Here is a 70,375-nt window from a genome sequence, read left to right as displayed (position 1 = left end):
AAGGTAAACCTGAAGTGTTTATAGAACACCGTCTTTAGATGGTGGTTTACAAGAGGAGTAATAATTGTGATGCAGCACAAAATCCTAATTACAAGCTCGACGATCCAAGGCTCCCCGGCGGCGGTGAATCCGGGTCGTGCCCAAAGTCGGATTTCCTAGTAGGGTTTATTTGTTTTAATCTTAATTTATATGGATTCGAGGGGATTTAGTGGATTTAAATCCATAGCGAGTCAAAATTTTCTCTAATCTCTCTTAATCCCCTTAGATACTCGGGAAAATATCATATACAATCACTTATCCTGGTGCAAGCATACAATCAAGCGATCTGGTGCATCCGATCTAGATCTAATGATGACTGTTATTTTATATTTAACCCCTTCCACCTAAAACATAGTACCTATTTTACTTTTAACCCTTTCCATATGAAACTGTTAGATCTAGATTGGATGCTCTGGATAGTTTGATTGCACGCTTGCACCAAAATAAGTGATTGCACAGGATATGTCCTCTAGATACTCATAGGATGGGCGAACAAGGCCTTAATGTCAATAAAGTACTGAACTGCAGTTTTATCTGTGAATTAACACCAACACTCTACCGCAGTATCTGTACAGCGACAAAGTAGAAGAGAAGAAGGAGCTGATCAAGGGGATAACGCTCGGTAACAAAGACAAATTCCAGCTTACGCCTCTCCCCCAGGTCTGTCTTGCTAGAAACATAGCTACAGCGACGCATTGCCATGCCATATCTGATATTACCTGTCCATCCTTCAGCAAGTTCTTGTGTTATGGGGAGAGCACGATCAGATATTCCCTGTCGAGAAGGCATTTGAAGTGGCAAGGTCAGTGCATGCTGTTCTCACCTGTACAGAGCATGGTTTCACTTTCACGTGTGTCATTCAAAACTTATTACGGAAGGTAAAATGCAAATGCAGGGAACTTGGCGCAAATGCTAGGTTGGAGGTGCTCGAGGACACCGGCCACATGCCCCAGGAAGAGGATCCGAAGCGGTTCAACGAGGCCATCCTCAACTTCTTGCTTCCAGCTCCAGAGTCGTCTTTGTAACGCGATGTGGGAGCTACTCAGGCCCAAGGATCACCGGGAGAGTTCATAATTTAAGATGTATCCTGCCTGATTGATGCAGTTATTTGTTGGCTCGATATCACTTCCAAGGTTGATGGAATTAGTAATTAAATATGTTATTATGGGGATTGCTATTTATCTGTCAACAGATTTCTTCCCCCAATGAATGCTTGCATCTGTCATTTCTTATGCTATCTAGTACTCCCCTACATGATTACCCACTATCATGACAGAAACAAAACAAAGTTAGATGATGTACTTTGTATATGCAAAGTAATCTAGCTAAAATTAGGCACAAGTGTGTATTCAAACCGTGTTTGTTGGCTCCAAACCCACATGCACATCCACCTAGCTCATAGAAAACACGTATCTTTATAATTTATACTATATACTTAAATGTAAATAGTAACCGTAGCAATGTACGAGCAACTAACTAGTAGTGCTTTGATTATGGCTTCCACTTGTTTTTTAGCATGTCTCTATAAACAACACGGAGACTGATTTCCAATTTCAACCTGTGCCCTTCACATACCTGATAACCAAAGCCAAGAGATATTAAAGTTAGCAACAATAAATATCCTTCGTCAAACAACTACAGCCACTCTTGTATATTTTGGTTCAATTGGTATCTTTAATTTCTAGTAGTGACGTTCTTTATTTTAATTGATGTATATTGATACACGAATATCCACAAGAATTATGATAAACCTGTAATATTATTCAGTCTGTTCCATAATTCAATGTTCCTGGACAGGACTAGCAGCTGCAACTGAAAGAATTATCAATTGTTACCGAAGCCAAGGTTTTCAACAGCTGATTACTTTTCATGAAACCATGTATGATGTATGACGTATGTTACGCACTCAAGCGAAATGACATGTTCAGACATCATTTATAATCAAAAGAGCTCATTGTTCTTACACTCGATCCCCCCACCCCACCTAAACCTGTAATCAGAGGCTCGCAGGCGTCGCCGCATCTGCGGCAGCTGGCCCGACGACGAAATCCACGACCAACACCTTGTCCAGCAACGGCCTGACCGCGGTCTTGGCCTCCTCGACATTGTCGTCCCCATGCACGGCGTCCAGCTCCTCCACGCTGTCGAACACCGCCACCATCCCGAACTGGTACCCCTTGGCCTGCGCGGGGGAGTTCTCCCCGAAGCTCACCTTGGAGCCTTTGGCGTCCCCGGCGGCCTGGGACGCCACTACCACCTTCTCCATGAGCTGCACGACCTCCACCCCTTCCTTCACCTTCGCCAGCGTGAAGCGCACGGCGCTGCCAGGGGTCACGGGGGACGGCCGGACTAGACATTTTTGTTAATGGGTTCAGGATTCAGGAACATACGTATAACTATAAATCATAATAATATTACATATAGCTATTATATAAATTAAAACATACCAACTAAATAGAATCCTGCAATCATATATTTGCATGTTTCAAAAAAAAGCACTTTGATGTTGTGCAATGTATATGTAGTTTCCTCATTCCTGATATAATTAAACAAAAAACATGTTACTTTCATGAGTTTTGAACATTTGATCATGCACAATTAATTGAAAACTATATATACTCACACGTTAAAGCTTCCCACTTCGAAATTTCATCTTCTTAAAAAGATCAATCATCTCATCATTACTAATGGTTGAAAACATATCTTTCTCCACATAGCATATTAGGCAATCACTCATGAACTGATCACCCATCTTATTTCTCAACTTTTTCTTTACAACATTCATAGCTGAAAAACACCTTTCCACTTATGATGTGGCAACCGGCAATATTAGTACTAGCTTTAGAAGTTGATAGACCAATGAAAAAGTAATATGCTTATTCGTTTGCACCATTAATTTAGTTAGATCAACAATCCCATCCAAATTGTCAAACCTTCTATCTGCTCTCACATTGTCAATGTATATAACAAGTTCAAGGCTTAGATCATCCAATTTATTTGAATCAAAATCATCTAGATAAAACTCAGCAAGCCTTACTAAGGTTTCTCTATCAAATGCGAGAAATGAGTTCTTTGGGTTAAAAGCAGCCATGTGACCCAACAATGCAGAATTTACCTCATTAAAACGGTCATCGAACTCTTGAAGTTGCCAATCAATAACATAATTAAGAACTTCTATTTGGTAATGGTGCAAGTTTGTCTTATTGGATTTCTTTCGTGGTGCATGCCTATTGACATATTCGTCATGCATATTTTCCCTTTCAATGTGATGTTCATCGCAGAATAAATGTACCTTCTCCATGAGTGAGTTCCATCCATTCTTCTTTTTTGTAAGATCAGTTTGTCTATCAAAAGAAACCTCAATTGACTGATTTTGATTCATCAAAGCATCACATCTTTTTACCGCAACATTATGAAAACTGCTAGCATTACCCTTGCCCACTGAGTATCTAATCTGCATTTCTTGTTCCAACCATTAATTGCAAATGCATCATTCCCAGCTTGTCCCTCATTACAATCTCTAAAAAGGTAGCAGCATAAACAAAAGGCCTTTATGAACCTTGTCACTATATTCAAGCCAACCACCATATTCTTTAAACCATTCTGAATTAAATCTTCGACGGTCACTTCCAATGTCTCTATATGGATACTCAAAATTAGGTGGTGGTCTATAAGGTCCTCTAGTTAAATATCTTCTCCTAATCTCATCTTGCTTCTTAGGATTTTTAGTGTACTCTGTAATTCTCTTCCGATCAACTGGGTCATAAGGCAATTCATCTAAATCAATTTCTCTTTGATATTGGGCAGAAGACTTTGGAACGCTAGCAGCAACATTTGCTTGCTTCAATCTAAGGACCGATCTTGAAGTATTTGTTGTATTATCATCTAAATCTGATGATCTATTTCTTTTTCTGAAAATAATGTTCCATGAGATGCCCTAGATTATTCAAGGTTTACATGGAAAAAAATCAGAGTATCAAACTCAGACCAATTTCAAACTTAAAGCCCTAATCTGGAATGAGTCTACGAGAGCTGATTAGTAGATAAGGTGATTTAAACAATTAAACAGAGGGATCACACCTGATTTTAGGAAATCATAAGCAGCTAGGTGGTACTGGAGTGGCAACAGTCAACGACGGAAGGAAGAAAATAAGCGGCGTCCGATGATGAACCAGAACCAAGAAGTTGAAGCGACGAAAACTGGAGAGGAGCGAGACTGCGAGAGGGTGCGGTCACCTCCGGTTGAAAAACTGAATTTACTTGGGCTGCATAACTAGTGGCCTATTAACCTATTAAATTATATGAATGTATGTCGGAGTGGCCGAGTGGGCTTAGCTTTTGCAGCCCAAGCAGGACTGACCGACATACCCATAGGTCAATGGGTTCACGACTAAACTTTTGTTGGGTTCAAACAAATAAACTATATACTAATCATTAATTTAGAAAAAAATATTGGTGTCAGTTGAACCCAATGGTTATTATGCAGCTCCGCCACTGGGCCGGACGGGAGCGGCGTGACGTTGACCCAGTCGACACGGTGATGTCGAGCGTGTTGCGGAGGATGTGGCACTCGACGCACGTAGCCTGCAAACGGGGTGGATGTAAGCGGTTATTTTAGGTGGGTTTAAAAATAGATTTATTTTGGTGGGTTGTGAAGAGTTTTGATTGTGAATAAATTGGATTGGGTGGATTTATTTTGTATTGTGGATTAAAATGATTGATACCCATGAGTATAGATGTGTTTGCATAGGCGTGGACTTCCATGAATCTCCACCCATCCGTAGACCGCATGACTGTATTCGAGTGGACTCTCAACTTAGTCCTAAGTCCCAACATACACAACTTAACCCTAACTCCCTAAGTCTTCAACCGTGCATAGGGATGGCAATGTGTACGGGTATGGGTAAATAACCGCGGATAATTATCCATTGGATATGGGTATGGTGGAATTTGGTATCCGCGGGTACAGTTATGGATATAATAAGGTATCCGCGGATATTTTTTTCGCGGGTATGGATATCCAGTATCCATACCCGTTACCCAATGGATACCTAACATGTCGGCCATCCGGATTTATATATTTTCATATATTCTTATTTTTCAATTTTTATCCATAACATGTTGTTTGGTGCTGAAATTGTCATTTAATGCTATTGGAATGATAATTATTTTAAAATGTAATAAAATTGTTGTTTGGTGTTTAATGCTAAATTTGTAGTGGGCGGGCGGGTAACAGATATCCACTGGATAGCGGATACCCGGTGGGTACGGGTATGGATACAAATCCATACCCACGAACGCTTACGGGTACGGGTATGAGTTGAGTTTTGTCTCGCGGGTATGGATTCGCGAACTATATATCCGTGTACTACCCGCCCGATTGCCATCCCTACCCGTGCACCGGCGGCCGCATCCTGCTTCCTGCCCCGGTGGCTGGAGTCTCCCTCTCCCCAAGTCTTTACCTTGACGGACGGAGCTCCCGTAGCTCCTGCTGACGACCGACGCTAATTAGACACTTTCACACTTAGACGTCGACGTCCCCTGTCCTCTAGCGCGCGCTCTTGCGTACGAAGCGAACACACTGCTGTCCCAGGGACCGTTTACACGTGGTTCTTTTCTTTTCACTTCCAGGGAGATTTATGCGTCGTTCGGTGTGCTTCTGATGCTACCTAGATGTGCCTTCCACTGTTACTAGCTTCGAGCTTGATCAAATACCCTTTCCACTGCTGCTAGTTTATGTTTCTTGCTAAAATGATTATTGTTCATTAAGGATCTTTAACAGATGTTTTTTTATTCTCTCGAGACCTAAATGTTCATCGACCAAATTTGTTTTTGTATCAGTGTATAATATTATTGTCACTATTTTTTATATCACGGACTATTTTTATATGTCATTGAAACTAACTATAAAGTTGTCACTGTGTATCAATGTATGTGTATGCAGTTGACTTGATATGAGATAATAAGCTGAACCCACGGGGTTTCTATGGGTTTCCACCCAATTACGGGTTGGTTTGGGATCAATAATATTATTGGATTGGTTGGTTTAATTCCCTTCTTATATTTTTAGGTAAGTGTGTGATGGATATTAAAGTTACTAGATTAGATATGGTTCGATTTTTTGCCATTAGCATGCCTACCTTCACGACATGTCCACCCAGCTATTTTATATTCTATACTCAAACATAAATGAAAATTATAGTAACATACCTGCACCTAACTTAGTCAAAACATACAAGCTGGTATAAGTGCGACGAAAATGGACACAACATATTGCTAAATAGCTCGATGATTCGAGTCGGACATTGTTCTAACCAATAAAATTCACATCGGTGTCCAATACAAGTTATCTACTATCCGAACTGCCAATAAATAATTTCTACTACCTGTGGTCCCTAATTCAATCTAAACTTTCAACCTACAACAAATTATCGTATGCAACTCTCTGATCTTTAACCTCTTGAAATGGTCTCGTACTCTTCTCCCACTTAAGTATACGAAACCATTTTGGCATGCAGTTTTCTTGCCGAAATATGGTCTGGAAATTTTGACGCCAGTGAAGTATGATATGGACTCCTACTGTGCGAAATGATTTGCTAGAAATCTGAATGATATATACAAATCAAACTCGAATGGGTAATCGGAGTTCTGCATAGGGGGCACTCAGGCTTCTCATTGCACCACTCCATTATGCAATTCCTGCATGGTATGTGATCAGTTGACAAAGCGTTCAGGGATGAATACATTCAGTTTTTATCTGTCAAGACTCAGTACATGATCATTGTAAAAAACAACTTTTACCAGCAGAAAACATGTCCACAGGTTGTGGCAGTAGGATTTTGCCGGATGCTGAGACAAAGGGTGCATTTGCTCTTGCCATTGGAGGTCTGAACATTAGACATTAAGTACAGTGTAAGCATTACACAAATACATGAATAAAGTAATAGCATGAATACAGCAATAGTAAACTAAACCAGTATAGTTGAAGAGTAGTGGTTGAAAGCATATGTAACTATATCTGTAATCTTTAAATGTAACATTTGTGGACTAATGGCTCGTTTCAGAGACAAATTGGTCTGCCATGTGTGCATAAAGAACTACATGGTGTATAACCCTGTTTGGCTCTGTAAATATCTAGCTTCGTTAATGGAGTATCATACAATTATCCAAAGTAGTGTGCTACAAGCCTACAAAGATAGCCAAATACTCAAATTTTATTTGTCAAAGCAAATACCTCTGAATGAGAAGCTATATCTGCAGCTTTACCACTGCGGATGTCACTGATGATATTTCCATCTTCATTTAGAACAGGGATGCCCCGACCTGGTTTAACATGTACCAGGACAAAAAAAGAAACAAACAGTTAAGTATCTGCATTACGTTAATAGCAAGTAACTCTAAGATTCAGCATAATACAAATTAAGTACAAGAGAGAGCACCTGTAGTCGATGGATAGCCTCCAGATGATATTTGATTAATGGAACTAGCTATTGACGATATATTACTTCTTCGGAGTCTTTCAGCTCCAAGAATACACAACTGAATCAACAGAAAAATACCCAAGATCTGATACCTGCAAAAGGTTGTGAGAATTTGAATCTTTCAAAAGGGAAACAGCTTACAGGAATATGATAAAGGAATTGAATCTGCAAATTCATTTGTTAATATGTAAATTCATGACATCATAACCATTTAATTTGTTTTGTATCATGTGAAATTTGTTGTACCAAATAAAGTGGATAAGCAAATAGGTAAAACATTACCTAGGTCTCTGATTCATTGGCTTGCCAATGAATACATAGCGAATACCAGCTGCTCGCTTTGGCAAATGATAATACAGACCTGCAACAAAGGGGAGTATACCAAAAAAATGTCACATGGATAAAAGTATAGTGCATATATATGTGAGGTAAGAAAATAATAGACCCAGTGCTGGCGGCTCCCACATGAACATATATGTGAGGTAATAAATTAGAAATATTATCAGGTCTAACAATCAATGACACCATACTAGTTAAGCTTGTGGTACACTATTATGTTGATGCATTGAACAAATGAATTTGGTTGTCAAACTAAGACCATATGAACTGTCCTGATATGCAGCAAATTTTGACAGTGCATCACACGACTCCTTGAAATGCTATGTTCCCTTATGACTACCAGATTTTATAAGACTCAGTCCATGCATTCCCATTTGCCTACTAGCTCACAGCAGTTCAAGTTTTTATTAGTTTAGGTGATCACCAAGCAGGATGCAAAAACAGAACTCTTCAGTTTTTACCCTCCCCATAAAAAACACAATCTACTGGGTCCTCAATCATATACTCCCTCTGTCCCAAATAAGTGCACTTCTAGCATTCAAAATTTGTTCCATCGTAAGTGCTTGGGCCACCTAGCACTAGTAACTATTGCTATTTTCTCCATTTCCAAAGCACAATACATGTTGATTGTTGATATAGCTTTCATACCTTCAAAATAGAAGAACATTAGATTTGTCCGGATAGCCAACTGTATAAAATCTTGAGCATATGGCAGCATCTAAGAACAAAAAGTAGATAGCATAGACGTATTAGGCAAGAGAACCATTTTGTCTATGAGTGAATCTAAGGAGGTTCCCACTGATAAAATACAGATAAAAAGTAGCAGCTAAGAAAAGTTCTTACTGAAGGCCATTTCTGAAGAACCCATTGCCACAAGGCATGAACTCGGCCTCTGAACCCTGACAGAGCAGAAACACTTAAGCTTCTTGAAGGAATGTCACTATTTGTGGTGGATTGTGCAATGTCACTACTAGAATTATCACTTTCAGGATGGTCATCAAACTGAGATTCGTTGAGTACAATACTACGGGCAACAATTCTGGAGCTGTTAAAAACATTATGGATAGAAGAATAAAATCTAATCAGCCTTTTTTCCTGCAAGAATATAATGGTTGAAGGAGTATGAAAAAACCATAAGTTCCAAACCTGATCCGTTCAGCAAGGTAGGGCACAGTAGTTTGGTACAAAATGAATAGAATCCGCCTAGCAGGAGTAGGTGGAAGTCCATGCAAGGTTGCAACCTGAATAGTTTAATTACAACATGGGCAGCATCAATATAGTAGTATAGAATTGTTGCGAAACTCTTTTATGGGCCACAAATTTGTACAATATGGAACAATTTATTATTATTATTTCACTAGCTATTATATTAAGTCTTCTCTTATCGTTTACTTTGTTGTAATGTTTATTTAATTCAAGTGAATCCTGAGTAAAAAGTCAACTAACTTAATCCAACTTGTTAGCCGTGTAATTACCCCTCACCCCTTTCCCTTTGTAATGGGTCTGGCCCAGTTAACTCAAGTCTATTAATACAACACCCAACCCTAATCCAGGGTTAGGATTTCCCACATGGTATCGGAGCTAGGTTCCACTTCTACTTCTCCCACCCTCCCTTCCTCACAGTCGCCGGCCGCCGCTGCACACCCGCCGGCGCCCTTGCCGTCGGCCCCTTCTCCCCTGTTGCCGGCGCCCCTGCCGCGGCCCCCTCCCCTTCTTCCCCGCCGCCGGCCCCCAAGCCGCAGCCACCTCCCTCCCAGCGCCGGCCCCAAGCCGCGGGCCGCCCCTCTCCTTTCCGCCACCGGCCCCACACAACTATTCTTAGTACTCAACACCTTTTGTTGGTGGACGTTGGATGCATGCTAGGAGAGGGAGAAAATTGGGCTACACCTCTCCTCGAGGGAAAATCTGTCCCCAAAACCATACTAGCAACACAGTTGCTCTATTGATTGGAGTATTAAGAGATATGCAACTGGAGTTTAGACGGTATAATAACCAGTTTCAGTTCAAGGGTTATGTGGTCTTCAACAAAAGTTTAAGGGGTTAAAACTTGCCTTGTCCCATGATCTCTATAGTTGCTATACAAAACAAAAAAAAATAGCACATGTCCAACAAATATGTACTGGAAAACCATAGAGGCAACTTGATGAAGCATAATAGGATTTGTAAATATAAAGCTACATAAACCATAATGCTGAATCAAATAGCTGAATAGAAGAAAAGAAAGAAAATAAAAAATAATGCTAAAGATGAAAAAGATGTAATGACCTGAGATATATCACAATATTCTTCACCAAGTGTTTGCTGGCCTGAACCAGTTGTTAGCAAGTAGTAAAGGGACTGACCAAGCAATTTTATCTGTGAAAGATCAAATCAATGTAAGTTGCCACATTTTATTACCCATACATCATAAAGCAGCTCTATGGAATAGAAATATGTCATTAAAGCAACAGAAAGGGCTCTGCAGTTGCGGTTATTTTATAGAATGCAAAAACCACCCTACTCTATAAAGATGGCATATGCTTCAAAAGACATTTACAAATTATACTGAATCAACCGAGCTGCATCAGTGAGCACGGAGTATTTGATACAACACCATAAGCAACAGTTGTGCTACACTGCTACCTCAAGAAACATTAGTTGCTTTCAATGTAATGCACGCTAGCTGCATTACAGGAATTTACCATATGTTTACAAATTCTAGGTACCCTCAGTATAAAATGGTTACCCAAATTCAAAGAATTGGAAGCAATGTGATTTACTCCAACTCCAAGTAAACAAATCTAGGTTTTCAAACTCAAGTTTGTGACAATTAGACCAAAGTGTGAAATATTCACATCTAACAACACCCAATACAACAGCCAATGAGAGAAAATGTTATAAGCCGGCATACAAAACCGATAGCCTCCATATAGGGCATGTTTGGTTCTCGGCTAACTACACTACAACTTGTCTAAGGTTAGTCGACTAAATTGAAGAATTAATCTTATACTGGAAAAGTTAGACAAATTGTGGCAAGTTAGGCAGCGAACTAAACAAGCACATATACTCTGTAACATTCATACCACATAAATGATATAAACCATTCATAATCACTCACTGCCAAAAAAAGGCCAAAACGTATTGACAGACAAAAAATTCATCAGGTAGAATCATATGGAGCATGCCAAAGGGGCTCTAGTGTAATGGTTAATGCTTTCGAGTAGCAACTCTAGGTCTCGAGTTCAATTCCCCTCTGGGGGCGAATTTCTGGCTTGGTTAAAAAAATCCCCTAGTTGTGCCTCGCCCACTCCTGGGTTACGTTTTACGCGTCACCCTTCGGATGGGCCATTGCAGAGTGGGCGGTGATAGCCCGCTACTGATGGGGGGCAGGTTTAAGGATTTTCTCGGCTAGGACCATGTTTCGGGTCCCCGATCTTTCTCTCCGCGGCCGAGTTTTCTTGAATCATATGAAGCATAGGTTCCAGTAAACAAACCAACTGCCACTGAGTAAGTAGAAGGACATGTTAAAGGAGGCAACCAGCTCTCACCTCATTCTGGTAAGCAACAGCAACCCTGGTACCTATATCATCACCGTTACAGAACAAAAAACCTCGAATCACAGTCAATTCCACAAGGGGAAGCTAATTTTAGGCAAACCGGAGAGTGCTCGCGTACCGAAGAGGTGCCGAAATGCGTCGCGGCATGCCTCCGTGACGTGGGCTGCGTAGCTATCGTCCTTCTCCGCCGCCCGCATGATCTCCGGCTGCGCCGCCCCGGGGAACCTCCGTGGCCGAGTGGGTGGGTTGCTCCCAGCGCCGGAGCTGGGGCCCGCATCGCCGGTGGGGGCGCCTGCTAGCATCTTTCCTCGCCCTGTGGACTCCGTACTACGCGATAGAGCTCCGTCCAGGGGAGCTTCGTGTTCGCACGCCTGCGCTGGGCTGGGCCGGGCCCGGCCGGGCGGTTATTAGGTCTGGGCATTCGGTTTATTAGGGTAATTCGGTTCGGTCTATTCGGGTTTGTGAAATTTCGGGTTCTAAAAAATGAGAACCGAAATTTCCAAAAATATTTTAGGAACCGAATCCGAATAGACTCACAATTTCGGTTCGGTCTATTCGGTCCACCGAATAGACCCGAATTGTAGAGAGACTAGTATATTTTGTTAAAATATAGACAACGAATAATTAATTGAAAGTACTATTACTACAACAAGTGACTATAAAAATTAGCATACAAAGATATATATACTATCGTTTAGATGATATCATTATTTCTAGCTAATAAGTTCATAAATCATATAATAATACCATCACATATTAAGAGCTTTTTTATATTTCGGGTTATTAGGTCTATTCGGGTTTTATAGGTTATGAACCAAACCCGAACCCATAACCCGAAATATAGCACATATAGGAACCGAACCCGAACCCGAAAACCCGAATAGACCAATAATTCGGTCTATTCGGGTTCGGTTCGGGTTCGGTTTTCGGTTTTAAAATGCCCACCCCTAGCGGTTATGATGAGAGTTTTGTACAAACGCCCCTGCTCTTGGTACCATTTAGTGTTTAATCTTATAATATCCCATGCCCGCGTTAAGGTATGTTTAAATGCAATAAAGCTAATAGTTAGTAGCTAAAATTAGTTTAGACATCAAACACACTGACTAATATTTCAGTTATTAACTATTTTTAGTAAATTAGTTAATATTTAGTTAGCTATTTAATTTCACTAACAATTTCTTAGGGAACGTATCATGTGCTCATGGAGCTCTTGTTCTCATATGATGACCATATCATGCTTGATGACCATATCATGCTTGATGTTGCTCATGAGGTTGTAACTGCAAACTTAAATTCATGTGAACCTCATTCTTGCACATGTGCGCATTTAGATAATATATCACCATGTGCTAACCCCTGTTGCTCAAAAGAAAGCAAATTTTTGAATGAGCATCAAGCTGCAGGATCAAACAAAAGGAACAAGAAAGCAAAGCAACTAAGGAGAAGACGCATTGCTCAACCTCCTCAAGATATCCACAGACGCGTGGTGAAGAAGCTTGAGACGGGAGAAATCGCAGCAAGTGTTAAACTCCATAAGAAGGATGTTCCTAAAGCAATAAATGAAGAAATCAGCATGAACAAGGAAAAAGGTAAAAATTCAATTAGTCATGTTGTTTGCACTGATCATCTCTCTATGCCATCCAAGAGCAAAAAGGAAAGAGAAAAAAAGGAGGTGCTTCAAGTGCAAGGAATTAGGTCACTTCATTGTGTCTTGTCCACACAAAGACAAGGATGAAGGAATGAGGAGATGTTTTGGATGCAACGATAAGGACCATATGATCACTTCATGTCCGCTCATGAAGAATCAAAGACGTGCACCCTCCAAGATGACCCTCACTGAGCAAAAAGACAAACAACAAGTGTCAAGTCAGGTTGAGCGACGCTTCTGCTACATGTGTGGTGAGCATGGTCATCTACCTATGGTATGTAAGAAGGGTAAGGTTCCTAAACAAGTAAATTTATCTCAATCTTATTCGCTTAGGAGACCCAAATCATACACTTGTGCTAGATCAGTAATGAGATCACCTAGAACTAGCACAACTGCTATTTGGGTACCAAAGGCCCTTTTAGATGAACGTTATGGACCCATCTCGAGATGGGTACCAAACTGTGCCAACTAGACCATGCAGGTGCCTCGAGATGGACTGGAGACCCTAGGAGAGCTTAAGATGGTTAGTTCAAACTCTATGCTTAAGCTGTCAATTTTATTGTCTATTTATTGACTCAAGGTTGAATTATTGTGCAATACTAATCCCATGTTCATCTCGAGTTAAATAAGTTGTAGAGGTCCTTAATCATTATTGGTGAATCAAGCAAAGGACTTTGATGAGAATTTGCAACTTGCTCTCCAAAGGACGGTACCCGTGTATCTTAAGTGCATTATTTCTAATCAGCATTGCTTTTAAGTTGGATTGTCATGCTATACCTATCCTTGGAGTAGTTATGCTTTTGAGATTGCTTGTGTTGAATATCTTTCAATTAATTATCCATGATTTCCAAGATCATAATCATGATTGCTTAATCGTAATTGTGTGCTTTATAGGTTATATCTCTTGAATCATTCAATGGTAGCTTTTCATTTGATATATCCACCATGATTAACTCTCTTGGTGTATGTGGATAAACATGTATCTTTTTGTAAGTCATGCTATGTGGTTTTTAATGATTAACCTATGTGCAAGCATGATAGTTTTGTTTAGTCCATGTTCACATGATTACTTTGTCTTGGTACTCTGTGTATACCAAAACAAGAAATTCATGTTGTGTCTCTAATGCACCCTCTCGAGCTATGAGGTGCATGAGCAAAAGGAGCCCTAAATTGGTGACAACAGGTGCTCTCACTCTACACTACCTAAAAGAACGGATCTCATGGTATTCAGGTAAAAGGCAAAGGTATGGAGAATGGAACTATGCAATCTCATATCTTGAAGTTCCATTGATTGTGATCACAACTATGTTCTTGCCTCTGAATTGGTAGTAACTTGGCTTAGGTGCTCCTTACTTTAAAATGTTGTTTCTTTTGGTGTACCTAAGGAACCTTCTTAATCATGGTGTACTTAGACATTGTGCTTTATATGCATGATCTTGTCGTTTTCAATTGGTATATGTGGTGCAATGATTATCATGTATGAAGCATGCCTATGTTGCTTGTAAAATGTTATACTCCTTGAGGCATGCATTGTTGTATTAAGTCAACTATTCAATTGGTATCTCTTTGTGATGAAATTGATAGAGTATGCCTTGACCAAGATATATTGTGATCCCCTCTAGTTCTGAGGAAGCTAGAATGTGCAAAGTGCAAGTCATTCAAATACTTGATGCACAACTTTAGGGGGAGCACACATAACTTGTGTCTTTTGAGACTAATTGTTTCTTGAGTGATCCTGTATAGTCTCAAGGTGGAAAAGGGAAGATGAGCAAGAAATGGAGCAATCAGGACTTGGGTACCTCCACAAGTCGAGTAATTGGTATCTAAAGTTGTGAGTACTTACGTATTTAAAGGTTGCTCGTGCTCTATAATAGTTGGTGATCCTAGATGCTTATCTTTAAATATCATGGAGCTATGACAGTGATGATTTTTCAATTGGTAGCCTTGGTAGTGTGCTTCAACTGGTATCTTTTGGTAATCACTAGAATAGAAGCTTCATCTTGTGCCACAATACTAAAACTTGTTCTAAGTTTTGTATCTTAGCAACAAGAAAAGGTCAGGATAAAGGATCAGACATAAGTGTAAAGGAGCTCCCTAGAGATAAAACTTTCAAGATGGAGATCTTGAATTGATGACAAAAGGAACTCCGCCTACTTAGATGGAAAGTACACCATAACATGGTAAAGGTACAAAAGGAGGTATTGACCTTTTTGCGTATTTGTACCTTAATTTTTCTCCAATGCTTGTGTTGCATATGTTTAATGTGTAAGGGGGAGTAATGTTAGTGTGTTGCATTTTCCCTACTTAATACCCTGTTGTCCCTTGACATCATCCTATGTTCTTGCTTGAATATGGTTTTGGTGTTTGATGTCAAAGGGGGAGAATTTGTGCATTAAAGCTTACCTCGACCTGAGAGGAAAGCTTATCTTAAGGGTGAAGATTAATTTTTTGTGTGCTAAAGGACTCAAAGGGGTTTCCTTGAGTTCCTTTGATCTTAAAGAAAAATGTGTTAGTTTGTTGATAATACTTATCATATGCCTCTTGTTGTATTATATGGTGATAATGCAAAATTAGTGCTTCCGTTGATATGAATCAATTGGTATCTACTGTGTTTATCCTGTGATAGATATTCATGTGGTTCCAGCGCTTTAAATCGGTATCTTAATGGTGAATAGTGGTAGGTTGATATTCCTATGGTATATTTATTTAATTGGTGTTTAACTCTGATTCTGTGCATTTGTGTGTTATACGCATCACAGTTTGATTCTTCACACAATGCATCCCACAGGTGCTAAGGTGTAGCAATGCTTCGAATTAGCCTAAGTATGTGCATTTTGGCATTTAAGGCCAAAGTTAAGATTTTAATGTAAGCACATATATAGGGGGAGCATTCTATAAACTTAGAATTCAAAATTTGTGCTTTAAATCTTATTGTTGTGTAAGCTTTAATTGTGTTGCCATCAATCACCAAAAAGGGGGAGATTGAAAGCTCTCTTGTGGGTTTTGGTGGTTTGGATGACAACCCAATTAAAGGACTAACAAGTGTGCTAAGTGCTGAACAGGTGCTTAATGCAAAGCTAACAGGGTTCAACACAAGTGAACAAGTGTGATGGTCCAAAGACTGGATTATCTATAGATAATGGACATCACAAGTAAGATGGACATTGCTTAAGTGAGACTCGGTGTGCGTAACTCAGAGACAACCGATCAAGCCAAGGATGGAGGCAAGAAGAGCTTCGAGGTACCAAGTGCACGGGAGAAGGTCAAGGAGACCAGGAACCCAAAGCCAGGGGTGAAGAAGAAGACTTGCAAAGTCAAGGTTGATCGAGTTAAAAAGAGTTATGGTGCATCAAGGATCACTACATAAGGACATGACTTACAACCAATGAGGTAACATCTACAATTATGTGGTGTAAGTCATAAGGCTCAAGATCAAGCTCGAGAAGTGAACGGGGGTTGGGGCTCAGATATGTCAATCTAGATCAAGTCAAGTTGACTTTATGGTTTAGAGTCCAACATCGACCTCAAACAAGCCAAATTGGGTAAAACGATGAAAAAGGTTAAGTATGTAAGGTTTGAGTGTTCAACCATTTTGCATACACCTCTTACTACAAGTTTGGTGCTTTGGTTTGCTCTCTAACTCTTTCTGTAGAGAAAGTACCATTCTGAGCTCTGCTGGAAGAGAAACAGAAAAGCTAGGAGAAGAACAAGAAAGATGTAAGTTTCCAGGACTAAATCAATTGGATTATACTCTAAATGTGTTTGTTTAAGTCTCAGGAAAATCCTCCCAAAAGTTGAAGTCAAACGGAGAAAGAACGGAGGAAAAAGCACTTAGTGTGCTGTTGGCTGGCGCACAGGACAGTGAATAGTAGTTGTCCGGTGCACAGGATAGTGAATAGTAACTCTGTCCGGTGCACAGGACAGTGAATAGTAGCTGCGTCTGGTGCACAGGACAGTGAATAGTAGCTGTGTCCGGTGCACAAGATAGTGAATAGTGACCTGTCCGGTGCACAGGACAGTGAATAGTAACCTGTACGGTGCGCCAACGTCTAGCTGTTCCAGAGAAGGAAACTGCCAATCAGATCTGTTACTGTTCACTGTCCGGTGCGCCACCGGACAGTCCGGTGCACCCGCAACCAGGTAAGGCTGGGAGCTTCCAAATGAAGCTCCAACGGCTCCTAGGCCCTTTGGGGCTATAAAAGGGACCCCTAGGCGCCTCAAACAAGAACACAAGTGCAGCCAACAAGTCCATACACCATTTGGATCAATTCTTTCTCTCCCTCTCTTGTGTATCTCTCTAGTTTGTGTAGAGGCGAAGTTATAAGCCTTTAGAGAGAGGGGAAGTGCTGCTGAGAGCTAGAGCAAAATCTTGAGCGTATTGTTACTCTGTCGGAGTGCTGTTGAGAAGATTGTAAGCAGCCACGACATCGTTGTAACTGATATCAACATAGTGGAAGGCTCTATCTGTCGCCCGACAGATCTGAGCAAACGGAGGAAGGAGTTGAAATAGACTCCAAGCCAAGGTGTGGCTAACTCCAACGAGGACTAGGCAAGCATTTCAAGCTTGGCCGAACCTCGGGATAAATTCCTGTGTCTGTGTGCTCTGCTCTGTGTTGTGTGCTGTTTCTCTGTCTTATTTGTTGTTTATACTTGCACTTCAATATTTTTATGTGCTACAAGCTATCTTCGAAGTGCAGGGTATTTTAAGACAGGAACTTCAATTCCGCTGCAACCTACTCGAAGGGTCCTTCATTCCACTGCGATCCAGCCTTCGAGTAGAGTAAGAATTTCCAGTTATAAAGTGATAATTATTATTCGCCTATTCACCCCCCCTCTAGGCGACATCCAGATCCTGTTACCGGGCATAGGGAACTTTCAACACCAGAAGGAAGCCTTTACCTGAGAAGCATGAGGGATCCGGCCTGAGGCATAATATGAGTCCCATACAAGATCAACCCAGGGGATGTCATGTCTACCATAGAACTTATGTAAAAACTTAAGAAGCAGAGTTGTGTTTTGGATATTCAAGTTGAGACCACCAAGACCACCCTTGTTCTTTAGACGAGTTACATTCTCCACGCAATAAAGGGGTTTTGATGAGCAGATTCATTGTTGCCTCTCAAAGACAATCCCTCATAATACGATCAATGACATTGATCACGAAAGACTGTAGCTTAAGGGTACACATAGCGAAGATAGACATTGCTGAAAAGGTGGAATTGACAAGGATGAGTCTCCCAGCATCAGCAGCCAAGTACTGGTGGCGTTCAACCTTCTCTCAGTTTTAGTAATGAGAGGAAGATAAGTCAGCCGAGCATGACTGATCTGGCTTCAAAGCTTTGGTGGCTATTTCAAGAAAAAATCTTTAGAGCTTGTTCGATTATTTTCAATCGATATGGATTGGAGAGGATTGATACGGATTGAGAGATATTTTAATTTATTAGAAATTAAAACCCTATCAATCCATATGGATTGGGTAAAACCGAACAATGTCTTGGTGGTCTTGTGATCCGTCCGCGCAAGCCCACTCAGCCACTAGGCACCGCACAAACCCTAACCTTCTATCGCGGTACACTATATATTTGCACTCGCACTTCATCTTGATCGATCCTCCTACCGTGCCGCCGCCGGCCTCTCCACCGTTCATTCTCCTATGGCATCTACTCACGCAAGCAGTCCTATTCCTGATTCCTTGCTCGGCTTGCGTGGCCCATGGATTCGATGTCATATCATGTGTTGTTTGCTCACCCGCCTGGTCGCAGTTCGTGTCGGATGGCGTGTTCTTCGCGGAGCTGAATGAGATGCTCGCGGAGGACGGCTACTCCGGCGTCGAGGTCCGCGTCACCCCCATGTGCATCGAGATCATCATCCGTGCCACCCGCGCCCAGAACATACTCGGTATTGGCGCTTGTACAACCCCCATTCCATTACAGAGGTGATTACTTTGGTTTTCTAGTGTTTTGGACTTTTGGTTGCTGAAACTGTTTTTCTTCTTCATATTCCTTAAGCGAGAAGGGCCGGAGGATCAGAGAGCTGGCTTCTGTGATTCAGAAGCGCTTTAACTTATCAGAGGGTGGCGTTGAGCTCTACGCAGAGAAGCTGAACAACCGCGGGCTCTGCGACATTGCCCAGGCCGAGTCGCTCCGCTACAAGCTTCTCGGTGAACTCGCCGTGAGAAGGTTATGCTCTTGACCGTGCATCTTTACTGTTGTAGTCACTCTCACAGCAGGCTCGGCTTTTTGCTGTGCCAGACCCTGTGTTCTAACTCTAAGGTGACGAAATTGATCACCCCCTCCATTGCATTTTATAGTTAGTGGGAGGGACTTATTACTCTTCCATTGCTCAAGTGTTGGAGGGTTATGTACTTCTGAACTAGGTAAATTTTGGAGATAGTTATTTTAGTTGTGTTTTGTGCATGTCATCTATAAAGCAAATAGGTTACCGTGTACCAACTTTGTGTCGGAAGATGACTATATCACCTGTGCCAACTGGTAGTGTACCTCTGAGAAGCTTTGGTCATAGGCTTCTGAGATATTTATGGTTGGCCACATTACTTGTCTGTTTGTTTGTTTTTGTATGTTTTGAGCTTGTTTTATTATTGATTATTACTGATTACTGATATGTGAATCTTTAATTGCTAAAATATTCTTGTTAGTATGCTTGGCACGGCACCTTTTGTTTACCTCTAGTATTTAATCTTTACTAAATTGGTTTGTTTGATTTTCAGGGCATGTTATGGTGTTCTCTTATTTGTCATCGAGAGTGGTACTAAGGGCTGCGAGGTGTGAGTTCCACAAATAAAAACCATTCCAGTTTTTGTTTCTATCTCGCTGCACCATGTTATCCTGACAATTTTTGCTAGTGTGCTATTTAAACTGATGGAACAATTACAGAACACTTTCCTTTGTCGAAATTCATGAGTGAATTGTTAACCTAGTATGGTCCTGCAGGATAGTGTGCATCAGCTTTGCCCTGTTTTGATGCGTCTTTTGCTGAAAGTGTTTCCTGCTATATCAATCCGAGTTAAATGGGCAGTTGGGTTAAGCATATCTGCTTTCTCCGACAATCATTTTCCTCACATGTACTCAGGAAGTTATTTTTTTGCGTTCTATATGCTGCTGTTATCTGTTTTGTTGGTTAGCTTTGTCAGATATATTTGTTTCAACGACAAGTTAGTGTAGGCTAGAGTTGAAACCCAACAAAAACCATATGTCAAGGTTAAAGCGATAGGCTAAATCTTTGGTATATTTCATCCTTTCAAATCTCTTACTGCTTTATGTCAACTTCGACCTTCCTCTATCTCTCTTTTTATTGCTATTGTGACTTGAAAGATGTTAGAACAGGTATTCTACATTTATGTTCTTCTCATCCGGATTGCCATATGTTTTCTTCAGTTCTGCACAACTAGTTGCTCTGCAGGATAGTGTGTATCGGCTTTGTGCTAACTTATATGCATTTTGTGCCGTAAGTGTTTCCTGCTATATAGACTGAAGGAAAGTGGGCAGTTGGGTTAGACTTGTATCCTGTCTTTTCCAACAATCATTTTCCTCTCATGTGACATAATACATTTATTCTTGGAAACTAGTTTTTGAATTGCTGTCTTAGCATTTACATGTTTAGCTGCTTTATTATACTGTATGCATCCAGGGGTATGGAATATGGTCTGTTGCATGTGCTTTTTCCTGGTATGCAAAGCATGTAGTTTGAATTCCATGGGTTGTGTTATATGTTTCGCTATCTAAGTCAGCTTCATCTGAAAATGATAAGCAGATCAGTTTCAATTGGAACATGCCAAGCTGAAGCGATACTCACCTGCAAGGAGCGTCTTCTCTGTGTACTGCGTCGAAGCTTTACCTTTTTATGTAAATTACGCTGTAAATGTACAGTTCCTCTGGACACTGAATTTCTAAGGGCTTTTTTTATCTTTCTGACGCACCATTCACTGATAGCTTTATCGTTGCATAGTATTTTCTTGAAATTATATGCCATTCTAACGAACAATAATATTGTAGTATCATTCTTTACAATTTTGATTGATGACAATACAACCAAATCAATCAAATAATTAAATACCAAAATGTAAATAGAATCTACTTGTTAGGATGCAAATGTATGATATAAAAAGATACCACTTGGTATTTAAATAAAAACTTTTTGGTCACGTTAAAAGCCCTTATCTCTACTACTTATTAATATACTGCAATGGATAGCATGTCTCTCACAATTCTACACCGTCAAGTCTGTCAATATTATCAAATCTACACCGCCTGCTACTAGCCCTATCTGACGCAGCTGCCCCCAAGGTTCGAGCCTCATCAACAACGTTGCATTGTTTGCTACTCTCCCCCATCTTCGTACGGTCCACACTGCTCACCCCGCGATGGACGATTTTGTGGGTCTCCCCCATCTTCATATGCCCCCTCGTACTGCGCAGCTAACTGAACCACCGAGACCGCATGACTCCATCCTCATCTGGGAAGAGAAATTTGTCGAGATAGGTCGCTCTAAGTTGTCGCTCTGCAAAATACACCGCCTTTAGCTCAACTTGTAAAAATGGGTCGCTTGAGTCTGCGCGCTGGCCAAAAAAGGTCACGGATCCTTTTGGGTCACCTGACAAGTGGGCCCGCTCGGCTTATCCCTATTATGCCCTTACGGTAACGCACGCCGTCTGTTTCCGTTGAGGTCTCGTTTCCTTTCCTTCTAGACGCCGAGCACTCCAGCAACCAAACTCCTCTTCTTCTCAGGAGTCTCTCTTCTCTGCACGCAGAATCTTCCTCTCTCCTGTCCAAGCGGCGGATGTCGGAGTCGAGCAGCTGCAACAACGACGTCCCCTCCTCTGTAAGCGAGGCTAAGCTTTCCCCTAACTTCCCACAACCCTCTGTAACATTTTCCTTCCTAGGCGGCTGTACGGCGGACATTGAGCTGTTGGATCCAGGGGTCGTCCAATCCTGAGATATCCGGTGACGACGACGTCTACCACTCCCTCCTCCACTTTTCAGGTAACATTTTCACTCCCCTCTGTCGCGATGGCCAAGGTCTGTCGCCGCCGCGGCAACACCTTATTTTCAGTGAGGATATGTTTGATAATTGTGTGTAACAATAGAAATAGGTGGTGACAATTCCGTGCTCGCATCATGGATGGCAATGATGATGACACTTTGTCCATTGACTGGAGTAGCTTTATTATTGAGAATGCTGAAAATAAGGATAATGGGGAGACAGGTGATATGTTTAAAATCTGTGATGAGGATGAGATGTATGCGTTCTTGGGACTTGGAGATGAGGATGACGACATGAATCGAACCCACCTGGAACCAAGCAACTTTGCATCTCATTTTACATCGGAAAATAATGGTTTTGATCCAAGTGATCTAGATGCTGCCATGCCAGTTGATGATGAAAATGCAGAAATGGTCAATATATTGCACGATGTTGACCACCCTGATCTGAAGTTGGGTACTCTCTATCCATTGATGAAAGAGTTTAGGCTAGCTGTGAGGCAATATGCTATAAATGAGGAGTTTGAGCTTGGCATAACAAAGTCGGATAGAAATAGATATAGAGTGTACTGCAAAGGGAATGATTGCACATGCCCTTGGAAACTGAATGGTTCTACAAGGCCGGATTCTAGTGTTATGGTACTAACATTTCTTCTGTTTATCTCCAATTGTATATTTTTTGTCACAATAGTTGGTTTTACTTACATCTTTATGTTGTTTTGTAGGTTACCGTCCTAGTGAACGAGCATAAATGTGCTTCAAGCAGCCGGATTAGTTATGGGAATGCCAATCAAGCATGGGTAGCACAGAAGGCCTTGCCTTTACTAAGAAATGAGCCTTCACTTGGTGCTAAAAGGCTTTGCAAAAGAGGTTACAAGACACTTACAACTGTAGGGTCAGTTATGATGTGACATGGAAAGGAATGCAAGAAGCTCTAAAAGAGATGTATGGCAATTGGGATGATAGTTTCAGTATGTTGTATAGGTGGAAGGAAGAAGTTTTGATAAAAGCCCCTCATAGTGTGGTGGAGATAGACACCCAAGTTGTTGATGAAAATGTCTACTTCCATAGATTTTTTTGTGCACTTGAGCCTTGTATAGAAGGGTTTTGTACTGCGTGTAGGCCTTACCTTAGTGTTGATTCAACTGCATTCAATGGTAGATGGAATGGTCACCTAGCAGCTGCAACAGCGTTAGATGGACATAATTGGATGTACCCGGTTGCGTTTGGGTTCATGGATTCTGAGAGCAAGGATAATTGGGTTTGGTTTATGACACAACTTCGAAGGGCCATAGGGAATATGGAGAAACTAGCTATTTGTACTGATGCCGGCAAGGGTTTGATGACTGCTGTGGAACTAGTTTTCCCACAAGCTGATAAGAGAGAATGTTTCAGACATCTGATGCAAAATTTCATCAAAAGATTCCATGGAAATAGTTACAGAGGAATGTATCCAGCTGCAAGAGCATATAGACAAGCTGAATTTGATAGACATATTGGTCCCATTTTGCATTCTGACCCTGAAGTGATTACCTGCTAAATAGAGATCACAAGTTCAAGTGGATGAGGAGTACTTTTGATCCAGATATCAAATGCGACTACATCAACAACAATTTAGCAGAGTGTTTCAACAACTGGGTCAAAGACCACAAAGACCTGCCAGTAGTTCAACTAGCAGACAAGATTAGAGAGCTTATTATGGTTCTATGGGAGAAAAGGAGGAGAATTGGTGGCAAACTTTGTGGAACTATCTTGCCAGCTATAGTACATCAATTGAATATAAGGTCTAGAGGACTTGATCATTTAAAAGTTTTAAATGCTGGAAATGGTCATGCTGAGGTTTTTGATAATAGCCCCAAACAAGAAAGACATATTGTTGATCTAGGAGCACAAGAGTGCTCATGTCTGGAGTGGCAGCACACTGGGAAGCCTTGTGACCATGCCATAGTTGTCATCACTAGTTTTAGAAGTGAAAGGATCGAAAACTATGTGCATGATTTTTATTCAGTACAAAAGTTTAGAGAAGCATACTGTAGAGTCATCTATCCTATAAGGGATCGTTCACAGTGGCCTCATGTTGATATGGACCCTGATGTAAAAGGACCTTTAGCAAAACGAGGTGTTGGTAGGCAAAGGAAATTACGAATGAAAGGTTGTCTCGAAGGTGGGAGTAAACCTAAGACAAGTAATAAAGAAGGTGGTAGGCAAATGAAAAGAGGCCCTATACGATGCAAAAAATGTGGAGAACTTGGTCACAGACAAACAAGTTATAAGTGCCCACTCAACGGTACCAAAAAAAGAAATAGGAAACAGAGGAGTCGCAAATATGCGGGTACAAATGAACCTTCACAGACCGACATTCAGTCTCCCAAGTCTACATATGATAGGTACATTTCACTTATAAATCTCTTGCTTCAAATGTCGTCATATAATGACTAATTAAAATTTTATTTTGTACTAGCCTTGTACTTGTGTCTGTTAGTGGCATCCAATCTTCAAGTGCGCCAAGTGGAGAAGATGGTCCATCCACTGTTTTACAAACACATGGTGCAGCGCCAAGTGGAGAAGGTGGAGGGTCCACTGTTTTAGACACACAAGGTGCAGCGCCAAGTGGAGAAGGTGGACCAGGAAAAGATGGACGACCTCTTTTATTACTCGGACCATCCACTGTAGCGCCAAGTCTTCCATCTACTCCATCAAGCCATGGCACTGGTCCTAGAATGCTTAAAAAGAAGCTCACACCAAAAAAGAGGAAGGCATGGGTACCTGATATATAAAATTTGAGACCAACAATCTGTTGTATTCAGAATCTGTTGTCTGTATGAAACTCCTGTTTTCAGTTCATGTTCTGGAACTGCAACCGACAACAATTTCTGGGACTGTTGTGTTCATGTTCAGTCGACTGTGACTTCAGTTTAGGGTCACAGTTCATGTTACAGTTCATGTTCAGGGATTGTGAATGTTAAACCGACTATTCTGGAATTGTGAATGTTAAATATACTGCCATGGTCAGTTACAGTTCATGTTCAGTCGGTTTTCAGTTTCTTTGCTGTCGGTTTCAGACTTTAGTTTCTGAAAATCGACTGTGAAGATAAAGAAACTGTGAAGATAAAGAAACTGAACATGAAATGTGTTGGCAGAAACTGACTGTGAAATTGTGAAGAAACTGAAAATCGACTTCACGCCATGTTCTGTGAAGAAACTGAAAAAAGCTGAAATTGTGAACTGTATTTTTTTTGTATAACCAGCAATTTCTGGAAATCGACTTCACAGAACTTGGCGTGAAGTAACTGACCATGGCGTGAAGCAATTTCTGGTGAAAGAAACTGAAATACCGACTGTGTATTTTCAGTTTCTGTATATTCAGAAACATGGCAATTCTGGTCAAAACTATTTGTAATGCTGGTTATATGAAAAATACACAGTCACAAATACTCTGACCAGATGCCTACATACACAATCACAAGCATATCTATCCACAAAATACAGAACATAACCAGAATTCAGTTAACTCAGACCAGAATTCAGTTCACAAATAGTTCTGTTCACCAGAAATTACATCCACACATAACCAGAATTACATCCACACATAACCAGAATTCAGTTCACCAGAATTACATCCACACATAACCAGAATTTGAGACACATCCAAACATACCATTACATCCACACATCCAGAATTTCAGACACCCTAAACCCTGAACCTAGTCGGAGTAGCTAGGCATCTGGTCTGAGTTGTAATCAACGCCCCAAAACTTCTCAATGTGTTCTTCAAGGGATAGGAAGCAGTCCGAATCAGGAGAAGGTAGCGGGCTTTCAATCATCTCTAAAGCCACCTTCTCGTCATGCTCCAATTGTTCCTCCTTAACAGTAGCATCCAAATCCTCTTGGCAAAAAAGGGAATCCAGCTCCAATCCTTCGGCGGCAAATTCAAGTGCTTCACGAAGTTCTTTAACCTCAAATGCAGTCAAGCCCTTACCCAAGGGTAGCTTCTCATTGCAAATACGATAGATATGCTTGGCATGATCCTACATCAAGATGATTGCTTTGTCTGCGATCTCAGTGCTCTTCGACATCCCTGCATCCATTATAACAATACTATTAATAAACCAGCGCTAATACACCGCTAGGAACACAGAGCACATAAATATTCACTGTTGCAAATAAAGACAGGGGCCATTGCTATTCGGCTGATACACTGATGCATCACTGCTGCAAATATTCACTGATGCATCAAAACCCTAAACCTAAACCTAAATTACATAGAATGTAAGCTCTAATACACAACTAGGACCAAAGAATGTAAGCGCTAATACACTGCTGCAAATAAAAACAGGGGCCATTGCTATTCGGCTGACGGTAAACCCTAAACCTAAAACAGGAGCCATTGCTATGTCTAAGCGTCGAATAGGGTAGGGGATAGGGCAGGAGAAAGGCTCCAGAAGGAAGGAGGAAGAGCACCTGCAGAGGGGACTGGTGGCCGCTCCAAAGTTCGCCTCCTTACGGCCTCCGGCTCCTGCATCGACAGCGAACGACGACCACGGTCGACTGAAAGAGTTCAGAGATGAAGAAAATGAATTGGAGGGAGAAGACAGCGTTTTGAGCGGCCGTAAGGGCAAAATCGGCAGATTGCAAAGAGGGCCCACCTGCCAGGTACGCCAAAAGGAAAACTGACCTTTTTTGGCCAGCGCGCAGACTCAAGCGACCCATTTTTACGATCCCTGCTAAAGGCGGTGTGTTTTGCAGAGCAGCAACTTAGAGCGACCCATTTTGCCAAATCCCTCGGGAAGAGAAATTTGTCAAAATGGGTCGCCCTCCTCGCGACGCAGTGCGACCACGCCGCCACCTTCGCCTGGGAACCGCGACCGCTCCATGAAGAGGGGATCAGATTTGCTCATCGCGACCTACCTTGGGGGTTCATTTTGTGTTGTTGGGTTGGATGGGGAGAAGTGTCGAGCACATGGTGCTTGCAGTTTGGTTTGTTCGTGTTGACAATTTCTCTGTGGGGCGTTGCAGGGAAGATGGGGGTCGAGGAGAGGCAGGCGCAGAAGAGCTCCTAGGAGGAGCATCCCAAGAACCTCATCGTCGATGCCATGATGCTGGACTCCCGCGCTGTCAATCTCGACAAGGGGCCACCTGTCGCTCTGGACAAGGGGGCTGCCCTAAGGTGATTGGTTCTACGAGTTTGTTTCTCTCTATTATCCATTCCATTTTTTGCTACTAAGTATTTAGTGACTTGTTTAGTGCTTTTTGAGATCCATATGCTTGGATTTGGGCAGCATCTGTCAGTTAGACACACTCTTTGAGCCTTTGCTCGTCTCTAAAGGGACGCATGTTTTGGAAATAAAGATAGATGCACTTTTTGGGATCGACAACACGGCAATTTGTGTTGTTCAACGCAAGTGTGGTATAATTGTGATGAGAGGGTTACATTGACAGATATTTCTTTTTTCTTTTTCTGCTTATAAGTCTGCTATGTTTGTTATGGGAGAGGGTTTCGTCGATTGATATTTTTTCTTTCTTTTTTCCTTTCACGAGTGAAAACTGAACTTGACCAAGAAAACCGCTTGCTCGCCTGAGGTTTTGCCAGGTCTTTTAATGGATGATGTGGAGTATAACTAATTTCTTAGTTAAAATCTAATTAACAAACACAGTAAATGTTTACTCTTTTGAGTACGACTTTTACTCTAATGTAGTAAATTATACATGTGTTGATTACGACCATAAGGAAAAATGTTGCACTGATTATTTTCTACGCCGTCGACTGTTAAATATTATATATAAAAAGTTAACATAAAAGCTAATTTACACCATAACTTTATTTTATTGTGTTATATGATGAATACATTGATTTTCCCTGTAGGTTGTATCTTTTGTAAGAATGTGTTGATACATTTTATATTCTGACTATGGTGTTTCTTAGTTTAATATAACATCTGTAATGAAAAAATAGTAATTCAAAATTGTAGCCTGCATTTATTGATTATCTGTTCAAAATTGAACCAGTTCTATTTCGTTCCTGTGAAATGCCCACTATTTGCTTGAAGGTGTTCCTGAATGCATCTTGTCTTTTAGGGTTAAACATTTCGATATGCTCCTGTTCCTTTTGTGTAGATCCTGTTTTTGCTTCCTTCAGATGAAGGAACATCTATCCTAGAGCTTGGTGCTGGAATAGGTTGTTTCACTGGAGAACTCGCTAAAACAGTTAGGAACGTTTTTGCGCTAGATTTTATTGAAAGTGCGATTAAAAAGGTATTGAAATTTGTAATGTCTTGGTATAAAAGTTTTTTTGCTTGCCAATTGATGGCCTTCATCTAATTTCTAGATGTGTGTATGGTTGATTCATTCAATTCTTTTATGCATTTTTTCTTGCAGAATGAAAGCATTAAGGTATGCAGTTGGATATTGCATTCAGAGAGGCTCAAGCGATAGCTGCAAGTAGTTCTACCTTGTGCCCAGTTTTCTTGTTCTTTTAGGTGAGTTGATCTTAATTTGAAGGTAGTCGACCTCTTTCATTCAATTTCATGTTCTTGAACTTGAATTATTGAGTCCAAAATTATGGTCTAGCAGGTCCATGAAAGTTCCCATTTTTGTGGTGTTGCTTAGATGGTTGGCCCTGTTGACTACCAAAATGACTTGGACTTTTGGTGCATGGATAAATGGACTGCAAGCTTTCTTATAACGTGGCACATCATAAGAAACATACATAACTCCAATTTCCGAAATATCTTAGTGCAGAACAATGAATATAAGCCTGTAACCTCTAGCAGAGATACACAAGAGAAGCTCTCTTTGGCATTTCACTGAATTTCCTTTAGTTGGAAGAATGTCGTATCACTGTTTATGGTTGGCTTCTTTAATTAAAGGAGAACATCTTTCTAGTTTCTACTCAGTTCTTTGGTTCTATATAGACCTTAAATATTGATTCCACATATAATGGGCCATGTAAATCTGAGGTACTACCTTACTAGCAAGTTGTGTTTCTTTGAATGAAGTTTGCATAGCAACAGCTGATAGGTTTTAGTTATGCTCTGACTCTTGAGTCTGAACTATTGATTGGATTGGTGAAGAATTTTTACCTTACCTTATGTAATTTGGAATTTGGGATGAAGTGTGTGGCAATTGCCAACCAAATCATTCCATTTACTGTTATCTTCAGGAAAGTAGTACTTAGAAATTATTCCTTAGTGATGATCCATTTTTCTATGTTTACACTGCATGTCTGTTTTTTCCTACTGGGCTCTTAATGCTCAAGTAGCACCTTTTTACGACGTGAATTCCATTTTTGAAGTTATTAGATACATCTAACGCCATGTTGGCCTCAATGCACAAGTGCCCAACCCTATGTAGAAAATATGTGGTTCAGTTCCTTGTTTTGAGAATAGCAGAAAATATTTGCTTCAGTTATCTGTTTTCATAATAGCAAAAAATACGGATTTGGTTCTCTGTTTTGAGACTAGCAGAAAACGTGTGCTTCTGTTTTGGTTTTTGTACCCATTACAAGGACTTGGAGCTTTGCTGTTGTTCTGCTCGTGCCCTACATGACCATCCACTCCACCAATGGCAGTGTTGTCATTGATAACTGTAATGTTTATTGGACGATAGGAATAATACTTGTTCATATTGTTTACTCTTAGTTTGCTTGCGGTGTGAAAGATGTAATATTGGAATTATATTTTTTCCTTCTCATGGGTGAATTGGTGAGCCACAAATATGGATGACATTTTCTCGTGCCTCAGTCTTTAGTGCCATTAATTTGTTAGCATCTACCTTATTTCTGGATATTTGTATGCGTCAGCAGCATTTCGTTCAAAGAATATCTTATCATTTTACCTTATTATTCAAGTTACATAGAGTCTATGTTGATTTGTATTTCTATTGTTTTGATAGAAAATTCTTCTGCTACCTATACCTGAATGTTACTGATAGCTTACACTAATGGAAGTCAAAATATCGTGGGACATCCAGCTGAGCGAGAAGATAGTGTTGCATCAAGTTCAGTTTTTTTTGTCATCAAGTTGTAGGCTGTGTGGTACATCCAGCTGAGTGAGAAGACAATACTGCACCAAGCGAGAAGATAGTCCTGCAACAAGTTCAGTATTTTATATCGCAGCTCTTGCGATCGGCTTCCTGCTGGTGACCTGCTACCTTCTCTTGCAGCTCGTGCCATCGGCTTCCTCGACGGCGAACGCTCGTGACCGTAGGAACCATATTGTAGAAACATTTGCGTGGTTGAACAATAGATTTCAAAGTGTTTTATGAAAATTATAGAGAGCTATTGGAGCATTGTCTTTTTTGGATTTATTATTTTTAAAGAGATCCCAATACCCTTGTTTTGGAAGCTATAACTTTGTGAGTTGATGGAGATGCTTTTACTAATTCTGAATTCCGATGCTGTAACAACATATCTGAAGAGAATTGTTTTGGTTAGAACTAGGATCTCTATTATTCATTGTTGTGTTGTTGTAATAAGACTTGCCTTGCCTAGCTATATGCTTGAATGGAAGGTTTTGTTGGGACAACATGTAAGTTTGTTCTCTATCCATTACATAAGGAATCATATGTAATCTCATTTAAACATGGTCTATGTGATATATAGAAACTGTATTAATGAACATCAGTGCCCTGGAGAACAAGTTTAAGTAAGAAACATCGTTTGGGGTGGCTGCTAATGAACATCAGTGCCCTAGAGAACAAGTTTAAGTAAGAAACATCATTTGGGGGTGGCTGCATATGACCATTGAGGGAGTCATATTCAACAAATATTTTCCTTTCAGTCATACAAACGCAACTAAGATCCTGTTCATGCCTTTTCTGTTCATATGATTACTTTTGTCCTTAATGACATACAACATACCCAAAATGATCTTTATTCCACGCTATAGAATTACAATCACGCTCTTGGTGCTACTATGATCATTTCTGGTTTATCCATTGTTGTCCATTATACATAGAGTACTCGAGTAATAGCATGCCTGCTGATTCGTGCTCATTTTGGACATTTGACTATGATGGGTACCTACCACTAAGGTAACTGTTACTTTTTTCTGCACTATGTACATGTTTAACACTGCGGGCATACACTTTTTCCCCACCGATCTACCACACTTCTATTTTTGTGCGCGCGATCAACATCACTGTGTACTTCTTGCCTCCACATGCCTTCCCTCGCACTACACCAACAGTATCGATCAAATATATTGACGTCGGATTTGTAGTGACACGGTGAGGCACCCGATCCATCAATTCTGGTTGCTTGCTTATCCTTGGAACATATATGCACATCTCTGGCAGATGCCTTTCCATGCATAATTTTAATAAGGTTATAAAGTTAATTTTAGTCCACCGGAAGGATGAGACATTGCACTTAGGGTTGCATTTATGTTAGCCTTGGCTCTTCATTGTGCCGGTTTTGGACATGCAAGATGGCGATGCCAGCATATGAGCTAATGTTTTGGAAACTCTCCCCGCATAATATGTTTGAGGATTACTTTGACCAAGCTAGGAATATGACCTCAAGGATCATGTTGAAGCCGTTGGAAGATCCTCACGAGGATCTAATTGCTACTGTATCATGTAAAACAATACCTATGTTTCTTTACCCTTTCAATATCATGGTTCCTATCTATATTTAGGATATGATTGATGTTAAAGGGATCACCAACTGAGCTATATTGTCAGGTTTTTTATTTGTTCATGCTCGTGCGTTGCTAGGATTTATATTTCTCTGTGATGTTGACACAAGCAATGCCTACTTGGTTCTACGATCTTTCCTGCCAGTGAGTACGTTGGTAGCTTCTTGTTTTTTTGCTTCCTATGTATGACATCTTTGTCGTTTTAAATTCCTGGGGATGAGTAAATATAACTGGAGAAACTTTCTATGTGTTCATATATCCTTATCTCATTATGCTAGCTCTGTAAATCATGCAAATTCTAAAATAGGCATATCATATAACTTTGATTACTCTTGAACAATTTAATTTAAGAAACAACTATGTTTGTATATGAACAGAGGATAGTCGTAGAAATGCACGGACACCTTACTATATCTTTTAAGGTATGTAAATATCCATTTTAGTGATGCTAACAAAAGTATAGAGAATAATAATTAGTGTTTTTTCATATCAATGTATTTTATCATATTGATTTTGTAACAACGCACGAGCATATACCTATCATATATAAAAGTCTGTATGATACTTATAGTTGTAATGTAGTGGTGAAATAAGCTAGATTAAAATAACAAAATTTATGTATGGCTAAGATCACAAATGAATCCACTAAGACACACAAATATATAACACATCAAATATTATATGAATCCACTAACACTCAAAAACAAATACTATTTTGGATAGAGGGAGTATTTATTATTTGCTTGCTCTGATTGTGTTGTCATCAATCACAAAAAGGGAACGATTATAAGGAAAAACTTATTGAGACCCATTTGATAACATTGTTTTGGTATTTGATGACCAACATAATAATTTTGACTAACATTATTTGCTAGTATCTTTGGATATAGTTTAAAAGATGCAACATAGACTTAGACGAAGGCAAAGTGGTGTTCAAGATGATCAACACCTCAAACAAGACATTAAAGACTTAATAAAGATCTATAACTATATGCAAAAGTTCAAGACACACGATGAAACCAGGCCGAAGATAAAGATCATAAAGAAACGAAGCAGGAGAAAAGTTTGAAGGGCGTTGGACCAAAGCGTCGGACCATCCTGAGGGAGTTGTCGAACAATACGGTTGAAGCCAACCCTAACCGGCAATGAAAAGAAGCATCAGACCAAAACATTGAATGAGAAGTAGTGAAAGCATCAAACATGTAATGGTACTATTCATCTTGTAGAGGCGTTAGACCATAATTGTTCGCAGGACATCGAACTATTGAAGTAGAGCCCTTAATAGCTCTTTAGTAATATTTTGGATAGCATCAGACCTAGCCACATCGGTCTGATGGTGGTGGCTAAGGTGGCATCAAACAAGATAAACACATCATTCATCGGAGCATCCCCACTAATAGACATGTAGGGAACTTCAAATAGGATCATTAGAACCTGAGCTATGGTCCGATGAGGATCGTCAAACTAGATTGACGCACCTAGAATCTCTATGTGTGAGGAAAATGGACACCGACCCAATTTTCTAAATGAATTTGGTGTTTGATGATCAACATAACATGCAGACTAATGTGTTTGCTAGTGTTTATTTTTGTAGTTCACAAGATGCAAAGAGGATTGGATTGAGACTCTAAGGATGCAACACCTCAAAAGAAGACCTAAAAGATGTGTAGAAGTCCAAGACTTAAGAACAAAATAAGACTAAAGAAATAGTGAAGAAATCCAAGAACAGGGCTGTCAGTCAGTGCTCTGGTTACGCATTGGATACTGAACAATTCATGTCTGGTTCACCGGACAGTCTGTCCAGAGAGGTTCGCAACCAGGGACTCTCGGACGCTGTAGCATCAGACTGTTCGGTGTGCACAGTACAGTCTGGCTAACGGTCTAGACAGTCTAACCAACAGTCAGCTCCAACGGTCAACCGCTACAGACCTCAACGGTCGGCTGACGTGGCCAGGGCACCGAATTGTTCGGTGCGCCCGACGACAGAAGCGACAACTTTTTCTGTCCAACGGCTATAATTGAGGGGGAGCCTATTTATACCCTTCCAACCGGTCATTTGAAGGTGTGGGATCCCAAGCAACATACCAATACATGATGTAGACATTTCCAATTGCTCAAACACCAAAGTGCTTAATAGAATCATTCGGTGATTAGCATAGGTTAGTTAGACCGCTTATGCGCTTGCTCTAGGTGAATCCTAGTTAGTTGAGTGAGTTTAGAAAAAACCACAAAATCACTCGGCTCTTGTGTGAGCCGTTGTAATTGTACCCAGTGGGGCGAGAGTCTTGTGAGACTGTGACAACCGAGTTTGTGCCATGGCCACCATCGTGTATCGAAGGGAACGAGGCCCACGACGTTTCGATCGGAAGCTCGATAGTGGAGACAGAGGGGAGCGTCCGAGAGGAGCCGGAAGTGGAGCACCACTTGCGCTGTGGAGAAGGCCCGTGGTTCTCTACGGAGTTACTAAACTGTGGTGCTTGACCCTTGCGTGTGCTACCTTTTGCTTAGGGGCACCAACGAGGATTAGTCGGGACCTTGCATGGTCCCGGATACCTCAGTAAAAATATCGGTGTCATCCATGAGAGTTTGCATCTCTACCCTTGTTCTTTACCTTCTGCATTTACATTAAGTACTTAAGTTTCAATCTCTTATTTCTAGTTAGAATACTTAGAATTATAACTTAGGTTTTGCGGTAGAGATAGCAACACTTAGACAAAACTTAGTTTACTCATTCTAGATTGCTTATCTGCATAGGTTTTGTTCTAGGGATTTATTTGTGTCCTAGTTTAGAAATAAGTTTTTAGAAGTCCTAATTTACCTCCCCTCCCCTAGGCGTCACTGTTTCCTACACTATGGTCGCTCTCTAGAAGGCATTGTGCTGCTGCAGACTTTGGTTTTGACATGCGTCGGACTAACTGAAAGTAGCCTAGAGGGGGGGTGAATAGGCTACACCTGAAAATTTTCACTAAAAACTTCGAGATAGGTTAAATTAAAGTTGCACTGGTGCAAACCGGTTCAGTCGATTTTAATTACAACTAAACAAGTTTGAACCTGCTCAACTTAAATTAGATAATCTGTTAAACAAATACGAAGTAGTGAAGAATATAGCTAAAGACTTGCCCTACACAAAATCTACTCGAATGAATAATATGAACCAACCACCGAATATAAAGCGCTTAACAAGAACACGCGATATAACCCGAGGTTCGGCAACCACCACAAAGGTGTCCTACTCCTCGTTGAGGAACCCACAAAGGGCCGGGTCTTTTCCAACCCTAATCCTCCACAAGCCGACCACAAAGGTCAAGGCAATCTCTTCTCAAATCAGCTCAAAGAGCGGATGATACAAACTTCTTGGGGTCGTCCACAAATTTGGAGACTCCCAAGCAACCTCTAACCGTCAAGGAACACGAGGTTCCAAGAGTAACAAATCCGCACAAGGTTAAGTTTGCAACGAGCTCAAGAACAAAGAGAATGAGAGAATCGAGATGAAATTGACAGCGTGTTCGATCGAGCTCACCTCACACCAAGGGTCCTTCAAATGATTGAAGGAGATGCGATTGCGGGTGTGAAAGGTGAAATGAATGCACTTGATTGAAGGTTGGTCAGCCAAGAATTCGTGGGAGAGGCAGGAGTAAATGAGAGAGAGAGAGTGTGAGGGGGTATATAAAGGATCCCCCAAAAGCTGGCAGCCGTTGGGAGAAAACAAGTAAAAACCGGTTGAACCGGTTTCTACCAGGGGGATCCCGGTCCACTGAGCTACTCAGCCGGAGACTCGACCGGTTTCAAAATCGGCTGAGTAAGGAAAAATTTCGGCTGAACCGGTTTTCAAAAAATATCTGCAGCGACTTTTCTGACAGCTCTGACTGTCAGACAGGTCAGAGCAGCGATGGCAGGGGAACAGTCCCAAAACCGGTTGAACCGGTTTTCAGGGCTGAAACCAAATTTTGAGTATTTTGAAGAGAACAAAAGTGGAGTCTTTATGGGAAGTAAAATTTGTTTTTCTCAAGGGCATTCATGATCTGGAAAAATGTTCTCCAAGATGTTTTCAAAGGATTTTGAACTTGGCTCATTGCACAACTTACTTAACCGTCGCGGATCCCTCTTAATTGCACGGCGATTCCTATGACTCAAGAATAATAAATTTAGCACCGCCGTTGTTTCTAAGCACTTGGAGCACGCCATTTGATGTGGAATTTTAAATTCACTGTGCTTTATACTTTTATGCTCGTAAGATCTGTGCTTCTCCTGTCTGTAGAATTACTGTGTATATGCTAGGAGCAAACTTGTTAGAATCTCAGTTTGTTTTGTCATTAATCACCAAAACCCTTAATTAGGGTTGATTGCACTTACAATCTCCCCCTTTTTGGTGATTGATGCCAAAACAAACTGGAGTAGAAATAAAAATTAAAAGTTACAAGTACTTGCGAGATAAAATCCTTTGTGTATGTGTAGCTCCCCTAAATATGTGCATGAGTTTTGCGATATTAACATTGACTTGATATGTCAATTTGCAACATATTTAGAGAGAGAGAACAATCAACACCATACACAAAACAATGAGGAATGAAACATAATTAGATAGAAAGAGTAAAAATTACACATTCAAGCTCATTATTGCATAGCATATGATATAAAAAATTACTATTGCTATTACAATAATGATAACTCATCTCATCACATCATAAAAATGTTTATGGCTTCAGAGCCATGCATGCATCATACGATAGACCAAATAGTTATTACAAACCGATTGTTCATTACAAAAATAAAAGGTACTGCCAGTCTAATAAACCTTCTCCCCCTTTTGGCAACAAGAACCAAAAAGAGAGAGAGACGCAAATCCAAAGATCACCAGTTGGGAGGAGGCTGATGAGGAGCAAACAAGTGATGCGCCAGGTGAGAGGCAAAGTGTTCTTCCCCAGACTGATCCGGGGGAGGAGCACTGCCAGAAGGATCCTGGGGCGGAGGGTGAGAGGATGATTGACCCGGATCCCCGTGATACGGAGGCGGGACAAACTGCTCACGATCATCAAAATAAGCTTCTTCTTCTTCGTCGTCGTCTGATGTCATAAAAGGCACCCCGTATGCCTGCTGGTGCCACTCGTTGATCTCCGGGGGAGGAGGATGGAGAGGCACGTCAGGCGATCGGGGGGCGAAGGGAGTACCCAAAGAGGAAGCTTGACGACGAAGGTTGTCGTCAGTCTCCCGCTGACGTCTTGCCACCTCATGGACATCCGCAGCAATGTTCCGGCACATGGAGAAAAATGCCACAAACCCGTGGGCCAAGCGGGCACCCATCCCTGGGCCACGACCTCGACCACGACCACGACCACGTGGCGTGGGAGATCCGCGGCCAGGGGAGGGACGCGAGGCATCGGCAGCAGCAGCAGCAGCATCAGGACCAGCAGACGGACCCGCAGAGGAATGTGCACGGGAGCTGGAAGGGGCTTTCCTTAGGCGCCCTGCTGGATTGTTGGGATCAATCCAGAAAGGGATATATGATTGATGTCTTGTACCTTTATCAAATTTAAACTGGGTCACAACCTCAATCATCTTCATGATAAAAGGAGCATGGAGACATCCCTTCAATGGAAAGCAGGCAGCATGAATGATTTCCTGCCAAATCATATCAAAGACATTTATACTCTCTGAGCTGCTGGGTTTCATGAATGAGAGCAAGACCTTGCTCTCACCAAGAATGTTCATCTGATTACCCCCTTTTGGAATGAGGGTCATCCTGCTGAGGGAGTTGATGTATCGATAATACTTATGCATGTTTGTAGACTCCCAATACTTCCCAGACTCAGAAAGATGAAGATCTTTGGCTTCATCTCTAGTAGGCTGGTGGAAATCATGTATCTTGATCTTATCGCCAGAGATATCATTGTCAGTAAAACCAAGAATGTGAGCAAACCGACGGTAGCTCACCTTATACCAACTGCCTTCAATGTAGAAGTTCAGATAAGGATAGTTGTATGGACTCTTCTCGTCAGCTGGCTTGATCCACAAAGTTGAGTAGAATTGGGCAATGACTTCATCATTCCAATCATATTGGAATGTCATGATACTCTTCATCTTTTTGCTTTCACAGGCCCTCAATGCATGTGTCATCTCTGGGTCCCCAATGGTCTCACAACCTTCCCAGTTGATATAGCGTTGAAGCATAATAGGTTGATGTTTCTTGGGGAGAATCACGGAATTATAAAAATCCACATGATGAAGCGTCCAAAAGCGGTTTCCATCAATCCTGGCATCGCGAATGCGCAATGCAGGATTCTGGAAACGGAGATCCTGAAGGAGAGCAGAACCTCCACTGGCAGTGAAATCAGTTACTGGCTCATTGCCAGCACGCCGAGCCTCCGCCCGGTGGAGGACCAACCCTCGAATCACAGGGGCGTGGCCAGGGGGAAGATCAACTTCATCATCCTTCTCTTGAGGTCTCACTTCACCTATTGCAAGTTTCTTTATGGCCTCACAAGGTAGTTCTTCATTTCCTGCAGTGTCATTAGAAACATGCCCTTGCGAGCCATTAGACTCATCAAATGTCATGTCTATCGCTATTTCAACAAGACCGGTGGTATTGTTGAAAACACGATATCCATGCGCATTTGATGCATAACCAAGCAAGAAGCCCTCGTCCACTCTAGGAGCAAACTTTGAGCTCTTGACTTTCTTGTTAAGAATAAAACACTTACAACCAAATACTCTAAAATAATCAACTTTAGGTTTGTTACCAGTGAGAAGCTCATAAGCAGTCTTTTTGTAGATCTTGTGAAGATAGAGACGGTTGATTGCATGACAGGCGGTGTTGACCGCCTCTGCCCAAAAGTTGTCAGGTGTCTTGTACTCATCCAACATGGTTCTAGCTGCTTCGATTAAAGTTCGGTTCTTTCTTTCCACAACACCATTTTGTTGTGGAGTGTAAGGAACCGAGAACTCATGTTTGATTCCTTCTTCGCCTAAGAATTCTTCGACACCTGTGTTCTTGAATTCCGTCCCATTATCACTTCTCACTTTCTTGATTTTGAGCTCTTCTCATGAATTTCTTCAATATTTCTTGAGTTTCACCTTTATCACTCAAAAAGAAAACCCAGGTGAATCGAGAAAAATCATCAACAATGACTAAACCATACTTACTACCACCAATGCTAATGTAAGCCACAGGTCCGAAGAGGTCCATGTGAAGGAGCTCTAATGGCCTCTTTGTTGTGACCACATTCTTTGATTGATGTGGGACTCCATGTTGCTTTCCTGCTTGGCATGCGCCACAAACCCTATCTTTCTCAAATACAACATTTGTTAGTCCAATGATGTGATTATCCTTTTGAAGTTTGGCCAAATTCCTCATACCGACATGGGCTAACCGGCGATGCCATAGCCAACCCTTATCGGACTTTGCCACTAAACAAGTCTCAGGCGTTACTTTACTTGTTGTGAAATCAACAAGATAAAGTTTGCCCTTCAAGCGACCCGTAAAGGCAACTGAGAAGTCCTCCCTTCTAAGGATCTTCACATCCACATCAGAGAATAAACAATTATAACCCATTCCACAAAGTTGTGAAACAGACAACAAATTATAGCTTAAAGAATCTACCAATAAAACATTTGAAAGTGATTGTTGGTCAGAGATAGGAATTTTACCAATACCAATCACCTTACTCTTGCCACTATCTCCAAACACAATTTCTTGTGCTTCTTGAGTTAGTTGCAATGAATGAAACATGTCTTCCTCCCCGGTCATATGATTTGTACATCCACTGTCAAGCACCCAACTTGACCCACCAGAGGAGTAGACCTGCAAAACAAGTTTAGGCTATGCTTTTAGGTACCCAAATTGAATTGGGTCCTACAGTGTTAGTTATAGCCTTGGGTACCCACACACTTCTTTTCATGACTTTTCTTTTAGTGTAGGCACCCACATATTTGACAACCAATTTCCCTAAATCACAGGTCAACATATAATCACAAAGATAAGAGTGAGAAATAGGAGCATTAAATTGTTGTCCACTTGAGGATCCCACTTCCTTCATCTTACTCTTTGTGGAACTCAAGTTTACCTTAACTTGATGTGACTTGTCATTTGAGAAGTGAATCCTCCCCAAGGCATCATATAGGGTGGTTCCCTCTATGAACTTGGGGAATTTCCACCCCTTATGCACTGTGCTAGGGTTTTCTTTGGATGAGTTGAACCCAAGCCCCCTTCTTCCATTGTTGGGCTTTAGGGACTAGTACTTGGGTTCAACTTTCTTTAACCCATCATTGCTAGAGCATCTTTTCAAAATTCCTTTGACCTTCACCTGTGAGCTATTCTTCCTTGCATGGTTAGTTAGACAACAAGAAGCATGATATTTGGCACAATGTTTGCAAAAATTATCATTTGAGGAGCTAGACTTAGATTCAATTACTAAAGATGAGGCATTGATGTTCTTGCAATTTTCAAGTTGCACTTGAAGCTCTTGATTTTGAACATTCAAGCTTAACATGCTTGTTTCAAGTGCATTCTTTTCATTTGCAAGATTAGCTATAGAGGTTTTCATATTAATTACTTCTTTATCTTTATTCTCTATAGTTATCTTGACTAAAGAGACTTCCTTAGTCAAGACATCTAGCATTTCATCTTTATTGTGAATCAACTCTTGAAGCTCTAGGTTTCTTTCCTTTTTAAGGATAAGCAAGTCTTCTTGAGCATCAAGAGTTGCTTTTCTTTTATCTAGCTTCTCCATTAATTTGGTGATAACATTGTATCCATTCAAGCCAAATTCTTTAATCATTTTATTTTTCATGGCAATTTGTTCATCATCATCATCATTTGGAAAATCATTACTAAATAAGGTTACCTTATCTCCCTTTGCCATGAGGCAAGTTGGAGTGTAGGAGTCGTCTTGTAGGTTGGTGAAGAGTTGCGCGCTTGACGTAGATTGGATGGCCACGTTTGCCAACACTTCCTCTTCCTCGGAGCTAGAACTCTCTTCATCGGAGTTCCATTCTTCACCAATATGGGCTTGACCATATTTCTTCTTCTTGAAGTATCCCTTGGTCTTGCCTCCCTTTTTAAACTTGTCCTTCTTGTATTCCTTCTTGGCTTCTTGTTCCTTCTTGTTAGGACAATCCGCTATGAAATGACCGGTTTGACCACATTCATAGCATGCCCTCTTCTTTCCTTTCCTTTGGAACTTGTCATTCTTCCTTACAAATTTCTTGAATGTTTTGATGAACATAGTTGTGTCTTCATCACTTGAGCTATCTTCATCACTTGAGGTCTCGACCACTTTCTTTGCTTTGTGGTCTTTGTTCTTCTTGGGGTTGTCTTGTTCATTTGTGATCAAGGCATGAGAGTCTCTTGTCTTGATGGGGGCTTCTTCGGACTCGTGTTGTTGAATTTTTGCAAATAATTGATGAGGCGTCATATCCTCGTAGTCATCACGATCCCTTATCATCCTTGCAAGACTCTTATCCTTTTCTTTATATGCTCTCATGAATAATCTTGTGACCTTGGAGTCACTCCAATCTTCACTCCCAAGTACTCTTATTTTGTTGACCAACACCATCAACCGATCAAAGAGTGATTGAAGCGATTCACCCTTTGTCCAATCATATCTTGCAAGCTCACTTTCCAAAGCTTCAACTCTATGTCTCTTAGCTTTGGGATCTCCTTCATGTGACATTTTAAGAATATTCCAAATGTCACGGGCATCCTCTCTTCCTTGAACTTTCCGGTATTCTTCCGGACAAAGACTTCCTTTAATTATGCTCACTGCTTGAGCATTGCGATGAACCTCTTGCATCATTTCTGGAGTCATCTCTTCTCCTTGGGCGGGCTTATACATACCTACATTAACAATCTCCCAAAGACTAGGATGCACACCGATTAAATGCGACTTCATCTTGTCGGCCCACTCGTCATAGTTCAACTCACTAAGAGTTGGTAACTTTCCAAGTGGGGCGGAAGAGAAGTTGGGAATATAATTTCTAGAGTAATCGAATTGAACTTTGCTAAATTCGTTACCTTTGCTTTTGGTAGATGATCCTTCGGTGTTGAGACTTACCTTGCTCAATACCTTAGACACCAAAAGATCCACTAGATCGTCATTGTAATCAAATGCTCCCTTACCTTTATCTTCTTCGGCCTTTCTTCTTGATTCTTCTTCTTCGGCCTTTTTCTTAGCATCTTCCTCTTTCATTTTGAGGAACATTCTCTCGGCAATCTTCATGGCGAGGTCGAGGACCTTGGGGTCCACTTCCTCACCGGAAGATGTGATGGGGATTTCCTCGAAGAGAGGTTCCACATGGTCCCGTTGTGTAGACATGATCGTTTCCTCACGCGGTTAAGCGTAAAACGAGGTACGAAGATCTGATACCAATTGAAAGTAGCCTAGAGGGGGGGGGGTGAATAGGCTACACCTGAAAATTTTCACTAAAAACTTCGAGATAGGTTAAATTAAAGTTGCACTGGTGCAAACCGGTTCAGTCGATTTTAATTACAACTGAACAAGTTTGAACCTGCTCAACTTAAATTAGATAATCTGTTAAACAAATACGAAGTAGTGAAGAATATAGCTAAAGACTTGCCCTACACAAAATCTACTCGAATGAATAATATGAACCAACCACCGAATATAAAGCGCTTAACAAGAACACGCGATATAACCCGAGGTTCGGCAACCACCACAAAGGTGTCCTACTCCTCATTGAGGAACCCACAAAGGGCCAGGTCTTTTCCAACCCTAATCCTCCACAAGCCGACCACAAAGGTCAAGGCAATCTCTTCTCAAATCAGCTCAAAGAGCGGGTGATACAAACTTCTTGGGGTCGTCCACAAATTTGGAGACTCCCAAGCAACCTCTAACCGTCAAGGAACACGAGGTTCCAAGACTAACAAATCCGCACAAGGTTAAGTTTGCAACGAGCTCAAGAACAAAGAGAATGGGAGAATCGAGATGAAATTGACAGTGTGTTCGATCGAGCTCACCTCACACCAAGGGTCCTTCAAATGATTGAAGGAGATGCGATTGTGGGTGTGAAAGGTGAAATGAATGCACTTGATTGAAGGTTGGTCAGCCAAGAATTCGTGGGAGAGGCAGGAGTAAATGAGAGAGAGAGAGAGAGTGTGAGGGGGTATATAAAGGATCCCCCAAAAGCTGACAGCCGTTGGGAGAAAACAAGTAAAAACCGGTTGAACCGGTTTTCAGACCGGTTGAACCGGTTTCTACCAGGGGGATCCCGGTCCACTGAGCTACTCAGCCGGAGACTCGACCGGTTTCAAAACCGGCGAGTAAGGAAAAATTTTGGTTGAACCGGTTTTCAAAAAATATCTGCAGCGACTTTTCTGACAGCTCTGACTGTCAGACAGGTCAGAGCAGAGATGGCAGGGGAACAGTCCCAAAACCGGTTGAACCGGTTTTCAGGGCTGAAACCAAATTTTGAGTATTTTGAAGAGAACAAAAGTGGAGTCTTTGTGGGAAGTAAAATTTGTTTTTCTCAAGGGCATTCATGATCTGGAAAAATGTTCTCCAAGATGTTTTCAAAGGATTTTGAACTTGGCTTATTGCACAACTTACTTAACCGTCGCGGATCCCTCTTAATTGCACGGCGATTCCTATGACTCAAGAATAATAAATTTAGCACCGCCGTTGTTTCTAAGCACTTGGAGCACGCCATTTGATGTGGAATTTTAAATCCACTGTGCTTTATATTTTTATGCTCGTAAGATCTGTGCTTCTCCTATCTGTAGAATTACTGTGTACATGCTAGGAGCAAACTTGTTAGAATCTCAGTTTGTTTTGTCATTAATCACCAAAACCCTTAATTAGGGTTGATTGCACTTACACTAACAATATTGTGTCATACATAATTATTTGTTGTTGGGACGACAACAACCATTTTCAAATGGCTAGTACATGTGGCAAGCTCACAAGGCATCAGACCCATGAGGTATGGTCTTATGGGTGGTGTCAGACGGCCATACATCTCCGACTTTTCTACAGTAAAGGGTTCAATGGCTCTTTACATCTTGAGGTCTTATAAGTAAACCTTGTTTATGGATAGATATGTTTGCTTCCCAACCTGATAAACACCTTAGTGAGTGTAAGATATTGATTCATCCAAAGATTGCAAGTGATTTATATTGAGTTGTTGCATCTAGTAACACTAGTGATCGTCTTGAGCTACAGAATTCATGTTACTCATAGTGGTTGTCGCCACCTAGACGACTTAGAGGCAGCAAAAGATCATTGAGCAGCTATGGTGATTGTTGTTGGCTCCAATCATCGATTATGAGAGGCTTTTGTACTCATTCCCCATGAGAGATTTATGAAGAGCAACTATAGTAAAATTGTGACTACCTTGAGTGCCCTCTAGTATGGTTCTTATGGCGCTCTTAGGGTGTGTTTGGTATGGCTCTGCTCCACTTCAGAACAACTTAACTCTAAAACTCTGGGTGGAGGAGCTCTGCTCTAGATTTTAAATTGTTGTCTCAACCAGTAGCAGTGACGGATAAATAACTCTAAACTCCACGTCGAGGTTGCTTTTTAGAGTGTTCGGAGCAGCAAAAGAGGTACTCCAAAATCTGAACTACAGCTCTAAAAACTACATGGAGTTTGCAACTCTGGAGTTAGGGTGTTTGACAAGCTCTTTCGAGCTCCTCCTTGAAGTTCTGCTCTAGAGCTATGCCAAACATGTCGTTATTGTAGGCTTTACATGTAATGTCAATTAGTGTGTGAACCATGTGGCATAGACTCATCACAACGAGAACGTAAGATAACGATAAGCAAATGAACCTCGAGGATATATGTTGTATTATTTCTTGTTTCGTGTGGTTTGCTTATTATAGTCACACTTGCAATTACATTTATCTTCTTGTTGTATGACATGCTCAACTAGACTAGACTTGTGTATATTGCAACCGACGATAGTTGCATTTGATTGACATCACCTGCTAAGTAGCTTGCATCAACAAATATAGACTAGAAATCGAGCTACTATAATTGTTTAGGGACTTACATAGAGCGACTAATGTTGGCGTTAAATAATTGCTTAAAACGTATTTTTTGGTATAATTCAATCTTTGCTTTAGTAACTTTTATGAGTTATAGTATGATTTTGTAGCTTATTCACCATCTGGATTCTATCAGTATGGTCCAACAACACCCTATACTCCTATAGGGCCACAATCCGATGCGCCAAATTCTTCTGGTACCCATTTTAAAATACGTCAGATCAGAATGCAATGGTCCAACAGAGAAGTACTATTTGCGCATCATGCGGGTCTCCAAGGTCCGATGATCCCTCACTTCTGGAATTTCCACGTGTGGTGCCAAACCGTGCTTAATGGTCTGATGCCCACTTGACCCCCTCAATTCATTTATAAGTCAAAATGTTTGTATAGGCTTTATTCCAAAAGATTTTTAGGCCATCCACTAAGCTACTTAGTCCTAAGTTTGACAAATATACACCACACCAAACACATAAGGAGATGTTTAAATGCACTAGAGCTAATAGTTAGTTAGCTACAAAATTACTAGTGAAAATAGCTAGCCAACAAATAGCTCTAACTATTAACTAATTTACTAAAAATAACTAATAGTTGAACTATTAGCTAGGGTATTAGCTGAGTGTTTGAATATTTCTAGCTAAAATAACTATTAGTTCTAGTGCATTCAAACACACCCAAGTACTAAACTACTAACATAAGTATTTCTCTAACTTCAATTGACACTTAAAACTAGCCTTTCATTAATTTTATCACCCGTTCTTGTCATTCTTAAAAAATAAATTTCATTATTAGAAGGCATGAAAATGATTGTCCGAACAATCATTATCATCATTTAAGGCCTTGTTTCAATCCCACTAGATATACTTTATCAGCTTATTTTTAGCTATTTTTAGTCATTTAGTGATCTAAACAGGAGAGTTAATAGTGGTGTGATAAAATTTAGCACCTATTATCTCATAAGCTGCTCAAAGGGTGCTAAAAGTAGCTAAACGTGGGCCAGGGAACCCCATTTTCCACTCATACCCTCCAACCTCATTCTCTCTCTCCGCATTAGGGGCATATGTGTCTTTTTATTCCAATGTGCTAAACTTTATTAGAGTAGTCCAAACACCCCAAGGAGCTAAACTTTATCACTTCAATTTATATGGCTAAAATTTAGCAGGAAGCTAAAAATTATCCTGTGAGATTGAAACAGGGCCTAACTTCAACACTTCTGCAAAACATACATTAATCACAATAATCTTGTGTCATCCAAACATATTAAAGGTCTAGATGCTTTAACATCGAAAAAGGAAACAATCAAAATCACAAAACCAAATAGTTCAGCCAATGAGCTTACAGCCTATCTATCGGGCTGTCATACAGCCACATTTTTAGGAATGTTCCAAATACTAGCAAAGGAGAAAAAAAATATCATTCATACATTCAATCAAGAGGATATATATTCGGTTCATGGGCAAATAACTTAAGTTCCAGGGGCAAATGTAGCGGCAGAGCATGGTGGAGAATATCCTCGAAAAATATTCACAACTTCGGTTGCTTCAGGTACAATGGAGCAGAATAATTGCCTGAATTAATTGTTTGCGGTGAGTTTCAGTTCATTGGTGACAAATTGCAGCAACATCAGGAAACAGAAATTTGGAAAAAGTCCGATCCAGATTTTCCAGTCAATCAGCAGCTTCATCTAGAGAGATTCATCAGAAACAAGAAAACACAACATCAACATTTAGAATCAACATCATGAACAGTAATTCGTTCCAAAATATGACATAAATGCACTAGTGAATCCTAGCAAACATTACTGAAATTGCAGAAGGTCCTCAAAACAATGAGAACACAAACATAAAACTGTTACTGAATCTATCTAGGAAAGTCCACTGCAGTGAGCAATTTACTTCAAAAATAAACTAGCCCCATCTCAAAAGCAAAAAGATGCAAACACGATAAAAGTGACAAAAATTTGGGGAAAAAATAAATTAAGGCATTAAATTACCATCCTCGGTAATTTCACTTTTGAAGCTGGCATCATGATTCTGCACTCCAGGAGCGTATTGATCCAAGAACAATTGGATTGTCCTCCAGTAGCGGTCCCCTCCAGACATCCAGGTATCCATATGCATACCACTAGGAAAATCAACAAATCTGCAATTTCTGTTATGATCAGAAGCTTTGTCATATAACATCTTCATGTGTGGAGGGGGGACTAGTTCATCTTGCAATCCAGAAAGGAAGAGAATGGGTTGTTTGACCTGCGATGAACATGAACTCAGGCAAAGGAATAGCACACACCAGTAAGTCCTCGAATTAAAGAACAAAAAAAAGATGAAGATGAGCAGATGCAACGTTTTGAGGCTCTAAATACTTAGAAACCTGTGGTTGGATGCTGAACTATGTAGCGATTCAATCTAGGTTGGAACTTATAAATTTCAAACACACGGGCCAAAGGGGAAAGGAGCGAACATAAACTAATACATGCTAATATGCTATCCAACCTTTTGTAAGAAATATGTTACCTACATCCTAATGTTCAACTGCAACCAAAATAATAAGAAAATGGTAATCAAAGCACAAAACAGAGACACAGAAAGTTAATTCAAACCACCAAAAGCTCACCTCTCCAACAATATCAAGTGTATTCCATGGAGAGCGAACAACACAGTTTAAAAGTTTTGGACCTTTAGAAGAGCTCCCGCCTATGAACCATCTTAAGAAGGGAAGCATAATACCAGCCATATCCAGTATGGATGTAAATGTATTTTCCAGTATTAGAGTGGCCACCTGCAACACGGAGCAATTCACATAACGTTTTCCTTAATTTCAAAAGAATAACTGAACCCAAATATAAGTAAATCATACTATAACATAGATTAAATCTTGATGAACTAGTCACACAAGTTCAAATAATATACTCTTAAGTCCTAACCGCTGCTAGGTGAAAGTGAGACCTTGTCTCCCATGCTATGATAATGGTAGTAAATCTGGATGGAATGGGGGTGTGAATAATCTAGGTTCTATTTCTTTTCCCAAAAAAGTGAGACCTTGTCTCCCATGCTATACCTTAAAAAATTCTTCCCTTAAACACCATAATGTGCCATTATTCATTATCAGCATTATTCATTATAATGTGATTAACCGTCCAAGTTGGTTTGGACCAATTAGGATTAATCGCCCAAGTCGTCCGACTTAATCACGATTAATCGACCTAGTTGGTCAGCCAGAACGACCAGCAAGTCGTCCGACTTGAAAACACCAGTCTATTAGAAAGATCATTTTTCTCACTACATAGCTAGAACAAGAATGAAGAAGTTGGAAGTTCGCCCCTTGGTTGTCACAATTCACAACAGATAGCAAGGACACCAAGTTTTGTATAGTATGTAAGGGCTGGTAGTGACTACAGTGTTATTTTAAGTATAGTATGTAAGGGCTGGTAGTGACTATAGTGTTATTTTAAGAGAGCTTGGATACCTGATCCAAGCTGTCAACATTATAAGTCGAGCATAGTAAATTAGCACCCTTTCCAAATTATATTATGTTTTGGATTTTCTAGTTTATAGCTTTTGCCACGCACCAAGATATAAGCTATGTCTGTGTCTAGACTCTAGATACAAAGTATTTACAAATACCAAAATGTTTTATAATTTGGAATGGAGTAACAAACATGATCAACCTTGTTCCTGATTTTCACACCCTTTCCCCCAAAAATTCTCATCACTGATCTTAGCGTAAGATGGGGAGCAGAAATTACAGGGATGGTGGGGGCTGGGGATCAGTATGTTACACAGCTCCACTAATTATCAAACTTAAGCAAAGCTTGTCTATCTTTTAAATTGACCTTTGGTAGGATAATATTAGAAAGAATCATCCTCATCATGATTCCACGGAACATGTAAGTCTAATTCGTGGACATGCTCATGCTGCTTCACGAGTTACTTAGACTGGCATTAAAATAAAGTTCAGTATAGGGATAGGAATGCCATCCGTCCAATAGCACAAGGAATAGAGTCTATTTCTCACTTTCCTGCAGCAATATGAGTAACATATTGGATAAATTGATTACCTTGTCAGGATTGTTTTTGGCAAGAACTGCTCCAACAGCACCTCCTAAAGATCTTCCAAAGATAACTATCCTGGTTGTGTCGATGTCATTCCTCTGAGCTAGATGGTCAAGTGCAGCCTAGTAAACAGGATATCTGTAAGAATTGGGAACAAGAGAAATCAGTGAAGTAAAACATGAAGGAACTAACAGACCTGTGCATCATATGTGATCCCTTTCTGAGAAGGATAACCATCACTCTCACCATACCTACAAAGAAAATCAGGTTTAGATGTATCACAAATGAAGAAAATAAGAATGTTTGAACCCACAAAGTATTGAGAGCTACAAGTTTGAACGGTACAAATATAATAGAAGTACGAAATAGCATACCCTCTATAAGAAAGCATAAAAACATTGCACTGTAGTCGCTGCATCATTAGTCGAACAAATTCCAAACGGTGAGCGATGTCTAAATAGTAAAGGATTTAACAGAATGAGTATGATAAAATTTGAACCATCATATAATGTATGGTTTATATGTACATAGGGGGAAAAGGATACTGCCAGCATTTTCTTGGAAGAACAGAATGGTTGGACCTGCATCAGAAAAACATACCATAAAGATTCAATGAAGTAGGCATAAAAGGAGTAAAAAAAAGATAAGCGCGCCAAGGAAATGGAGTGGGATTAGAGGACAGAACAATTAAGTGCCACAAGTCCCTAATTACCAAAAAAAGACAGACCCAGTGCTGGTGGCTCCCATAACAATCAAAATAGTAACTCCTTTTGCTAGGTCATGCTGACTAATGGTGCGTTTGGTTGAATGGACAAAGAGGAACGGAACGAGGCGGCCACAATTTTAGTCATGTTTGGATGAGGGTCAAGCAGGGGCGAGTTGAACCCTAGACCATTTTTCGGTGGCGGCACCATCCCCAAAAAACGAGCGGATGAAGTCGCCCCCGCCCCTGTCGCGGTGCTGAAAAAATCATGTTGCCTCCCAACAAGTGACAAAACCACCATCCAAATAAAAACTGGGTTGGTTCCATCCAAGTTTATCCCTTCAACCAAACAAAAACAGTAGTGACTCTTAAGGATGACCCTGCCCCTAAATTAGGGATGACCCTATCCCATCCTATTTTGACTCCAAACCAAACACATAATAAGTAACTAAAAAGACCAGCACACGATGCATTCAATCAAAAAGACAAGAACACGAGTCACACGACTAGTTTAGTATGTGGACAAATTCAGTTAGTAAATGGTGGCACACAGTTACAGATATGACTATCAAGATAACGAACATGCAAGCTAGCTTCTACGGTTCTTTGCATACTTACTATCTTGACCAATCTCACTTGAATACACCAGTATTGCGGGGCTGTTTGATTGGAGCCCTGGTGCCAGACAACTTGGACAGGCATCCATCCCTACCCTAGGGCTCCAAAACCCAACACCTGGCTCAAGATAGCCTTTGCCGGCTCCAAGCCAATCAGACCCTGCATGCAAGTAAACTTTAACGTGCAGCTAGCTGGACAGTGTCTGCTTGCTACTATGCGCCAAGCAGTGAACTTTCTGAGTTGATCAGGAGAAGCTAAGGTCAGTGTTGGTCCCTTCTCGTGGAACTGAACGATGTCTAGAGGTGGCGTTTGCCATTTTTGCCACCCACAAAACACCAGTGATTGTCAAATATATCCTATAGCTGCTTGCTTCCAACCCATTTTGTTAATGTGAATTCTTTGGGAAATCAAGCATGTTATGACATATCAACACATCATAGAAAAGCTTACTAGTTACACTTTCTAATCAGCACATCTTTTTAAACATATGGTGGAAACCTAATCCAACAAATAAAAAACTAATGGCAAAATGCACAACAAGAATTGATAATAATCATAGAGATAACAACAAAAAACTAAACATGAAAGGGCCTTAGGCACTATAGCAGTTTACATGGCGTTCAACAGCAAAATGAAACAAATACTGAGCACCACATAAACCACCGAGTAACTTCTAATGAATCATCCTAACGCTGGTTCGTCCAGCTAAATTTTCACCTAGGCTAGCTATCAGCTCCAATGAGCAATCCTTATGCTGGACTGCGGAAATCTGTGCATCATAACCTAGAAACCCTAGAGGTCACAGGTGAGCCAGCTGTCTACAAGAGCATAAAAGTAGCTAAAGTCGCTGGCAGAAAGTATGTCCTTAATGTATAATCTGAACACAACCAGCATAGACCAACCCAATTCTCGATCAAGGAATGTAAGGGCTGAAGTAACTTCGACGTCACGCATCTAGTCTGACACGAATCAAATTAGAGTCCTATAAGGCTATAACCTAACCACGAAGAGATCCACCGGTCGGGAGATCAAATACTACCAAAATACTGCCTAGCACATCTGGAGAGCAGCAGCCATGGTTCACAGGGAAGGAGACGAAGACGCAAGCAAAGAGCGCATGGGAGGATTGAATACAGAAGACGACGGTGAGGGTGCTGGCGCTAACCTCGGTAGCTGGGGGAGTGACGGATGAACCAGGAGTGGAGCCGCACGCCGTCCGCGGCACGGAGCCAGACATCCTCGTAGATGAGGCCGAGGCGGGCGGGCGTGATGGGGTACGAGCGCGCCAGACCCGGGAGCACGGGCACGTAGACGAGGCGCTCCTGCAGCGCAACCAACGCCGCTAGGCCGGCCACCGCTACGCCCCCGGCGCTGTACGCCAGTGCCTTCAGCCACCCCGCCATCTCCCCTCCTCCCATCGCCGCCGTCGCTCGCCGCGATAGGAGAGAGCGCCGCCACTCTGGTGATGGTGGAGACCTGGTGAGCGCGACGGCGCGGCCGAGACCCGAGAGGGGCGCGCGCGTCTTCTGGCTGCCTCGTGGTCCCGGGCTCGGGCTCGGGCGTGGGAGCGTGGCAGCGGCCAGCGGCCAGCGGGTCGTGTTTCACTGGTGTGGAGTAAAAATTAGGGATGGCAACGGGTTTCAAACCCGTGACACTACAATATGCTAACCATACCCCCTATTTCATAGGTAAAATAAATCTGCGGACACATAATTATATATATATATATATTTACACTAGCCAATTGTACGTATTTTACTACAATTATTATATATCATATAAATATGTATTGAGATATTTATTTGAATATAATTATTATTTTATTTATAAACACTAAGATACATGTTGTTTTATGGTTAGTTCCAATTTTTTGGAGCAAGGGATGTGGCTTCGAGTGCTCGCTCTGTACTACTTTTTGCGCGGTGTGGTAGCTGCGTGGGCGGTGGGGTTCACAGGGCAGTAGCTGAGAGAGCGATACGCGGGCGCTAGGCGTGGGACCCATAGGGCACGGTACGGACGCGTGAGGCGGGAAAACCATTCGCGTGGGGCAGGTCTAAAGTATCAGCATGGAGGGTGAAGGTATGATAGCACCTTATGTATACATTATATTCTTAATAGAGTAGTATAAATATATATCATATACATATATTTATACATATATAATTATACACATACAAAAATGTGTATATATTCTGAGAGAAGACATAACAGTAAAAAAATGAGTCAATCTTGTCGGAGATAGATATCCAATGGTTCCTATAAGCACAGAAATGCTCCATGGGCTCCCTGATGGCCCCCGACAGTTCGCCTAGCAAGGTGTACCATTAGGTCGCATCTAGGCAGAACGAGTTCCACCAAGAAGGATGACAACTGAAACAGGAAAAGATCCTGGAAAATACAGCACAAGAGCGCTATCTGTGCGCACCTAACGCAGAAGGAGCACTGATGCTTCACGAGTACGGTTCGCATGTACCTAAAGAGCTAGATACCCGAAAGAAAGGGGATCGAACTCCGAATGAGCAAGTTGTCACACCCGGATTTAAGGAACAAAGCCGGGTGCATCTCATAGGCCCTGTTTATTTCGGCTTCTGTAAGCTTCTGGCCACCAAAAGATGCTGCGTACTGCCAAACGCTCAGCTTTTCAGCCAGCTTCTATAAAATTCGTTGGGGCAAAAACCATCCAAAATCAACATAAACACATAATCGGTTGAGTCGTTGTAATAGTAGGAATCCGTCACTTTTTAGATCCTGAGCCTTATGAATAACTTTATCTTTCTCCACACGTAATCGTAATGATACTCAGATTCTTTCCACAGCCAGATTCTTCCCACAGCCAGATTTTCAGAAAAGCTGTTCAGAAAAAAGCTGAACCAAACTGGCCCTATATGCGCCGGAGAAGACAACACATATAATAACAGAGTGCATAGAGATAAATGTCATAAATATTATAAATGTACTTATTACATAGCAGAAGTCTTACAAAAATAAATGATAAAATAAAGCGAACTAATGATTATTCCCTGGCGCCACAAAGCTGACTGGGAGACGCCACGCCTAAATCAAGTCGAAAGCCTCAGTGTTAGGCGGCTCCTCTTCGACCACCTGTTCTTCTCCTATGGGGGGTGTGAGACAGCAAGAGTGAGCTCACATACGTTCATAGCTCAACAAGTTGTGGGGAATAATGTGCATGAACTCACCAAAGGTGGGAGTTCACGTGAAGTGTAAGGCTGATCAACAAAATAAAGACTGAAGCTGAACATTGCTTTTATAAGTTGGTCAAAATTTTATTAGCAGTTATTAAATATAAGTAAATACCAAACCTTAGTAAATATAGTAAAAGTAAATAAAATAATCCCAATGCGATGAAAATGACAAATTAAGTTTTAATTTCATAGATTAATCATGTGAGGGTCGGAGCTGCTCATGACCGTGAGCACAGCTAGTATATCAGTTTTACACTCTGCAGAGGTTGCACATCTTTACCCACAAGTCATGTTACCCATCTGCCAAGAGACGGCCAATCCCATACACCTCTACTGAGGAGGCGAGGCAGGATAACACTACAAGGCCTTTACAAAGTTCCACTAGCTTTAGAAAAAACCCGCTACAGTTATAGCAAGCTCCAGTGCAGGAATCCCTCGCCTGATCGCCATCGCAGCAAAATCAACCCAAGGACCTCCCTACACTGACCACTCCCTTACTGCCCTTGCCCCTTTCGGGTAAGGTAGTCATCCACTAGCTTTCCTAGTTAATCAGCTAAGGGCATCCCATACTACCCTTGTGGTAGCACTGTTTTCCCGGGTGGTCGCTCCATGTTCCCATTAACATAATGATCTTAACATGAACAATAATAATAAATAGAGAATAAAAATGTAATCATGAATAATGTATCTCCATACCCAAATCCACATAAAGCAATAGCAAGTACTACCCCAAAATATTTCAATGGTAAAACAAGGTATAAAGATAACCAAAACTGGGGTAACCTATTGGATCCCATCAAAATTAACCTATACAAATCATTATGAATAATAAGAACATGGTTGGGTAAAAATAAGTGATCAAGAGCATAACTTGCCTTCAATGAGCTCCTGCTCAGCAACTTCTACCTGCTGAATCTCAGAATCCACAGTAGATTGCTCGTCTACTCGCATCAATAAAATATATACATAGTATAGTAAAAATTAACATCAACTAAACATGTAAATAAAATACATAATAAAAATCTACACATTAAAATAAAATCCTAGGAACAGAAATTATTAAATTTGGAGTTATGGATTTTAAATTATGAATTTCCAAAGGTTTTATGTGCTTGAAATAGGATTAAATGAGAGATAAATTTTCTTACTATTTTCATGCCAAAACAGAGACTCTAGGTGACAAACAATAATATTACAAAATTTTAGAAACTTGAATGGATCAATTTGGACTAAAAATGAATTTTCTATGAATTAATTAAGTTCTAGGAATTGTTTTTGTATTAAAAATGCATTTCCTAATTCATTTAATCTGATTTTTCCCTTCTCTGGATTGAGCCTCAATAACCAGAAAGGTCAGGGGCCTCGGTGTAAGATCCCCAAGACATAGTGAATAGCGCCCGAGGACTGCGGGTTAATACCTAAGTACTTCGGGGGCTTTTCTGCTATTCTGGCCCACGAAGGGGTCAGTTTGAATATCGACCGCATGATCTGAGATGGGCGCACGAGATTAGATCTAGGTTTAACGAAGCGGTACGCGATCCCGGCCACCCGATCCAAGATGGACGCACCAGATCTCATCATACTCCATAACCGACTTCGGCCATCGGATCGAGGATCTGCGGCCCCGATTCAATATCGTGAAACGCTATTCCTCCATCTAATCGCAGTCATTCCTCGTCCGATCAACGGACGACGTGGCCCGCACGCTTCCCTTCCCTGCCCACGGCGGCGACATGGCCGGAGCACGCGCCACCGACGATTGCCGACCCAAAGCTCTACTCCAAACGCAACATTACGAAGTGGTAACGACATGGATTTGCGCAGGATGCAACTAACCGCGAATTGAATATGTGAACCCAGCTTCCCACGGTGCCCGGCGGAAATCGAAGTCTGGTGACGAATTCCGGCGGCGTCGGTGGATAATTCAGCACAATTCGGTCGCGGTCGTCTTCCTCACGGCCGAGAGGGCCTTTGGGTTCCACGCCCCGAGCTCGGTCGTCGGCAAGCCGAGAATCTGAAAGTCGCCTAGAGGGGGGTGAATAGGCAAATCTGAAATTTATAAACTTTAAGCACAACTACAAGACGGGGTTAGCGTTAGAAATATAATCGAGTCTGAAAGAGAGAGCGAAAACAAATCACAAGCAAATAGCGAGAGTGACACGGTGATTTGTTTTACCGAGGTTCGGTTCTTGCAAACCTACTCCACGTTGAGGTGGTCACAAAGATCGGGTCTCTTTCAACCCTTTCCCTCTCTCAAACGGTCACTTAGATCGAGTGAGCTTCTCTTCTCAATCAATTGGGACACTTAGTCCCCGCAAGGACCACCACACAATTGGTGTCTCTTGCTTTGATTACAAAGAACTTGGAAGCAAGAATAGAGGAAGAAGAAAAGCGATCCAAGCGCAAGAGCTCAAAAGAACACGACAAAACTCTCTCTTCTAGTCATTATTGCTTTGAGTGGAATTGGGACTTGGAGAGATTTTGATTCACTCTATTTGTGTCTTGTATTGAATTCACTAGCTCTTGTATTGAATGTGTTGGTTGAAAACTTGGATGCCTTGAAGTGTGGTGGTTGGGGGTATTTATAGCCCCAACCACCAAAGTGGCCGTTGGGAAGGCTGTCTGTCGACGGGAGCACCGGACAGTCCGGTGCGCCAGCCACATCACCCAACCGTTAGGGTTGGACCGTTGGAGCTCTGACAAGTGGGGCCATCAGACAGTCATTGTTCACTGTCCGGTGCGCCATTCGCGCCTGCTCTGACTTCTGCGCGCGCAGTCTGCGCACTGTAGCTCACTGTTCACCTTTTGCAGACGACCGTTGGCGCTGTAGTCGTTACTCCACTTGGCACACCGGACAGTCCGGTGCTATACCAGACAGTCCGGTGAATTATAGCAGAGAGGCAATCCCAGAAACCCGAAGGTGGCAAGTTCGGAGTTGATCTCCCTGGTGCACCGGACACTGTCCGGTGGCACACCGGACAGTCCGGTGCGCCAGACCAGGGCATCCTTCAGTTGTCTTTTGCTCTTTTTATTTGAACCCTTTCTTGGACTTTTTATTGGTTTGTTGTGAACCTTTGACACCTGTAGAACTTATAATCTAGAGCAAACTAGTTAGTCCAATTATTTGTGTTGGGTAATTCAACCACCAAAATCATTTAGGAAGAGGTTTGACCCTATTTCCCTTTCAATCTCCCCCTTTTTGGTGATTGATGCCAACACAAACCAAAGCAAATATATAAGTGCTAAATTGAGCTAGTTTGCATAAGGTAAGTGCAAAGGTTACTTGGAATTAAACCAATTTACATTTCATAAGATATGCATGGATGCTTTCTTCTATTTTAACATTTTGGACCACGCTTGCACCACTTGTTTTGTTTTTGCAAATGTTTTTGGAAATTCCTTTCAAAGTGAAAGTTGCCTAGAGGAGGGGTGAATAGGGCGAATCTGAAATTTACAAACTTAATCACAACTACAAGTCGGGTTAGCGTTAGAAATATAAACGAGTCCGAGAGAGAGGGTGCAAAACAAATCGCAAGCGAATAAAGAGTGTGACACGCGGATTTGTTTTACCGAGGTTCGGTTCTTGCAAACCTACTCCCCGTTGAGGTGGTCACAAAGATCGGGTCTCTTTCAACCCTTTCCCTCTCTCAAACGGTCCCTCGGACCGAGTGAGCTTTTCTTCTCAATCAATTTGGAACACAAAGTTCCCACAAGGACCACCACACGATTGGTGTCTCTTGCCTCAATTACAAATGAGTTTGATCTCAAGAAAGAATGAGAAAGAATAAGCAATCCAAGCGCAAGAGCTCAAAAGAACACAACAAATCACTCTCGCTAATCACTAAAGCCTTGTGTGGAATTGGGAGAGGATTTGATCACTTGGGTGTGTCTTGTATTGAATGCTTAGCTCTTGTAAGTAGTTGAAAGGTGGAAAACTTGGATGATTTGAATGTGGGGTGGTTGGGGGTATTTATAGCCCCAACCACCAAACTAGCCGTTTGGTGGAGGCTGCTGCCGCATGGCGCACCGGACAGTCTGGTGCGCCACCGGACACTGTCCGGTGCGCCAGCCACGTCATCAGGCCGTTGGGTTCCGACCGTTGGAGCTCTGACTTGTGGGCCCGCCTGGCTGTCCGGTGGTGCACTAGACAAGTCTTGTAGACTGTCCGGTGTGCCACCCACGCGTGCTCTGCTCCTCTGCGCGTGCTGGCGCACATTTAATGCGTTGCAGTCGACCGTTGGCGCGAAGTAGTCGTTGCTCCGCTGGCTCACCGGACAGTCCGGTGTGCACCGGACATGTCCGGTGAATTATAGCGGAGCGGAAATCCGAAGCTGGCAAGTTCAGAGTCGCTCTCCCCTTGGGCACCGGACACTGTCCGGTGGTACACCGGACAATCCGGTGAATTATAGCGAAGCGCCTCTGAGAATTCCCGAAGGTGCGAAGTTTGGCTTGGAGTCCCCTGGTGCACCGGACACTGTCCGGTGGCACACCGGACAGTCCGGTGCGCCAGACCAGGGCAGCTTTTGGTTATCCCTTTGCTCTCTTTGTTGAACCCATTTCTTGGTCTTTTTATTGGCTAAGTGTGAACCTTTGGCACCTGTATAACTTATAGACTAGAGCAAACTAGTTAGTCCAATTATTTGTGTTGGGCAATTCAACCACCAAAATCAATTAGGAAATAGGTGTAAGCCTAATTCCCTTTCAATCTCCCCCTTTTTGGTGATTGATGCCAACACAAACCAAAGCAAGTATGGAAGTGCATAATTGAACTAGTTTGCATAATGTAAGTGCAAAGGTTACTTAGAATTGAGCCAATATAAATACTTATAAGATATGCATGGATTGTTTCTTTGATTTTTGACATTTTGGACCATGCTTGCACCACATGTTTTGTTTTTGCAAATTCTTTTGGAAATCCTTTTCAAAGTTCTTTTGCAAATAGTCAAAGGTAAATGAATAAGATTTTGCGAAGCATTTTCAATATTTGAAATTTTCTCCCCTTGTTTCAAATGCTTTTCCTTTGACTAAACAAAACTCCCCCTTAATGAAATTCTCCTCTTAGTGTTCAAGAGGGTTTTGAGATATCGATTTTGAAAATACTACTTTCTCCCCCTTTTGAACACAATAAGATACCAATTTGAAATTTACCAAATGAAAATCATTAGTTTTTAAAATTAGGTGGTGGTGCGGTCCTTTTGCTTTGGGCTAATACTTTCTCCCCCTTTGGCATGAATCGCCAAAAACGAATATTTGAGTGAGATATAAGCCCTTTTTAATTACTTTCTCCCCCTTTGGTCATAAATAAATGAGTGAAGATTATACCAAAGTTGGAGAGTTGCTCAGAGCGACGGCGAAGGATGAGTTACGTAGTGGAAGCCTTTGTCTTCACCGAAGACTCCAATTCCCTTTTCAATATACCTATGACTTGGTTTGAAATTTACTTGAAAACACATTAGTCATAGCACATGAAAGAGATATGATCAAAGGTATATGAATGAGCTATGTGTGCAAATCAACAAAAGAAGTTCCTAGAATCAAGAATATTTAGCTCATGCCTAAGTTTGTTAAAAGTTTGTTCATCAAGTGGCTTGGTAAAGATATCGGCTAATTATTCTTTAGTGTTAATGTATGCAATCTTGATATCTCCCATTTGTTGGTGATCCCTTAGAAAATGATACCGAATGGCTATGTGTTTAGTGCGGCTATGCTCAACGGGATTATCCGCCATGCGGATTGCACTCTCATTATCACATAGAAGAGGAACTTTGGTTAATTTGTAACCGTACTCCCTAAGGGTTTGCCTCATCCAAAGCAGTTGCGCGCAACAATGGCCTGCAGCAATATACTCGGCTTCGGCGGTAGAAAGAGCGACGGAATTTTGCTTCTTTGAAGCCCAAGACACCAAGGATCTTCCCAAGAACTGGCAAGTCCCCGATGTGCTCTTTCTATTAAGTTTACACCCCGCCCAATCGGCATCCGAATAACCAATCAAATCGAATGTGGATCCCCTAGGATACCAAAGCCCAAACTTAGGAGTATAAACTAAATATCTCAAGATTCGTTTTACGGTCGTAAGGTGAGCTTCCTTAGGGTCGGCTTGGAATCTTGCACACATGCATACGGAAAGCATAATATCCGGTCAAGATGCACATAAATAGAGTAAAGAGCCAATCATCGACCGATATACCTTTTGATCGACGGATTTACCTTCCGTGTCGAGGTCGAGATGCCCATTGGTTCCCATGGGTGTCTTGATGGGCTTAGCATCCTTCATCCCAAACTTGCTTAGAATATCTTGAGTGTACTTCGTTTGGCTTAGGAAGGTGCCCTCTTGGAGTTGCTTCACTTGAAATCCTAAGAAGTACTTCAACTCCCCCATCATGGACATCTCGAATTTTTGTGTCATGATCCTACTAAATTCCTCACATGTAGATTCGTTAGTAGACCCCAATATAATATCATCAACGTAAATTTAGCACACAAACAAATATTTGTCAAGAGTTTTAGTGAATAGAGTAGGATCGGCCTTTCCGACTTTGAAGCCATTATCTATAAGGAAATCTCTAAGGCATTCATACCATGCTCTTGGGGCTTGCTTAAGCCCATAAAGCGCCTTAGAGAGTTTATAAACATGGTTAGGGTACTCACTATCTTCAAAGCCGGGAGGTTGCTCAACATAGACCTCTTCTTTGATTGGTCCATTGAGGAAGGCACTCTTCATGTCCATTTGATAAAGCTTGAAGCCATGGTAAGTAGCATAGGCTAATAATATACGAATTGACTCAAGCCTAGCTACTGGTGCATAAGTTTCACCGAAATCCAAACCTTCGACTTGGGAGTATCCCTTGGCCACAAGTCGAGCTTTGTTCCTTGTCACCACACCATGCTCATCTTGCTTGTTGCGGAAGACCCATTTGGTTCCTACAACATTTTGATTAGGACGTGGGACCAAATGCCATACCTCATTCCTAGTGAAGTTGTTGAGCTCCTCTTGCATCGCCACCACCCAATCCGAATCTTGAAGTGCTTCCTCTACCCTGTGTGGCTCAATAGAGGAAACAAAAGAGTAATGCTCACAAAAATGTGCAACATGAGATCTAGTGGTTACCCCCTTATGAATGTCGCCGAGGATGGTGTCAACGGGGTGATCTCGTTGGATTGCTTGGTGGACTCTTGGGTGTGGCGGCCTTGGTTCTTCATCCTCCTTGTCTTGATCATTTGCATCTCCCCCTTGATCATTGCCGTCATCTTGAGGTGGCTCATTTGCTTGATCTTCTCCTTCATCAACTTGAGCCTCATCCTCATTTTGAGTTGGTGGAGATGCTTGCGTGGACGAAGATGGTTGATCTTGTGCATTTGGAGGCTCTTCGGATTCCTTAGGACATACATCCCCAATGGACATGTTCCTTAGCGCGATGCATGGAGCCTCTTCATCACCTATCTCATCAAGATCAACTTGCTCTACTTGAGAGCCGTTAGTCTCATCAAACACAACTTCACAAGAAACTTCAACTTGTCCAGAGGACTTGTTAAAGACTCTATATGCCCTTGTGTTTGAATCATATCCTAGTAAAAAACCTTCTACAGTCTTAGGAGCAAATTTAGATTTTCTACCTCTTTTAACAAGAATAAAGCATTTGCTACCAAAGACTCTAAAATATGAAATATTGGGCCTTTTACCGGTTAGGAGTTCGTATGATGTCTTCTTGAGGATTCAGTGTAGATATAACTGGTTGATGGCGTAGCAGGCGGTGTTGACCGCCTCGGCCCAAAACCGATCCGACGTCTTGTATTCATCAAGCATGGTTCTTGCCATGTCCAATAGAGTTCTATTCTTACTCTCCACTACACCATTTTGTTGTGGGGTGTAGGGAGAAGAGAACTCATGCTTGATGCCCTCCTCCTCAAGGAAGCCTTCGATTTGTGAGTTCTTGAACTCCGTCATGTTATCGCTTCTTATTTTCTTGATCCTTAAGTCGAACTCATTTTGAGCCCGTCTCAAGAATCCCTTTAAGGTTTCTTGGGTATGAGGTTTTTCCTGCAAAAAGAACACCCAAGTGAAGCGAGAATAATCATCCACAATAACTAGACAGTACTTACTCCCGCCGATGCTTATGTAAGCTATCGGGCCGAATAGATCCATATGTAGGAGCTCCAGTGGCCTATCAGTCATCATGATGTTCTTATGTGGATGATGAGCACCAACTTGCTTCCCCGCTTGGCATGCGCTACAAATCCTGTCTTTCTCAAAATGAACATTTGTTAATCCTAAAATGTGCTCTCCCTTTAGAAGCTTATGAAGATTCTTCATCCCAACATGGGCTAGTCGGCGGTGCCATAGCCAACCCATGTTAGTCTTAGCAATTAAGCAAGTGTCGAGTTCAGCTCTATCAAAATCTACTAAGTATAGCTGACCTTCTAAGACTCCCTTAAATGCTACTGAATCATCACTTCTTCTAAAGACAGTGACACCTACATCAGTGAATAGACAGTTGTAGCCCATTTGACATAATTGAGATACGAAAAGCAAATTGTAATCTAATGAATCAACAAAAAAACATTGGAAATGGAATGGTCAGGAGATATAGCTATTTTACCCAAACCTTTGACCAAACCATGGTTTCCATCCCCGAATGTGATAGCTTGTTGGGGATCTTGGTTTTTCTCATAGGAGGAGAACATTTTCTTCTCCCCTGTCATGTGGTTTGTGCACCCGCTATCGATGATCCAACTTGAGCCCCCGAATGCATAAACCTACAAAACAAGTTTAGTTCTTGACTTTAGGTACCCAAATGGTTTCGGGTCCTTTGGCATTAGACACAAGAACTTTGGGTACCCAAACACAAGTTTTTGACCCCTTGTGCTTGCCCCCTACATACTTGGCAACTACCTTGCCGGATTTGTTAGTTAAGACATATGATGCATCAAAAGTTTTAAATGAAATGTTATGTTCATTTGATGCACTAGGAGTTTTCTTCTTAGGCAACTTAGCATGGTTTGGTTGCCTAGAACTAGTTGTCTCACCCTTATACATAAAAGCATGGTTAGGGCCAGAGTGAGACTTCCTAGAATGAATTCTCCTAATCTTGCTCTCGGGATAACCGGCAGGGTATAAAATGTAACCCTCGTTATCCTGAGGCATGGGAGCCTTGCCCTTAACAAAGTTGGACAATTTCTTAGGAGGGGCATTAAGTTTTACATTGCCTCCTTGTTGAAAGCCAATGCCATCCTTAATGCCAGGGCATCTCCCACTATAAAGCATACTACGAGCAAATTTAAAATTTTCATTTTCAAGTTCATGCTCGGCAATTTTAGCATCTAATTTTGCTATATGATCATTTTGTTGCTTAATTAATACCATATGATCATGAATAGCATCAATATCAACATCTCTACATCTAGTGCAAATAGTGACATGCTCAGTGGTGGATGTAGAGGGTTTGCAAGAATTAAGTTCAACAATCTTAGCACGCAATATATCATTTTTATCTCTAAGATCGGAAATTATAACATTGCAAACATCTAGTTCTTTAGCCTTAGTAAGCAATTTTTCATTCTCAATCCTAAGGCTAGCAAGAGATATGTTCAATTCTTCAATCTTAGCAAGCAAATCATCATTATCATTTCTAAGATTGGGAATTGGAACATCACAAGCATTTGAATCAACCTTAGCAATTAAACTAGTATTTTCATTTCTAAGGTTGTTGATAACATCATGGCATGTGCTTAGCTCACTAGTTAATTTCTCACATTTTTCAACTTCTAGAGCATAAGCATTTTTTAACCTTAACATGCTTTTTGTTTTCCTTGATTAGGAAGTCCTCTTGGGTGTCCAAGAGGTCATCCTTCTCATGTATGGCACTAATTAATTCATTTAACTTTTCTTTTTGTTGCATGTTTAGGTTGGCAAAAAGGGTACGCAAATTATCCTCCTCATCACTAGCATCATCATCACTAGAGGACTCATATTTAGTGGAGGATTTGGATTTAACCTTCTTCTTTTTGCCGTCCTTTGCCATGAGGCACTTGTGGCCGACGTTGGGGAAGAGAAGTCCCTTGGTGACGGCGATGTTGGCGGCGTCCTCGTCGGAGGAGGAGTCGCTAGAGCTTTCGTCGGAGTCCCACTCGCGACAAACATGGGCATCGCCGCCCTTCTTCTTGTAGTACTTCTTCTTCTTTCTCCTCCCCTTCTTGTCGTCGCCCCTGTCACTGTCACTAGAGATAGGACATTTTGCTATAAAGTGACCGGGCTTACCACACTTGTAGCAAACTTTCTTGGAGCGGGGCTTGTAATCTTTCCCCTCCTTTGCTTGAGGATTTGGCGGAAGCTCTTGATGACGAGCGCCATTTCCTCGTTGTCGAGCTTGGAGGCGTCGATGGGTGTTCTACTCGATGTAGACTACTCCTTCTTCTCCTCCGTCGCCTTAAATGTGACCAGTTGTGCTTCGAACATGGAGGGACCATCAAGCTCGTTGATCTTCCTTGAGCCTTTGATCATAAACTCAAAGCTGACAAAATTCCCGATCACTTCCTCGGGAGTCATTAGTGTATATCTAGGATTGCCACGAATCAATTGAACTTGAGTAGGGTTAAGGAAAATAAGTGATCTTAGAATAACCTTAACCATTTCGTGGTCATCCCATTTTTTGCTCCCGAGGTTGCGCACTTGATTCACCAAGGTTTTGAGCCGGTTGTACATGTCTTGTGGCTCCTCCCCTTGGCGAAGACGGAAGCGACCGAGCTCCCCCTCGATCGTTTCCCGCTTGGTGATCTTGGTTAGCTCATCTCCTTCGTGCGCGGTCTTGAGCACGTCCCAAACTTCCTTGGCGCTCTTTAATCATTGCACCTTGTTATACTCCTCTCGACTTAGAGAGGCGAGGAGTATAGTTGTGGCTTGGGAGTTGAAGTGCTCGATTTGGGCCACCTCGTCCTCATCATAATCCTCATCCCCTACGGACGGTACCTGTGCTCCAAACTCAACAACATTCCATATACTTTTGTGGAGTGAGGTTATGTGAAATTTCATCAAATCACTCCACCTAGCATAATCTTCACCGTCAAAGGTTGGCGGTTTGCCTAATGGAACGGAAAGTAATGGAGTATGTCTAGGAATGCGAGGGTAGCGTAGGGGGATCTTACTAAACTTCTTGCGCTCATGACGCTTAGAAGTAATGGATGGCGCGTCGGAGCCGGAGGTGGAAGGTGATGAAGTGTCGGTCTCGTAGTAGACCACCTTCCTCATCTTCTTTTTCTTGTCGCCACTCCGATGCGACTTGTGGGAAGAGGCTTTCTTCTCCTTCCCCTTCCCCTTGTTGCGGGACTCTTCCAATGAGGCTTTCCCGTGGCTTGTAGTGGGCTTGTCGCCGGTCTCCATCTCCTTCTTGGCGTGATCTCCCGACATTACTTCGAGTGGTTAGGCTCTAATGAAGCACCGGGCTCTGATACCAATTGAAAGTCGCCTAGAGGGGGAGTGAATAGGGCGAATCTGAAATTTACAAACTTAATCACAACTACAAGTCGGGTTAGCGTTAGAAATATAAACGAGTCCGAGAGAGAGGGTGCAAAACAAATCGCAAGCGAATAAAGAGTGTGACACGCGGATTTGTTTTACCGAGGTTCGGTTCTTGCAAACCTACTCCCCGTTGAGGTGGTCACAAAGACCGGGTCTCTTTCAACCCTTTCCCTCTCTCAAACGGCCCCTCGGACCAAGTGAGCTTTTCTTCTCAATCAATTTGGAACACAAAGTTCCCACAAGGACCACCACACGATTGGTGTCTCTTGCCTCAATTACAAATGAGTTTGATCTCAAGAAAGAATGAGAAAGAAGAAGCAATCCAAGCGCAAGAGCTCAAAAGAACACAACAAATCACTCTCACTAATCACTAAAGCCTTGTGTGGAATTGGGAGAGGATTTGATCACTTGGGTGTGTCTTGTATTGAATGCTTAGCTCTTGTAAGTAGTTGGAAGGTGGAAAACTTGGATGATTTGAATGTGGGGTGGTTGGGGTATTTATAGCCCCAACCACCAAACTAGCCGTTTGGTGGAGGCTGTTGTCGCATGGCGCACCGGACAGTCCGGTGCGCCACCGGACACTGTCCGGTGCGCCAGCCACGTCACCAGGCCGTTGGGTTCCGACCGTTGGAGCTCTGACTTGTGGGCCCGCCTGGCTGTCCGGTGGTGCACCAGACAAGTCCTGTAGACTGTCCGGTGTGCTACCCGCGCGTGCTCTGCTCCTCTGCGCGCGCTGGCACGCATTTAATGAGTTGCAGTCGACCGTTGGCGTGAAGTAGTCGTTGCTCCGCTGGCTCACCGGACAGTCCGGTGTGCACCGGACATGTCCGGTGAATTATAGCGGAGCGGAAATCCGAAGCTGGCGAGTTCAGAGTCGCTCTCCCCTGGAGCACCGGACACTGTCTGGTGGTACACCGGACAGTCCGGTGAATTATAGCGAAGCGCCTCTGAGAATTCCCGAAGGTGCGAAGTTTGGCTTGGAGTCCCCTGGCGCACCGGACAGTCCGGTGCGCCAGACCAGGGCAGCTTTTGGTTATCCCTTTGCTCTATTTGTTGAACCCATTTCTTGGTCTTTTTATTGGCTAAGTGTGAACCTTTGGCACCTGTATAACTTATAGACTAGAGCAAACTAGTTAGTCCAATTATTTGTGTTGGACAATTCAACCACCAAAATCAATTAGGAAATAGGTATAAGCCTAATTACCTTTCACAAAGTCTTTTTGCAAATAGTCAAAGGTATATGAATAAGATTTCGAGAAGCATTTTCAAGATTTGAAATTTTTCTCCCCTGTTTCAAATGCTTTTTCTTTGACTAAATAAACCCCCCTCAATGAATTTCTCCTTTTAGTGTTCAAGAGGGTTTTATATATTAATTTTGAAGGAGGTCAAACCAATTTGAAATTATATAAAAAATAAGATACCAATTAAAAACTTCTTTTAATACAAATTGAAAGACTACATTTTTGAAATTGGTGGTGGTGCGGTCCTTTTGCTTTGGGCTAATACTTTCTCCCCCTTTGGCATGAATCGCCAAAAACGGATACTTGTGAGTGAAATATAAGCCCTTTTTCAAACTATCTCCCCTTTGGCAAATAATATATGAGTGAAGGATTATACCAGAGTGAAGAGCGAGGCGGAGTGTCGGCGAAGGATGAATAATTCAATGGAGTGAAGTGGAAGCCTTGTCTTCGCCGAAGACTCCATTTCCCTTTCAATCTATGACTTAGCATGAAATACACTTGAAGACCACATTAGTCATAGCACAAGAAAGAGATATGATCGAAGGTATATAAATGAGCTATGTGTGCAAAAATATCAATCAAAATTCCTAGAATCAAGAATGTTTAGCTCATGCTTAAGTTTGGTAAAAGTTTTCTCATCTAATGGCTTGGTAAAGATATCGGCTATTTGTTCTTTGGTGCTAACATAAGCAATCTCGATATCCCCCCTTTGTTGGTGATCCCTCAAAAAGTGATATGTGTTTAGTGCGACTGTGCTCAACGAGATTATTTGCCATGCGGATTGCACTCTCATTATCACATAGGAGAGGGACTTTGGTTAATTTGTAATCATAGTCCCTAAGGGTTTGCCTCATCCAAAGCAATTGCGCGCAACAATGGTCTGCGGCAATGTACTTGGCTTCGGTGGTAGAAAGAGCTACAGAGTTTTGCTTCTTTGAAGCCCAAGACACCAGGGATCTTCCCAAGAACTGACAAGTCCCTGATGTGCTCTTTCTATCAATCTTACACCCTGCACAATCAGCATCTGAATATCCAATTAAATCAAAAGTGGATCCCTTGGGGTACCAAAGGCCAAACTTAGGTGTATGAACTAAATATCTCAAGATTCGTTTCACGGCCCTAAGGTGAACTTCCTTAGGATCGACTTGGAATCTTGCACACATGCATACGGAAAGCATAATGTCCGGTCGAGATGCACATAAATAAAGAAGAGATCCTATCATCGACTGGTATACCTTTTGATCTACGGATTTACCTCCCGTGTCGAGGTCGAGATGTCCATTGGTTCCCATGTGTGTCTTGATGGGCTTGGCATGGCAATGCAAGAGGAACTCAACAACTTCACGAGGAATGAGGTATGGCATTTAGTTCCACGTCCTAATCAAAATGTTGTAGGAACCAAGTGGGTCTTCCACAACAAGCAAGATGAGCATGGTGTGGTGACAAGGAACAAAGCCTGACTTGTGGCCAAGGGATATTCACAAGTCGAAGGTTTGGATTTCGGTGAAACCTATGCACCCATAGCTAGGCTTGAGTCAATTCATATATTACTTGCCTATGCTACTTACCATGGCTTTAAGCTTTACCAAATGGACGTGAAAAGTGCCTTCCTCAATGGACCAATCAAGGAAGAGGTCTATGTTGAGCAACCTCCCATCTTTGAAGATAGTGAGTACCCTAACCATGTGTATAAACTCTCTAAGGCTCTTTATGGGCTCAAGCAAGCCCCAAGAGCATGGTATGAATGCCTAAGAGATTTTATTATCGCTAATGGCTTCAAAGTCAGAAAAGTCGATCCTACTCTGTTCACTAAAACCATTGCAAATGATTTGTTTGTATGCCAAATTTATGTTGATGATATCATATTTGGGTCTACTAACAAATCTACTTGTGAAGAGTTTAGTAGGATAATGGTTCAAAAATTCGAGATGTCTATGATGGGGGAGTTGAAGTATTTCTTAGGATTTCAAGTCAAGCAACTCCAAGAGGGCACCTTCATCAGCCAAACGTATGTAAGCTATCGGACCGAATAGATCCATGTGGAGTAGTTCCAGTGGCATGTCCGTTGTCATTATGTTCTTGTGTGGATGATGGGTGCCAACTTGCTTTCCTGCTTGACATACGCTACAAATCCTGCCTTTCTCAAAATGAACATTTGTTAGTCCTAAAATGTGCTCTCCCTTTAGAGGCTTGTGAAGATTCTTTATCCCAACATGGGCTAGTCGGTGATGCAAGAGCCAACCCATATTAGTCTTAGCAATTAAGCAAGTGTCGAGTTCAGCTTTGTTAAAATCAACTAAGTATAGCTGACCCTCTAATACTCCCTTAAATGTTACTGAATCATCACTTCTTCTAAAGACAGTAACACCTATATCTGTAAAAAGACATAAGTAGCCCATTTTGCATAATTGAGATACGGAAAGCAAGTTATAATCTAAAGAATCTACAAGAAAAACATTGGAAATGGAATGGTCAGGTGATATAGCAATTTTACCAAATCCTTTGACCAAACCTTGATTTCCATCCCCGAATGTGATAGCTCTTTGGGGATCTTCGTTTTCTTGTAGGAGGAGAACATTCTTTTCTCTCCTGTCATGTGCTTTGTGCATCCGCTATCAATTATCCAACTTGAGCGCCCGGATGCATAAACCTGCAAAACAATTTAGGCCTTGTTCTTAGGTACCCAAACAGTCTCGGGTCCTTTCATGTTAGAAACAAGCACCTTGGGTACCCAAACACAAGTCTTGGAGCCCTTGTGTTTGCCCCCAACATATTTGGTAACTACTTTGCCTGATTTGTTAGTTAAAACATAAGAAGCATCAAAAGTCTTAAATGAAATATTAGGCTCATTTGATACAGGAGTTTTCCTTTTAGGCAACTTAACATGGGTTGATTGCCTAGAGCTAGAAGCCTCATTCTTATACATAAAAGCATGGTGAGAACACATAATGAGATTTCTTAGCATGAATTCTCCTCATTTTGTGCTCAGGATAATTAGCAGGATATAAAATATAGCCCTCATTATCCTGAACCATGGGAGCCTTGCCCTTAACAAAAGTAGACAATCTTTTAGGGGCATTAAGCTTGACATTGATTCCCTGTTAGAAACCAATGCCATCTGTTGGGACCATGCTTCATCGCCGAAGGTCCTGCGGAAAGAAAATAGCTTCGGCTGAAGCTGCTTGAACGTAATGCCGAAGGTACCATTCATGAAGCTTCGATATTACAGCATGTCCGAAGATGAGGGATCGAACCGACTTAAAGATAGAATGACCTTTTAGTCCATAAGGGTCTGAGTCAATGTTGTAAACTTTTATGAGGGGCATGATTGTAATTCCTCACAGGTTGTGTCATGTGCCTATAAATAGTGAACAGTATTCCTTTACTGTTCACGCATTCCTGTAATGGCAAACACTTCACTCGGGAATTATTATTTGTCAAGGCAGAGGTATAAATGTATTTAAACATTATGTTCAAGCATCTTAGATTTGCATAATAAGATATGTGAATAATCTTTATTTCTGATATATCTATCTTTAATATTTCACATTGTACATTACTTTGCATTATCTTTATAAGTTTAACTACGAAGGTGAAACCTTCGTAATATTCTGCTCATGGTCTTCATCCGAAGTACATTAAATCCTTGGGGAGATAATGCTTCAGCGGACGAAGGGCATTGATATTTAACATTTTATGTTGTCTTGTTCTTAATTCATAGCATTTGAGAACAAGTCCCCAATATTGGCGCCCACCTCTGGTGAACTCACTTCCACTTTTTTGAGCTGATGGCTTCGTTCAACAATCAAGCTGGAGCTGCTTCGGCTCCGAAGCTGGTACTCTCGATAACATGCGGTTCATGCTCAGAGCCAGCCAACAAGAAGCAGAAGAAGGAGGCACAGAGAAGGGTACAACATGTCGGGGTGTAAGGACCCTTCATCAAGTCAAGATGGTCTCACATTCCAATTACCTTCTCTCAAGAGGATCTTCAACTCAAGGATTACCCACACAACGATGCTATGGTTATCTCTTGTGTGATCAAAGGATTCCTGGTCCATAATGTTTTGGTTGATACAGGCAGCGCAGCTGATATCATATTTGCTAAGGCCTTCAGACAGATGCAAGAGCCCGAAGACAAAATCCATGATGCCACACATCCCCTTTGTGGCTACGGAGGAAGGCAGATCGTAGCACTTGGAAAAATCACAATGCCAATAACTTTCGGATTCATTAACAACACAAGGACTGAACAAGTTGTATTTGATATTGTTGACATGGAATACCCTTACAATGCAATCATTGGTCGTGGTACTCTCAATGCCTTCGAAGCAATTCTTCATCCAGCTTATCTTTGCATGAAGATACCTTCGGACCA

The 70,375-nt window shown here is 41.6% G+C and overlaps 5 protein-coding genes, 2 non-coding genes and 1 pseudogene across 13 annotated transcripts in view; 5 read left to right on the top strand and 3 right to left on the bottom strand.

Moving 5' to 3' along the window:
* LOC100194292 (alpha/beta-Hydrolases superfamily protein) overlaps positions 1–1,158 on the top strand; it is a 2,679-nt gene extending 1,521 nt beyond the window's left edge. Inside the window, exons 2-4 of the mRNA NM_001139331.1 lie at positions 604–699; positions 774–841; positions 935–1,158. Of these exons, the coding sequence (NP_001132803.1) occupies positions 604–699; positions 774–841; positions 935–1,064 (294 nt within the window). The 3' untranslated portion in view covers positions 1,065–1,158. The remainder of the gene's footprint in view (positions 1–603; positions 700–773; positions 842–934) is intronic.
* Positions 1,159–1,280: 122 nt separating this feature from the next.
* LOC103647835 (uncharacterized) lies at positions 1,281–2,323 on the bottom strand. The gene has a single exon (XM_023301701.2). It carries the CDS (start codon positions 2,303–2,305, stop codon positions 2,036–2,038), a length of 270 nt encoding a protein of 89 aa, XP_023157469.1. The 5' UTR covers positions 2,306–2,323; the 3' UTR covers positions 1,281–2,035.
* A 3,937-nt stretch (positions 2,324–6,260) lies between these two features.
* On the bottom strand, positions 6,261–11,791 carry LOC100274236 (uncharacterized). 2 transcript variants are annotated; one of them, NM_001148606.1, is made up of 12 exons: positions 11,514–11,763; positions 11,387–11,418; positions 10,125–10,214; positions 9,006–9,100; positions 8,843–8,904; positions 8,703–8,758; positions 8,508–8,577; positions 7,803–7,881; positions 7,479–7,612; positions 7,274–7,362; positions 6,841–6,926; positions 6,286–6,738 (listed from the first exon to the last, which is right to left on the bottom strand). In NM_001148606.1, exons 1-12 carry the CDS (start codon positions 11,695–11,697, stop codon positions 6,636–6,638), a joined length of 1,080 nt encoding a protein of 359 aa, NP_001142078.1. In that variant the 5' UTR covers positions 11,698–11,763; the 3' UTR covers positions 6,286–6,635. The 2 variants fall into 2 exon arrangements, with proteins under 2 accessions (XP_008667600.1, NP_001142078.1); XM_008669378.3 differs by having other exon boundaries at positions 6,261–6,738; positions 8,703–8,904; positions 11,514–11,791.
* Positions 11,792–18,653: 6,862 nt separating this feature from the next.
* Positions 18,654–20,964, top strand: LOC100217257 (40S ribosomal protein S3 pseudogene; annotated as a pseudogene). Of its 2 annotated transcripts, NR_158176.1 has the most exons (5): positions 18,654–18,941; positions 19,052–19,222; positions 19,354–19,419; positions 19,771–19,827; positions 20,814–20,963. The product of NR_158176.1 is annotated as a 40S ribosomal protein S3 pseudogene, transcript variant 1 (transcript). The 2 variants fall into 2 exon arrangements; NR_158177.1 differs by lacking the exon at positions 19,354–19,419 and having other exon boundaries at positions 18,666–18,941; positions 19,771–20,964.
* Positions 19,987–20,126, top strand: LOC111591079 (small nucleolar RNA snoR135). The gene has a single exon (XR_004856841.1). It is a non-coding gene; the product is annotated as a small nucleolar RNA snoR135 (small nucleolar RNA).
* LOC111591078 (small nucleolar RNA snoR135) lies at positions 20,456–20,599 on the top strand. Its single transcript, XR_004856839.1, has one exon. It is a non-coding gene; the product is annotated as a small nucleolar RNA snoR135 (small nucleolar RNA).
* Positions 20,965–26,845: 5,881 nt separating the features above from the next.
* LOC100277270 (Phosphoethanolamine N-methyltransferase 3) lies at positions 26,846–30,599 on the top strand. 3 transcript variants are annotated; one of them, NR_176300.1, is made up of 4 exons: positions 26,879–27,209; positions 28,418–28,518; positions 29,972–30,134; positions 30,203–30,385. NR_176300.1 is itself a non-coding variant. In NM_001407188.1 (3 exons), the coding sequence occupies exons 1-2, from the start codon at positions 26,982–26,984 to the stop codon at positions 28,472–28,474; spliced, it is 285 nt and encodes a 94-aa protein (NP_001394117.1). In that variant the 5' UTR covers positions 26,846–26,981; the 3' UTR covers positions 28,475–28,518; positions 29,933–30,599. The 3 variants fall into 3 exon arrangements, 2 of the variants coding, with proteins under 2 accessions (NP_001394117.1, NP_001144359.1); NM_001407188.1 differs by having other exon boundaries at positions 26,846–27,209; positions 29,933–30,599; NM_001150887.2 differs by having other exon boundaries at positions 29,972–30,421.
* A 15,283-nt stretch (positions 30,600–45,882) lies between these two features.
* LOC100192944 (alpha/beta-Hydrolases superfamily protein) lies at positions 45,883–51,530 on the bottom strand. Of its 2 annotated transcripts, none has more exons than XM_008668894.4 (8): positions 50,045–50,933; positions 49,269–49,304; positions 49,098–49,176; positions 48,920–48,974; positions 48,729–48,845; positions 47,285–47,449; positions 46,665–46,920; positions 45,883–46,355 (listed from the first exon to the last, which is right to left on the bottom strand). In XM_008668894.4, exons 1-8 carry the CDS (start codon positions 50,130–50,132, stop codon positions 46,339–46,341), a joined length of 813 nt encoding a protein of 270 aa, XP_008667116.1. In that variant the 5' UTR covers positions 50,133–50,933; the 3' UTR covers positions 45,883–46,338. The 2 variants fall into 2 exon arrangements, with proteins under 2 accessions (XP_008667116.1, NP_001131596.1); NM_001138124.1 differs by lacking the exon at positions 50,045–50,933 and adding an exon at positions 51,210–51,530 and having other exon boundaries at positions 45,931–46,355.
* Between the last annotated feature and the right edge of the window lie 18,845 nt (positions 51,531–70,375).

This window comes from Zea mays, chromosome 2 (assembly GCF_902167145.1).
Source record: "Zea mays cultivar B73 chromosome 2, Zm-B73-REFERENCE-NAM-5.0, whole genome shotgun sequence".
NCBI classification, from domain to species: Eukaryota; Viridiplantae; Streptophyta; class Magnoliopsida; order Poales; family Poaceae; genus Zea; species Zea mays.
This window is presented reverse-complemented; position numbering and strand designations above follow the sequence as displayed.

Coding starts and splice junctions, on each gene's coding strand:
- LOC103647835 (XM_023301701.2), bottom strand. CDS start 2,305: ATGGAGAAGGTGGTAGTGGCGTCCCAGGCCGCCGGGGACGCCAAAGGC.
- LOC100277270 (NM_001407188.1), top strand. CDS start 26,982: ATGGGGAGAAGTGTCGAGCACATGGTGCTTGCAGTTTGGTTTGTTCGT. Junction 27,210..28,417: donor GACAAGGGGGCTGCCCTAAG/GTGATTGGTTCT, acceptor TTTTTCTTGCAG/AATGAAAGCATTAAGGTATG.
- LOC100192944 (NM_001138124.1), bottom strand. CDS start 51,462: ATGGGAGGAGGGGAGATGGCGGGGTGGCTGAAGGCACTGGCGTACAGC. Junction 49,305..51,209: donor TCACTCCCCCAGCTACCGAG/GTTAGCGCCAGC, acceptor TTTCTGATGCAG/GTCCAACCATTCTGTTCTTC. Junction 49,177..49,268: donor CTTCCAAGAAAATGCTGGCA/GTATCCTTTTCC, acceptor TTTACTATTTAG/ACATCGCTCACCGTTTGGAA.
- LOC100274236 (XM_008669378.3), bottom strand. CDS start 11,697: ATGCTAGCAGGCGCCCCCACCGGCGATGCGGGCCCCAGCTCCGGCGCT. Junction 7,613..7,802: donor CCAATGAATCAGAGACCTAG/GTAATGTTTTAC, acceptor AACCTTTTGCAG/GTATCAGATCTTGGGTATTT. Junction 6,927..7,273: donor ATATAGCTTCTCATTCAGAG/GTATTTGCTTTG, acceptor TCTAATGTTCAG/ACCTCCAATGGCAAGAGCAA.